Source organism: Abramis brama, assembly GCF_963993115.1.
Source record: "Abramis brama genome assembly, chromosome: 6".
Lineage (NCBI taxonomy): Eukaryota > Metazoa > Chordata > Actinopteri > Cypriniformes > Leuciscidae > Abramis > Abramis brama.
In genome coordinates, this window is record NC_139968.1 from 34,042,215 (window position 1) to 34,114,303 (window position 72,089).

Here is a 72,089-nt window from a genome sequence, read left to right on the forward strand (position 1 = left end):
TCATGTTACAATGTGCCCCACACATGTTACAGTGTACCCCACCTATGGGGCATGGTGTCACATTTCACTTCCATTCTTTCAGGGTATATCAAGAAAAAAGTATATACTGTATTAATAAAACAAAAACACAGAATTGTAGAAGACATGTGGGAAATTAATGTGGGAAAAAAATAAATACTCTGAACCATAAGTAGATTTACACAAACTAAGAAAGTCAAAAAGCGTTACTTTGTGGCCCGCTCTCCCCTACATCTGAGCGACTCATACATGACTATTACAAATGGTGAAGACATATACAGTACACTGATTCTCCAGAAGGAAACACAATTCATTAAAACTCGGGCGGTGTAAACTTTTGCACAGGATGATTGGGGTCAAATTGTTCTTATTTTGTCTTCTGGAAAATATGTAAGTATTTTATTTTATTTTAATTTCCAATCCTCCTGGTCAAAGGTTTACACCCACTGGCTCTTGATGTGTAATTTTTTTTTTTTTTTTTTTTTTTTTTGCCTTGAGCATCTGTGACTGTTTGCAGCTTTATATCACCCAGGCAGCAACACACACTATTAAGAATTAGGAATGTGATTTGTGGCCACATCCATAGCCAGGCTCCTGAATGGAGTGGGAGTTCGGGGACAGGCCTTCAGGAAAGCCATCAGATCAATGTCAGAGGTAGCACAGCGAAGCAGCAGGTGGATCTGGATAAAGAGGAAGGATCCTAACTGGGCTGCAAAGAACAATAAGGAGGGGTAAAAGCAGAAGGGGGCTGCTTACACCGGTGAAGGAGGGTGCCCACCTGAAGACCCTGATGATGTTTTTACCCCTCTCCCCACTTAAAATTAGGAAGTGCTGATTACAAGGGATATTAACATCAAGTCCTATGAGCTGAACTGATAGAAGTATTTTATGTAATGGGTATTTTCAATATTAAATGTACAGAGAAATGCAGATTAAGGATGCTCAGGTCAAAGACCATACACACTTACCCAAAATGTGGTTGACACAGTAGAACTAACTAAATCATATGATTAGCAGATCATTTTTAAACTAATCATCAGAACTAATCACAGTGAAGAAGACATGAGTGATATTGATTTTTACTCAATTGTAGGATTTAAATGTACATGTATCTTTTGTACTGGGAGACTCACTTGGTTGTTGTGGCCAGTGATCTCCCGGCCGTGAATAAAACTTCATTTCTACAAAGAGCAACTTAGGAGTCGTGTCAGGTATATGCTGCGCAGCTGAGAAATAGATTCTACACTCAAAAGACAACAACAGAACATGTGTGATTGAGGTAGTAATAGAAGTACTAAAGATTCTACGCTCAAAAGACAACAAAAGAACAGCTCAAGTGTGATTGAGGTAGTGATAGTAACTTCTTGACGGGACGCCGTCACCATACTTCAGGGAAGTATTGTATTAGGAAGTCAGATATAGTTGGTTATATTTGTATTAAATATTTCCACAACAGGAATCAAACATATGTAAACTTTTGAACTGGATCTTTTGTGTAAATTCAGTTATTATTTTGTCTTGTGATCTACATGTAAACAAACATCATATGACTTGAACTCTAGTTACTCTCAAATTACTTTTGGTGCAAAAAAAAAAAAAAATTTTTCATGCAGGACAATTTTTTGTTTTGTTTTTGTATTTTATACAATTTCATTAGAAATATACGTGAATCATTCTAAAAAAAAAAAAAAAAAAGTATATTGTTTGGCCCAAAACATATGAATCATACATTTAATCAAATGTCACCCAACACAAAATAATGCTGCCCCAGCAAGTTTTCAAACCCCTAGGCCTAGGGTTTCCAACCCATATCAAACACACCAGAACAAGCTCAAGGTCTTAAGGGTCAGATTTATCAGGGTTGGAGTGAAACTCTGCAAGACTGTGGCTCTCCAGGACTGAATTTATCCAGATATATTTATTTAATCAAAATCTTCATATGTAGAATATTCACAGCACTATTGTAAATTTTTGTATGTCTTGTGTTTGTTCTTCAGGTGTGTCTGGTGTTGGTTCAGATGTAGTGCCTGTGTCAGTGATCAAGGGAGGTTCAGTCACTTTATACACTGGTGTTCAAACAAACCAACAAGAAGTTATTAAATGGTATTTTAATGACACTCGTATAGCTCAAATCAGTGGAGATCTCATTGATAACTGTACAGATGTTCAGTGTGAAGATGGAGATGAGAGATTCAGAGACAGACTGAAGCTGGATCATCAGACTGGATCTCTGAACATCATGAACATCACATACTCTGGACTTTATGAACTGAAGATCATCAGCAGCAAAAGCAGCAGTGACAAGATCTTCAGAATTGCTGTCACTGGTGAGTCATTTAATGAATGTTTAAATGCAGTTTATTTATGTTTAAAACACATTGTCAATGTGTTTATTGATTTTTTTTACAGTGATATTCTGAGTTATTTTCTTTACCTGTATATTAATTCACACACAGTAGACAGATAATCTTTACAAACTTGCAGCACAAGTGCAGTTTATAAAACTCACTTTACATCATTAAATAGCTTAATTAGATATAAAACTAAAGGCCCATTCTCACAAGAACTATAACTATAAACACCTATGATGATAAATACGGTATATTAGCGTTCACAGGAAGCTTCAGTTGAATTCAAATGGAGATGTCAGTTATAATCATGCCATTTCTGACCAACTTCTATTATCTGTTTAAATGAGGATTTTATATCAAATAAGGATGTAAAATGAGTTTTAAAAGCACAAACTTTCTATTTCAGAATGAAAGATTGTGCTGAATCTATTTCAGTCGCATTCATGATCACAGTTATTTCATCTTGTAGAGGGTTTGTTGTTGTTGTTTCCATCAGCAAAAGATCCTCCAGCATTTGTTGGTGTGTGTTTCAGGTGTTTCTGCTGCTGAAGAAGATGAAGTGAAGAGAGAGTCAGTGAAAGAGGGAGAATCTGTCACTTTCGATCCCGGTGTACCGGTAATAAAAAACCCAAATGATGTGACGAAGTGGTATTTTAAAGACATTCTCATCGCTGAAATCACTGGAGATCAGAGTAAGATCTGTACAGATGTTCAGTGTAAAGAGAGATTCAGAGACAGACTGAAGCTGGATCATCAGACTGGATCTCTGACCATCACAAACACCAGAAACACAGACTCTGGAGAATATAAACGACTGATTATCAACAACAACAGCAGCTTCAGCATCACTAGAGTGAAGAGATTCAACCTTACTGTCATTGGTGAGTGTATAATTCAGTCATTAAATCCATTTTTCTTTGAGAAATTAAAATAACAGTTCAATATTTTAAATAAACGTATTAACTGTTGGGTAGTGACCTGTTTAAAAAAGGGAGCTTTGACTCAATAACACTTTGACTAACATTGCAATTATTCAATAGCACTTTTTTATTAACATGAAAAATACATAATATCAAAATATTTACTCCTGTGAAATGTGTTTCCTGTTGATCTCAGTGCTTTCAAGCTGTTGTAACTGCTGTTGCTGAACAGATGGTGCCGTTTATCAGTTCATATGAAAAAAATGATTCATTGACTCAATGAAAAAAAATTATGTTAATGAGTTCCACATAATTGATTTTAACTACATTTAAACAAATGCATTAAGTTGAACTTAGTTGAACAAGTCAATGAATCATACAGTATTGTTAAATACTTGATGTATTATCATTCACTCTGCAGTAATGATGTCTGTTTCTCTGTAGATGTTCCAGGTTCAGGTGTGTCTTCAGGAGCTGTAGCAGGAATAGTTGTTGGTGTTCTGCTGGTGTTTGCTGCTGCTGTAACTGCTGCTGCTGTGGTTTACTATCGTCACCGCATGAGCCATGCAGCAGTACCACAGAGTGTAAGTATTACATCTGCATTAACAAGATATTAGAGATTAACTTAGCAAAAATGCCTTTAAAAGAACAGTGGTATGAATATGTTTTATATTATTATAATTCTCTGTGTAGCATAAATGTACTCTGTGAAAATGTTTATTTTTTAACAGTACAGAAGCAAATATTTACCAGTGAAACAACAAAACAATCAAACACACCAATAACTCCCAAATAAACAAAGTGCACTTTTTCAGAGTGTCTTATTATAATATATATTTTAGATGTGATATTGAAAGGTTTATATTACTGAAGTACAAAAGATGTGATGTGTGTTTTGACACAATATTTAGGAAATTTAAACCTCTGTACAAACAACAGGAAAAGTATTTGTATGTTTGTTGTGTATCTGAAACATCAATCCTCCTCATCACTTTAACCTTCTGTGAATCTGTGTTTTCTTACAGGAGGATGACATGTGATAACTCACCATGTGATCCTTTGAGGAGGATGAGCCATATCAGATTCAGGCTGAGGCTGTCAATCAAACAGTGCAACATCATTTATCCTAATACTTTCATTGAAAGGGACACTGAAGAGAATTAGGAAAGAGTAAAGTTCCTAATGTATACCTCTTGGCCCCTATGCAATTTATACGCGGAAATTAGTTTCTACGTGTATATAATACGCAGTTTTTGCGTGCATATGATAAACACTTTATTGCGTGTAATACACACGCACCACACACCACTAATTCTACCCAAACGTAGAATAGATACGTACCCCACACCACCACTAAACCTAAACACGAGAAACACAATGTGTGCTATAGACAGATAGAGTATTTTAAGAATCCATTTTTCCGTTAACCACAGCCAGACCCTCTGTCTTCTCTGGAAGGCCAATGATCCTCAAATTACGACGTCACCCTCTGTTTCCTGACCATCTAATCGCTCGGTTTGGGAAGCGATCGTCTTTTCAATCTGTATAGCTCGACTCTCAGTCCCAGTAGCCGCATTTTCAAGAACTAGGATTCTTTGCTCCGCTTCTTTCACTCGGTTATTAGCACACTACACTTCTTTTGAAACATCCAGAATTTTCTCCAAAATCAGTTTTCGTTTAGCATCAATCATGATCCTTGCAATGTTAACCGTCAAAGATACCACAACTTCACTGGTAAACAGTTCCTAAACTTCCTAAAGTAAAGAGGATCAGTAATTGTGTCACGATTCCAGCAGTCGGTACCAATAACAGTCAAAATCACCTATTACATATCAATTTAAATATGACATCCAAAACTGATTTGTTAGATTTTTTTTTTTTTTTTTTTTTTATGATTTAAAGTCCCCTTGTGTTGAAAATCCAGCTTTAATGTTGTTTATATGCCTATGTGGTGTTTTTAATATGCTTTAAAGGGATAGTTCACTTTGAAATAAAATTTTGGTATGTTTTAGCTTACCTCAAGGGCATCCAAGATGTATGTGTCTTTTTTCCGCAGTAGTTTCAATTTTGATATTTTTAGGCCAAACCGTTCTTGTCTGTCAGTCATATAATGCAGGTCTATGGTCACTGTCTCAAAGAGCATGCACAGAGTCCAAATTAAAACAATTCCACATCGTCCAAATTAAACAATTGCCCATCGTAAGTACACATTGATGATCTGAGGGCGCGGGCGGGTATAGATATATATATATACCCATCTATAGATATAGATGTCGCCTTCGCTACTGCAGTTCATTGGAACGAAACCGTAGCCAAGGCGACATCTAGTGTATACCCGCCCGCGCCCTCAGATCATTTGGACGCGGCTGTGTTCAAGAGGTAACAACGATATAAATACTGTTCGTTTTCTCACACAAACCGCTCGTTTCGTGTCTTAGGCCATCAATGTGTAGCCTACTTACGATGGGGAATTGTTTAATTTGGACTCTGTGCATGCTCTTTGAGACAGTGGCCATATACCTGCATTATATGACTGACAGACAAGAACGGTTTGGCCTAAAAATATTAAAATTGAAACTACTGCGGAAAAAAAGACACCTACATCTTGGATGCCCTTGAGGTAAGCTAAAACATACCAAAATTTTATTTCAAAGTGAACTATCCCTTTAAGAAAATTCATAAGTCAACAGCATTGCTGAGTATTTTCTCCTTAAATCTACAGTGAACCAAAAACAGTCTGAAAAACACGGTTTGAAATCTCTGGTGTTTCTGACGTCATGAACTACCTTGTAACCAATCAGATTCTCGAGAGATGCCAGGTTATAATATATTTTTCTGTTGATAGGAAAAATCGGATAGATTTAGCAATATAGCGGGTGTATGATGTATATTATGCTGCCTTTCTTCACTGATGTTCTGAGTTGTTCAAAGCTTTTCTAAGGATACTGAGGCAGCTTTCTGACTCTGAGATGGCGAACGGGAACATGGTTTGTGTAAAATAAGCAACACATTATAAGCTGTTTGATAACATAGTCAAGCAAAAGACTAATCATATTAATTACTGTTATGTGTCCAACGTTGTAGAGAGTGATATCATTGTGCAGCGTTTACCTCAGTAATATGCACCTCATTATCATGGGTGGAGGCGGGGCTATTTGCATATGTTTTTTTTTTTTGCATTTACCTCAAAGCTGGCATTATGACCAATATATTCCATTCATTCCTAAGGGACAATATTTTCCTCCTCAACACGAGGACAGTATGCATTACTGATACAGGTGGTTTTGTATTGTTGCTGTTCCTGGAAAATACTGGTGCTAATATTTATGGTTTAAACATTAACCCTTACTTCATCAGAAAACACTCTCCAGCAGCTACACTGAAACCACAACCAGCCTTTGAAATTCATTGATTTATTTAAAAGTTGTGTAAATGTATTTATTCTGATAAATGCCTATTATAACGCATATGATACAGACTGTTAAAAGTTGTTACTCTGGCATTAAACCTGAAACATATGCCTACCTAATGTGACGTTTGTCAGGAGTGTTACAGCAATAGTAACACACAAATGTGTCTATAGGCTACTTGATAAAAGAATGTAATTAAATTATAGTAGGTCTTCATTTGGAAGAAATATAGACTTGTTCGTTGAAATGTGCAACGTTCATTTTTCCTATACCTGAAGTTGTGAAAAAAACGTGCATTTTATGAGGTGCTGATTAGTTTGTCTTTTTCAATTAGTCTTTTTTCTATTTCTTGTCTCTTTCAGTTCTATTGTGTTAAGATTGACTAGTGTGATTGTCTTGTAGATTGTCTTGCCTTCACTTAAATACTCTATTCAGTCTAGACGTTAGCTTTAGACTTACAGTTTTTCTTGCTTCTTTCCTTTGGCAGCATTCTTGTCCTCTTGTTCCTAATTTTGGATTTGTCTTTTTGTCTGGTGCTCACTGTAAATGTGAATAGCCACAATAGAGGATGTTCTTCTTTTCTGAAACAACAATCATTGTATGTTTTATTATATTTCATTCATAATGGCTGGAATCTGTATCTCTAAAATATTGTTATTTATAATATAATATAATTTTGAATCATTGCGTTCAAATTATTCAAACATGCTACTTTCACTAGCAACTTTATAATGGTTGTTGTTACGTCTAGTAATGTCATGATGGATGGACAGCTGATTTTGTTTTGCTTTCTGTTCTCTCCCTCTCTATTGTATTTTCCTCTGTGCTGCTGCTCTGCAGACTTTCTAGTTATCAACTACTCCATCCATTGGCTCCAGCAGGAAGAGGCCCAGCAATAATAGCAGACATAGAATCACAGCAAGCAGAGACTTGGAGGTTTCTCATTATGTCCTGCCACAGACAGTTTGCCATCTGTTGCTGTGATGGGAGAAACGAAGCTTTTCACACTGTTTTGAATCGCCGCACGCTGGTGACCCCTGCTGGTCAGAACAGTGTTAATGCAGGGAAACTCAGTCCAAACATGCATAAAAATACACTTTTTACAAAACAATTTCAAATGTTTTATTGAAGGTGTAATCTGTTAAATGCAATTATCATCTAATACGGTTAAATATGAAGTGTCTTATAATATTTTATTAAATTTTAGGGCTGTTTTAGTCGTTTAATGGAGAGCTTGGTTAATCAACAGTCAACATTTGTTTTATGTAGTTAACAGTTAACTCATAGCTGTCAACAATGAACATTAAAAATAAAGGATATTTCCCGGAACCTATCCCCAAAATAAGGGATTTTTTTTACACGATTCTTACCCACAAACTTTAAAATAAATAAATAAATAAATAAATATAAAAAAAACACTAATTCTGGTTTGGTGGAATAAGTCCTCCTTTTAAGTAAGAGAACAGGCTTGTTTGAGATGAGCAAAATCTGCGCAGAACCGATCACCGGTGATCAGCGCGAGATGCATGCCGGTTAGAAATGTGTCCGAGAGCGATCCGCCTTGCCCTGATGTCATGCTGACGTATGTCAAAAATCTCTCGCGAGCGCAAGGCACACCTGTCGGATTCTGCAGTCGCGCGCAGTTGCTCTCCACTGACTGCGCTGATCAAAAGCACGATGGGAAACGACTTGCTGACGACACAGCTTAATGCTCATTGGTTTAAACAACTGCGTCGTGACCGCATTACCACCTCGGGTGTGCATTATTATGACCGCCGCTAGCGAAAGCGGTCATATAGGGATTGTCAATTTTTTTTTTTTTTTTTGTGTCACCTACTGAATTTTCCGTCAACGATACCAGGGACACCGAAACACCGGGGAACATGAAATTTTGTGGGCATGTAGCCCCACTAGACTTTTACGGAAAAATTTCGTTTGGTCCCCGGGAGCCACTCCCCCCCCGAGCTGGGGCCCCCCCAAACCCAAAAATGCAGTTTTTCATAAATAACTACCTGAACCGTGGCACCGAGGATGAAGAAATTTTTATGGTATGTTGGTCTTAAGGGCCCACATCAACCTAGCCCATAATCACTCATTTGTGATTTACGCAACTCCCATAAAAAATTAAAATGCAATATTATTCTACTTTAATCGCCCCTATCTTCAGTGGAGATGTTCAGAACTGCACCATATTTCATGTGTATGATTAACTTGACATCCTCTGGGGGTATCCTCTGCTAAGTTTCATAGAATTTCATCCATGGGGGGTATAAAATAAATTCATTTATGTGCACATTTAGTGACTGTACACTCATCGGCCTGTAGATGGTGGTGTTGAGCGAAGGGTTGCTGGTTTTGGATGATACTGTCACACACACACATGCAGGAATACAAACAAACGCAAGCATGCACACACACTGACATCCACACGCAGACACACACCCATACACACACATACAAATCCACATGCACAGACACACACACACAAACACACACGCGCACACACATGTACGCAGGCACACATACACGCACAGACACACACAGACACAGACACACACATACACAAACACACACACATACACACAGACAATCACATACTACTACTTTTTTTAGGTATATACATAAACACGCAATTTAGCCAAATTGCTCCACGTCATTTATTTTTGTGGAAAGCCAGTGCAGGCCTGAGCGGCGGTCATATTTTGTACCGCCCTGCGGTACATCTAGTTTTTCTAATAATTCAACGGCCTGTCGTCAATTATTCCTTACTTATTCAAAACCACCAGATGACGTCGCTCAGTATCGAGAATAAAAGTGATGACAGTTGAAAGATGTAAATATGAGTCAAAGATATTGCTAAAATCGATTATCAGTCAATCTCTAATAATTATGTCTATTTATCATTACAGCTTCAGGTCTGTCTTCTGGTCCTATTTCAGGATTATGTGTTGTTCTGCTGGTGTGATTTACTATCACTGCACTCTCTGTGGAAATATGTAACAGTTTTATAGAGATTGTTACTGCAGTACAACTGTGGTAATGCGATATCAGACACCACTGTCTTTAAAAAAAAATTGATCTTACACTCTTTAAAGATCTCATTATGATTTTGTTGGAACAATAAGTTTGAGAATCATGTGGGAAATATGATTATCATGGTCGACTGCTTTGTGGTTTAGTATCTGTTTTTCTTTTTTGTATTATTATTATTATTATTATTATTATTATGATTTATTAATACCCTAATCAAATGAATAATATTAGAAATAGTAGATGCTTGGCAAATAAAAAAAAACCTTTATCCTATGGGATTGTCTCATCCCTCTAATGGTCACATGATGTATTAGTTTCATTTTCAGTTAAAGCAAGGCAACTTTCTAAGCTATGAACAGGATTACCCAATGATGGAGGGAAGGTTATAGGTTTACAATACAGAAACATTAGGTGGAAGCACACATCAGTTTTGTTGCGGGATAGGCTAATTTACGTATAAGGATATACGTTTAATATATATGTGTAGATTTGCAGCTGTCCATTGTCAGCATAAAATAATGCTAAATTCAGAACCGCATACTAGCATACAGCTTTCTGCCTTAGAAAGATATGGTAGATAAATGAAGTAGTGAGGGTGTATGATTATTATGACCGCCGCTAGCGTAGCTAGCGAAAGCGGTCATATAGGGATTGTCAAAGTTTTTTTTTGTTTTTTTTCCCGTGACCTTACTGAATTTTTCGCCAACGATACCAGGGACACCGAAACACCGGGGAACATGAAATTTGGTGGGCATGTAGCCCCTCTAGACTTGTACGGAAAAATTTCGTTTGGTCCCCGGGGGCCACTCCCCCCCCGCGCTGGGCCCCCCCAAACCCAAAAAAATGCAGTTTTTCCTAAATAACTACCTGAACCGTGGCACCGAGGATGAAGAATTTTTTATGGTATGTTGGTCTACTAGACTTTTACAGAAAAATTTCGTTTGGTCCCCGGGGGCCACTTCCCCCCCCGCGCTGGGGCCCCTGTGAATTTTTCGTCAACGATACCAGGGACACCGAAACACCGGGGAACATGAAATTTGGTGGGCATGTAGCCCCACTAGACTTGTACGGAAAAATTTCGTTTGGTCCCCGGGGGCCACTCCCCCCCCGCGCTGGGCCCCCCCAAACCCCAAAAAATGCAGTTTTTCCTAAATAACTATCTGAACCGTGGCACCGAGGATGAAGAATTTTTTATGGTATGTTGGTCTACTAGACTTTTACGGAAAAATTTCGTTTGGTCCCCGGGGGCCACTTACCCCCCCGCGCTGGGGCCCCCGTGAATTTTTTTGTCAACGATACCAGGGACACCGAAACACCGGGGAACATGAAATTTGGTGGGCATGTAGCCCCACTAGACTTTTACGGAAAAATTTCGTTTGGTCCCCGGGGGCCACCCCCCCACCCCGCCCCCCCCGCGCTGGGCCCCCCCAAACCCAAAAAATGCAGTTTTTCCTAAATAACTACCTGAACCGTGGCACCGAGGATGAAGAAATTTTTATGGTATGTTGCTCTTAAGGGCCCACATCAACCTAGCCCATAATCACTCATTTGTGATTTGCGCCCCTCCCATAAAAAATGAAAATGCAATATTATTCTACTTTAATCGCCCCTATCTTCAGTTGAGATGTTCAGAACTGCACCATATTTCATGTGTATGATTAACTTGACATCCTCTGGGGGTATGCTAAGTTTCGTAGAATTTCATCCATGGGGGGGTATAAAATAAATTCATTTATGTGCACATTTAGTGACTGTACACTCATCGGCCTGTAGATGGTGGTGTTGAGCGAAGGGTTGCTGGTTTAGGATGATACTGTCACACACACACATGCAGGAATACAAACAAACGCAAGCATGCACACACACTGACATCCACACGCACAGACACACACCCATACACACACATACAAATCCACATGCACAGACACACACACACAAACACACACGCGCACACACATGTACGCACGCACACATACACGCACAGACACACACACACACAGACACACACATACACAAACACACACACATACACACAGACATGCACATACTACTACTTTTTTTAGGTATATACATAAACACGCAATACAGCCAAATTGCTCCACGTCATTTATTTTTGTGGAAAGCCAGTGCAGGCCTGAGCGGCGGTCATATTTTGTACCGCCCTGCGGTACATCTAGTTAACAGAGGGGGTCATTTAGTGCCACCTCAACCGTTTAAATTAATATGCTTTATATTCATATAGCGTAAGAACTTCGACTCATTGATTGACTTTATTTGACTAAAACCGAATATTTATGTGTACATGAACTCCCTGATGTCAGTGAAGTCACAATCTCGGCAGCGTTGAAGTGATGGACTTCAGCATGAGTTGTGTCTGTCTGACTTCAAGTGGTGTGATGACACTTTTCTTAGTAGAAGTTGGAAATCGTGACTCTCTGAGTTGAATTGAACGCAAAAGTATCTGTGTGTAACTGTCCTGCACAGTTTCAGTCCTGTGCTCCAGACATGAATGATTGATTCTTCATATGTGTGTTGTTGAGGAGACGTGTGATTTCCCCCTGCTGGTGAATGAATCAGGTGAAAAGTCCCTCAGACGCACATTGAAGGAGGGACCGAAACATATCAAACCAGAAGATCACAGAGACTGAGAATATCACAGAGATGTGGGCTTTTTTGACCACCTAGCAATCACATGTAGCCGACTAAAAAGGTACTGAAATCCACCAGAACACCGCACTAACCACATATTTGATAATTGTATGCCTTTTCGTTTATCGAGTATTAGCCTAAAGATAAGATTTATCAAAAAAAAAAATTGAATAAAAATAAAAACCAAAGTAGGATTAACATCACTTCAGACTTGCCCTCACTCTGGTTTGTTCTTGATTGATGGCGGTTCAGAGCTGGAAATTAAGGTGAGATTTTTTTTGTCTACATTTTCTCTGATCTTGATCTTGGGGTTCAACTTTGTCCTTCTCTTGAGAGTTTGCTGTTGAACAGTTCACCAAAACACATGATATGTCATTAGACGTTGCTTCCTCCTGGGCACTGGCATGTGGCTCTTCGCTAATAGATATCTGTAGAGCTGCGGGCTGGGCGACACCTAACATGTTCGCTAGAGCCTACGTGTAGAGCCCGTGTCCTCCCATGTTCTCAGCCTAAACGGGTAGAAGCACTGTGAGACATTTACCGGCTCTTGTCGGCTTGCTGCACCCTACTGAGCACCCTTATTGCCCCAGAATATGGCGGATATGGCGGATGTGGCCTCCCTCAGATCGGGCACGCTTTCCCAGTGTTATCCAATAATCTCACTGTATGGGTTATCACGGAACAACAGTGACAGATACACTTGGTGTAAGCCCTCTCCTATCGTCCTTCCAGGCAAGAAGGTGTGGAGGCTTACTCAGGCGCTGGATGGGGTGCAGCATCTGTGGCCCTTTAGTAGGGATTCCTATTCATCAGTCTTGATGTGGCGTCGACTGACCGACCGACCGACCGAAAGGGAACGTCTTGGCACTGGCACCCCCCAGGGGTACGTTCTCTCCCCATTGCTGTTCTCCCTGTGCACGAACGACTGCACCGCCAAAGACCCCTCTGTCAAGCGCCTGAAGTTTGCAGACGACACCACTTATCGGCCTCATGTTTCTGCTTACAGACTGAAGGTTAAAGAGCTGGCTGTCTGGTGCAGTCACAACATCCTGGAGCTGAACACACTCTAAACAGTGGAGATGATTGTGGACTTCAGGAGAAACATCCCAGCACTCTCTCACTCACCATTATGAACAGCACTGTGGCAGCAGTGGAGTCATTCATGTTCCTGGGCCTGAATTGGGACAGTCACATTGACTCCATTGTGAAAAAGGCCCAGCAGAGGTGGCCCTGCCTTCTCCAGCTGAGGAAGTTCAACTCTCACAGGAGCTGCTGATACAGTTCTCTAACATCATTGAGTCTGTCCTCTGCACTTCTGTCACTGTCTGGTTCTGCTCAGCTTCCAGTCAGACCTCTGAAGACTACAGCGGATAGTCCGGACTGCTGAGAGAATCACTGGTACACCTCTCCACACTCTCCAAGAACTGAACTCATCCAGAGTGAGTAAAAGGGCTGGCAAAGTCACTCTGGACCGCTCATTTAGAAGTGTATCGTGATTCCTGTTTCTGTCATGTAAATGTTTTGTCATGTCAGAACCAAAATACTTTCATTTGTCAAACCCCTCCACAGTGTGTGTGTGTGTGTGTGTGTGTGTGTGTGTGTGTGTGTGTGTGTGTGTGTGTGTGTGTGTGTTGATGTGATAAATTACATTAAAAACATCAAATGAACATTCTCTGAATGGTGAATTCCTAGTTTTGACACTAGATGGTGGACTAACACAGTCTCCATACTGCTTGTAATACACACTTTATGTATTAATGAAATATCAGGTAATTTATCCTCCTGATGTTTCAACGCTGAAGTAAGCTGAACTCAGAATGTGCGAGAATTCCTATTTATTAGCAGCTATAGAGAAATAATGAGAAGAATATATCAAAGTTCAGTGAACTTTACACTGTTTTCTACAAACCAGCATGTTTATAATTACTAAGACAAACCACTAAAATAATATGGTAGGATATGTAATATGGTAATATGGTAAGGAGGCATATGACACTGGAGCCAGACACATTAAAAGTACAAATGGCCGTGTCTGCTCTTATCTGAAAAAAAAAAAGGTGATAATAAAGGCACATTGTGTGAGATGTTGTTCTTACAAATAATAATAATAATAAAGATCATGGGAAACAGCAACAGTTATTATAGTGAAATTTAATAGATTAAGACATGAGTGACTTAAAAAATATATATGTATTTATAATTTCTTTTACACTCTTTGAAGATCTCAAATTGTATAATAGGAACAATAACTGCACTATTTTGTGGAGAAATATAATTACCATGTTCAATCTCTCCATGCCAATGAACATTATTAATATCCTTTATAAAAACAGTATAGGCTTTGACGCTTGACAAAGAAAATATATCAACCACATTTATTCTGGGTGGGAATGTGATTAATCCCTCTAGTGGTCAAGTGTTGTTATAGTTATTTCTGAGTGTTTAAATATCTGCTTTCTTATTAGCGCATGTTGATCAAAGTTAATATTGTCTTCCGCATGAGCTGTAAATCTGACTTCATGTCACTTTTCTTAGAAGTTGGAAAAAAAACATGAGAAAATCTGCGAGTAAACAGTTTCAGTCCTGTGCTCCGTTCAAGAATGATTCCTAAAATAATGTGTGTTGTTGAGGAGACGTGCTGTAATTTTAAGTGAGCAGATTTTCACCTGAATGAAGATGATGATGAATCAGGTGAAAAGTCTCTCAGACGCACATTGAAGGAGGAAACCGAGACATCAAACCAGAAGATCACAGAGACTGAGAAAAGCACAGAGATGTGGGCACTTTGACTAGTAAACAACCCTAGGTAGCCTACTCGAATACACCAGAACACTGCACTAACTAGCCTACATATTTGCTAATAGGGATATTAATTTATCTTAAAAAAAGATTAAAAAAAGATTTGTATTATTTGTAGGATCAACACTTCTTCACCCACACCTGTGTTTTGTTCCCTGACTCGTCATCATCCTACAGAACTGGAGCAGGAGTGGATATCTTGAGCTGTCCTCATCACTGCATCTGGACTTTACCACTATCAAGGAAACTTAAGGTGAGATTTTCTATCTAATTATGATCTTGATCTCATTCTACGAATTTCTACCTTTATGTTTTATGGACAGGATCACTGTTATGCTACTGAAACAAAATCAAGATTGTTTGCAACGTTTAGTTAGTTTCTCGTCCATACTGATGAAAACAAAATAAATGAACAACCATCAAACATAAATCATAAATTGTAAGTCATTTATTCTTAAAATTACCCAGACACTGGCAGAAAAATATATGACCTTTGTAAGAATATGACCCCGAGAGTGTCGCACTGCTTAACTGCAGGATCACTGCATGAGTATTGATCATCACACACGCAAGGTATATGATATTTTTGTTAAACACCAGTGCTGAGTTCAGTGTTTTGCAGTAAAGCAGGTTTTCTGTAGAGCAGAAGTCGACGGTTTCATGTGAGCAGGAATGGAAAAAGTCCTTCAACCACAGGCTATTCACAGGCTATTCACACCTCAGACTGAGACGATCACAAACTGACATCAAACACACACGTCCATCAGCAGAAACACTCACGCACAAGCTGTCCATCCACCCAGCAGATCAAACCACATTTCTGTTCAGATGTGAATACGTGAGACCACAGTGTTCATGAGTGTTCTGCATTATGTTTTTCATGAGATTACACACATGGTCCCTTTAAGACTTTAAAAGTCAAACATGAAATGCTCCAATCAATAATATGATTTAAATTGGTTAAAAAGGCAGGTTTGTTTTAAGTTTTTAGGAGACCACTTAATTTAATAATTTAAACTTTGATCCTGCTCTACGTCTGCTGGGATGTCCTACTATACGGTTATCCTCACCAAAAACTCAACCATAGACTCGGACTCGACGCTGGTCACACAGTTCGGTCTTGTACTTATAAAAAGACTGAAGTTTGTTCATCTTCTCATTGTTATTGGTGCATAATCCACATGATCCTCCTCTTCAACTTTCTGTAAAAACACAACACAAGAAATATAGTTTTATATAGTTACTGTATATAGTTTTTCTAATAACATTTATCAGCACTGCATGCAAACTTAAACATCTTGAGGAAATTACATCAAACATCATCTTCTATATCAGTGGATCTCGACCGGTTCTGCTAACATGTTAATCTGATACAATAACTTAAATTTATTAGGTTTAACAAAACACCATTTGTTTAAATTGGCTTGGCTTTTTCTAGTCTTGTTGTGCAAACCATTCATTGTTTAAATGTTTTCTTTATAGATGAAGTTTAGAGGTCCTGCAGACTTTCAGTGTTTCTTAGTTTCTTTAAAAATGTATTACATTTCAAATGACTGATTGCTTGCTAAAAATGTAATCTGTGATGTGATTCAAACAACACAATAGGAAAATAACAAAAGTTTTAAACATGTTAATCTGACACAAAAGTCTTTCTTGCATTTATAATCTGGCTTTTATTAAACATCTGATTTGGTGCTGCTGTATTTGATGGATCATTATACAGTCAAAAACACAATTGCATCTGACTCACTGCTGAAATGATACAGAGAAACACAACATAACTTAATAACATCGTCTTACCGTTTTCTGCACGTTTCTTTTGTAGAACGCTGGTTCTGCGTAAGTGATCTCGTCTTCACGAGTCTCAACTGTTTCAACAATAATAGATGCATTAAAACAACAAACCTCAATACTAATTACAAATGATTCTTTACAACATAATGTATGTATTATTATTATTATTATTATGGCCGTCAAATTTAAAGCATAAATGCACACATTTCATTAAACGTTTAACACACATGTAAAAAAATTACATTAACAAATTTCATTTGACTAAATTTAAATTTGAACTATCACTTAAAATTAGTAAATAAAGTTATAGAGACATTTTTTACACATAATTTATAAATCAAAACCAGACAGGAAATTTAAGTCAAATACATTCTTTGTTTGGTGAAATTGATGCTCAACAAGTTGAACAAAAGTAATCAATAACATATTTAAACTTTAGCACCAGCTGCATCTTTACACGTCACCTTCATTTATATAGCGCTTTCAACAATATAGATTGTAACATACATAAGGAAATTATGTAACATGTACATGGAATAATTATGGAACATGTAAAATTATGTTCATAAAACGGAGAAAGCTTTTGTATTTTTTATGTTTTGGAGAAATTTTAGAAAAGAAGGATCTGTTTTTTTTTTTGTCTTTTTTAAACACAAACTACACATTATTTTGGTTTCTTTTCATATAAATAATCTCAAAGGTGTTAACTACAAAATAATGACAATTATTATTTTAAAATTATATTCAGGGTTATCAGAGTTTATATATTTAGAGTGTATTTTAGGGTGTAAAGTTTTGTTTATTATAAAGTTTGTTTAAAAGCAGTAAATAACACTTGCCTTCTTTGTCTGTTTTTCTTTCTTTTCTTTTTTTGCAGATCCAGAAGATCCCGACTGCAACTACAATCATCAGAGATCCAGCAGAGATCAACACTATCAGAGAAACTGAGACTGGAGGAACTGAAGGAGAGAGTGTGTCTGGTGCTGTAATGATACAGAAAGAAGTGAACGCATCAGTCTGATCTCCAACAGAAGACAGAGATCAGGTCAGTAAACACACACATATATCATCAGTGCTGTGGTACCTGCACATGTGTGACAGAGTGTGTTGATGTCCAGATGTGTGGTCTGGTTGCTGATGGGATTGTTCAGCACACAGCTGTAGGTGTTTTTATCCTGATATTCCACCTCCAGAGGTAGAGAGAGACTGATGCTGAGATCACACACACTGATGCTGGACAATACACTGATTCCTGCGTACCAGGAGAGAGTCGCATCACACACATTCAACACTGATGAACACACCAATGAACAGTTTGATGATGATGATGATGATGATGATGATGAAGAACAGTGTGAAGAGTTACTGATGACAGGAACAGGCAGACGAGCTGGAAAACATGAGAGAATAAAGAGAAATATGGGTAAATCTAAACATCCAACTTATTTTGAGAGTAGTGTGTTCACTGTCAGTAAGTGCATCTCAAACTATAAAATATTTCAGTGTATACATATTTAAAATAATATTCTGGGTTAATTTTAAAGTAAGCTTAATCTAATGCAATTTTGACCATGTTGATTGCCACAATTTATTTCCATTTGTCCACCAGAAAAGCACAAATCTGGGTTACAGTGAAGCACTGAATGGTGTGGAAGCTTGTTTCCGTCACAGAATTAAATAATTTAAAAGATCGATTTTCTCACAATTGCAAATTTATATCTCGCAATTCTGAGAAAAAAATTCTGAATTGTGCAATTAAACGGTGCAATTATCATTTTAATTTTTTATTAAGTGGCGGAAACAAGTTTTCATAGAATGGGGCCGATCTGTAAATGTTAAAATACTCACTGTTTCAATAGTACAGCCACATGATGAACAATGAACAATGTGTGTGTGTTAACATGGTTTTAGTGTGAAAAATCACTTGCTAACCTTTTGCTACGACAATACGCCATAAACCTTAAACTGCCTTTAAAAATGCTGAAGTGTTTCTGAATTTTCCTTTAAATCCTTCAAATTTTGGCCTCGTTCACGTTCCTTTATAAGTGCCTCGCCGTAACCTCCAAATGAGAGATGAGTTTTTCTTTGTGGTAATCGACACAATGCTACAAATGCTGTGGATTGAGTTTTACTTGTAAATTTGTAAAGGACAAGACAAATGATCTCGACTCACCATAGACAGAAACATTGAATGTTTTTATTGTCAGCTTCATTTCACTTATTTCTAGTTGATAAACTCCAGCATGTTCAGTTCTGGTGTTTGTGATGGTCAGAGATCCAGTTTGATCGTCCAGCTTCAGTCTGTCTCTGAATCTCCCATCAGGAACATCATCATATGTGGAGAAGACTCGGGTCTCAATGCTGATTTTAGCTATCAGAGACTTTTCAGCTCCATATTTCCACAGTATGTCTTCGTCTTCACGTATTTCAGTAACATCAGTGTTTAGCGTGACAGAATCTCCCTCCATCACTGACACTGACTGTATCTCATTTGTTTCGGCTGCAAACACTCCTGATGAACATGAACAGAAAAAGAACAGATTAAAGCTTTTGTTTGTTTACAAAGATTGAAATCAGTTCGTAACCTTTAACAGCAACAAAGACACAAAACAATATGAAAAAAACAGACAAATTTGAGGGAATCAATAATGTGATCTTTAAAATGATTTGCTGTAGAGCAAAATAAAAATGATATGATGAATTAATTACAGCTTAAAAGTTTAATTACAATACATTCAATATACAATAGATTTGGTATTATTGAATTCCCATTACGTTTGTAGTGTATGATTACTGCAGAAGAATTCAAAATTATTTAAATTATGTTTTTAAAAAGTGCTGGGGAGGATTTGCATTTGTAATCATTGAAATCATGATTTCTAAAACAACAAGAGAGATTTGATCACAGTGGATGAAAATTATCGAATTTGAACCGCCACAGGAGTTTATTACTCTGATATGTGAATAAACAACACACATATGTTTATAACTTACCGATCAGACGGCAGAAGCACAAACAGAACAAAACAAATATGTGAAACATTTGCAGCTGTTCAGTGAAACGCCTGATCTAATAAGACTATCAATGAACGCACAACAGATCTTAACAAACACAAGCTTGTGAATCCTCCCCGACAGAGTCTGACCCTCCTAATGCACACACACACACACACACACACACACACACACACACACACACACACACATACACATGTAAAATAACATGTCATATAAACACTACATTTGATGGTAAAATAGAGAGTAACTCGTGATTTAAAATTGTTTATATTGTATATATTTATTCAGTTCTCTCAGTTATAGTGTATGGGGAAAAGTACAACTTTAAAACCGTGTATGATCTCATTGCTTCTGAGTCAAACTGAAACCTGCTGTGGGTTAATTCTTTCTTCTTCTTTTTGTGTGGTTTGATCAGTTGGGTGGACGGACATCTTATATGTGAGACTGGGCATTCAGTGTGTGTGTGGAGTTTATTTCTGTCCTGTCAAGAACAGCTTTAAACTTTAATCTACAGAAACATGATGAGAAACTGTTTCACACAGAGACAGAAAAACAATAGAAACAATGATCATATTTAACACTGCCATTCACAAGTTTAATCTGTAAAATATATGATTGTTTTATATAATGTTGGTATTTTGATATTTGATATTAACCGATCAGGCATAACATTATGACCACCATCATATACTCACTGCACCATATTGTGTTGCTCCCCGTTTTGCTGCTGAAACAGCCCTGACCCGTGGAGGCATGAACTCCACTAGACTCCTGAAGGTGTGATGTGGGATCTGGCACCAAGATGTTAATAGCAGATCCTTAAAGTCCTGTAAGTTGTGACTTCTGATAGATACTGACCACTGCAGACCGGGATCACCCCACAAGAGCTGCAGTTTTGGAGATGCTCTTACCCAGGAGTCAAACTCACTCCTGCTTCTAACACATCAACTTTGAGGACAAAATGTTCACTTGCTGCCTAATATATCCCACCCACTAACTTGTGCTCTGGGATGGAGAGATAATCAGTGTTATTCACTTCACCTGTCATGGTCATAATGGTGTGACTGATCGGTATATATATATATATATATATATAAACACTTTCACATAAAGGTTGTTCTCTCTGTCCTTAGCAATATGAGTGTCTTATCAACTGTAATTTGAAAAGCTTTTTATTTAATATAGCCTACTTAAGTTGTGGTGGAGCTGATTTTTGAAAGGTTAATTCCTGGTTATGCTCTAGTGTAGGCCTTGTCTTATGCGGAGGTTTAATAAAGCGAGATCAGTCACATGACATTCACTGCTGGAGTCACACACACGCCAAAGACTAAACGGTAGACTAAGAACTGCAAGTGAAAAAAATGGCTCAAGTTGTTAAAAATAATGTTTTTATTGAATTTTGGTGGATTTATTACGTGAACCAAACCCACCTGTCACAGAACAGATCAGGGGCTTCATTTATAAAACTGTGCGTAGGAACCTTACTAAAAGTGTACGTGCGCCCGAAAGGAAAAAATGGCGTACGCAAAAAAATATTCAGACTTATAAAACCCGTAGACAGTATATAAACTGGACACAGCGACCCTATTGGATTCAAGTGAAGTCAAGTAGAAGCACTCACTTCCTGATGGCTGAGCATACTGCGCAGACTCAAACTGAGCTTGACGACATAGATGTGACGTGAGCAACCCGTCTGTCTTCTAGTAGCTGTGCCAAGAGAAATCTGAATCATTTCCTTCCGAATCTTGCAGAGACGGAGAGTGTGAGTAGGAGCTGTCCATGAGCTTGGAGCAGGAGAAATGTTTGCTATGTATTCTGATTAATTACTTTGTCATTTTGCCTCCACGTCCCCCCGATTGCCCGTGAGCCTCTCCTCCTGTCCATACGGTAATCTCTCTACTGTGCGACAGAGAGTCGCGTGGGTATGACGCAATCGTTAGCCTATTTTTACAAAAACTGCTTCTACGAGGCCATAACGTAAGATACAAGGTAATGGAGCCTTTTATACATTTTCGTGTTTCTTTGGAAATAAATGATGGACAAATGGATTCTTTAAACGCCTCAGATGTAAAGTTATTCGCTGTCAAAGTGACGTCAAAATGAATGGGAGTCAATGGGATGCTAACAGCAGGTGATGGTCTGCTAGCCAATGGCGGCGCCCGGGGAAACTTCAAAATAATATGAAACGCTGCCCCCCTGATAAAACCGCGCGTACGCCAGAACCTGCGCAGAATTCACTTTATAAATCCCAGTCAGCGGAAGATTGTGCGCAAATGCGTCTCCACCCGAAATAACCATGTATGGAGCTTACAACGCCTAGTTTTACTATGCAGATCCTCATCTACATATCATTTGCATATGATTATTCATCCATGTGATAACTTAAACGTTATCACGTGGATGAATAATCATATGCAAATGATATAAACGGTACAAGAAACATTACATTAATACAAATCAAGTAGTTGTCTATCCTTGCCTTGTTTTTGAATAGCCTACATAAATCAAATAGTGTAAAATACATTTCAGAGAAAGTTTTTCTCAATCTTTTCCACTTGCCGAATTGTATTTTTAATTGATTTATATTTTTTATGGAAACAGATAGGCCTTGGGCATTATTTGCACGAAACTATTTTCTCAGACAATCTGGTATTATCATGATAAGCAATTATCTCTGTGGATAAAACATTAAAACACAGCACGCCACTAGAAAAGTGTTCAAAAACAATCGCATCCACAACAAATATTTCTAATGATTGAATTTAAAAAAATTTTGTAACTTCAGTAATGATTTCATGTTTAAGTGTTTAACTCCATTAATTTGAATGGCATATTTAATATAAATGTTTATATCAGAAGTATTTTATTTATTTAAACTGTTATTTCCGTCAGTTTCACTAAATGTTTAAGAAGGAATGGATATTTGCTTCAAGTGATTGAAATTGTATTTGTATAATCTTTCTGTATATGTTAATTTTCTTTAGATTTTCTGTATAAAAGTGACCAAAAATACATTTAACTCCAGCTCACCATCGGTGTCGCCAAAGTGCTCCATCTCCAAAATGTGCGTACGCATGGGTCAGAGTTTGCGTGCAGGTGCGCAAATTTTCCCGTCAAGTTTTTCTTTATAAATCCCACCTTTTGCGCAGGAACTGGCGTACGCATGTTTTCAGCCCCGTTTTGTGCGTACGCAAGCTTTATAAATGAGGCCCCAGAGCCATAAATAACTAAATGAAATGACAAAATGTGTAGTTAATGTGTTTTGCCTTGGATAACAGCGCTGTTATAATACTGAAGAAATAAAGTTGTTTAACAGTGTTTCTCACTGATGAAAACTACAACCACTGATCATCTGCATGATGCCATAAATAATATACAACAGCGAGTCAGACATTGAATTTATTCTTAAAATGAGACTGACAGACAAAAACAGGATACAATCTTTATAAAAATAGTGTGCTATATATGAATCTTTGGCTCCTCTTGCTGGAAATAACTATTGAAACTACAGTAACACAAGCATATCAAAGCATGAGTATAAGGTCATGAATATGTGGATTCCCTTGAATATCAATAGGCCTAATAATTTCATATTTCACAGAAATATCACAGTTTGATTTCAGATCATCTTTTAAGGTTTCCAGGGCTCTCTTTCACTTCTTGAGTACAGGTGCTGGTCATAAAATTTTGATTTAGTTGATTTATTTCAAGAATTCAACTTAACAGGTGAAACTAATATATACTGTAGACTCATTACATGCAAAGTGAGATATTTCAAGCCTTTATTTGTTATAACTTTGATGATTATGGCTTACAGCTTATGAAACCCACGAAATCAAAATCCCAGAAAATTAGAATATTACATGAAATCACACAGTAATTGCACAGTGATACCATGGTCATTGAACCAGGTTTTGGTTCTTTTGGCAGTGTGGGCAGGTGCAAATCCTGCTGGAAAATGAAGGAAGCATGAAGTGCTCTGGAAATGTCCTTGTAGACGGCTGCGTTGACTCTGGATTTAATAAAGCACAGTGGACCAAAGTCCTCTTTTCTGATGAGAGCAAATTTTGCATCTCATTTGGAAACCAAGGTCCCAGAGTCTGGAGGAAGAATGGAGAGGCACACAATCCAAGATGCTTGAAGTCCAGTGTGAAGTTTCCACAGTCTGTGTTGGTTTGGGGAGCCATGTCATCGGCTGGTGTTGGTCCACTGTGCTGTCCACTCAATGCAGCCGTCTACCAGGACATTTCCAGAGCACTTCATGCTTCCTTCAGCAGACAAGCTTTATGGAGATGCTGACTTCATTTTCCAGCAGGATTTGCACCGGCCCACACTGCCAAAAGAACCAAAACCTGGTTCAATGACCATGGTATCACTGTGTAATTACTGTGTGATTTCATGTAATATTCAAACCTGTCAGAATGATCCGGCTATTTGTCCGCTGGGATTTTCTGATTATTCTCAAAGGAAAACTAGAGGGAAAGACTCAATCCTGCTGAAAATGAATCATCTTCTCATGCTGACAGACACATACTCCACAATACTCTCCTCTTCTGCTCTCTGTAAAACACATCACACAAGATATAGTAAAATAATTTAAATGAAAAAATAAAAATAAAATAATCAGGCTATGTCAATGTTAAAAAAAAAAATAAAAAAATAAATATTGAAATGTAATAATATTAGCATGAACTGCACAGGTCTGTTTTTCCCAATAGCATCATAAGCCTATTGATCGTAGAACAATTGCCACCAATGGTCTCTGTGATAAACTTACTCTTAAAATGCTTTTGGGAAACGCAGCGCAGGCCTAACTGTGTTACATCATAACCATAACACAAGATGAATGAGAAAATTGACAATTTTGTAAATGTATAAATATCAATACAAGGGTGAGATGAGTTTCATGAATGAATTTGTGTCTGAATACAGAAGAGTTTGAGTTTCTTCCTCCCTTTAAAAGTTAATGTGTTTTTTTATTGTTCTTTCTTTTGCACAATTATATAGTTTTTTATTAACACTTTTAGAACATTTTATTTATTTATAATAATATTAAAATATCCTCCAATCTTTTAGTGTTTCTCAGTTGCTTTAAAATGTAAAAATGATCTTACCGATGTGTGTGTGTTTCTTTCATAGAACGATGGATGAAGTAACATAACAACTGAAGTTTTCTCATCTTCACGAATCTGAACTGTTTGAACAACAGGAAGAGATAAAAACTACAAAACTCTAATTATTTTTTACAACATGTTTTTAGGGCTGTAAGAGTCTACTTTAATTATAATTGTTATTATTGTTATTTGTTATAATGCTTGTTAAAAGCAGCAGGAAACACTTGCCTTTTGGATCAGTTTTTCTGTATTTCTTGCAGATCCAGAAGATCCCGAATCCTGCAACAATCGTCAGAGATCCAGCAGAGATCAACACTATCAGAGACGCTGAGACTGGAGGAACTGAAGGAGAGAGTCATTAGTGTGAGTGAATCTGAAAATAAACTCTTAATATCATCAGTGCTGTGGTACCTGCACATGTGTGACAGAGTGTGTTGATGTCCAGATGTGTGGTCTGGTTGCTGATGGGATTGTTCAGCACACAGCTGTAGGTGTTTTTATCCTGATATTCCACCTCCAGAGGTAGAGAGAGACTGATGCTGAGATCACACACACTGATGCTGGACAATACACTGATTCCTGCGTACCAGGAGAGAGTCGCATCACACACATTCAACACTGATGAACACACCAGTGAACATTTTGATGAAGATGATGAAGAACATTGTGAAGAGTTACTGATGATGACAGGAACAGGCAGACGAGCTGAGAAAGATGAGAGAATAAGAGGAATATAAACACTATAATCAGATTATTTTCAACGTTGTGAATTGTAGTGAATCGATGTAATGCATTTTGTGTGGAGTGTGTGTTTAGTGTGTTGATGGTCACTGAATGTGTCTGTCATCTAATGATGTAACATGTGAATATGTAAACAGAATATATGTGAACGTTTGGACAAATGACGTCTCGACTCACCATAGACAGAAACACTGAATGTTTTTGATGTCAGTTTTGCTCCATTTATCTCTAGTTGATAAACTCCAGTATGTTCAGTTGTGGTGTTTGTGATGATCAGAGATCCAGTTTGATCGTCCAGCTTCAGTCTGTCTCTGAATCTCCCATCAGGAACATCATCATATGTGGAGGAGATTTGGTTCTCTTTGCTGATTTCCGCTATCAGAGAGTTTTCAGCTTCATATTTCCACTGTAAATCATCATCTTCACGTATTTCAGTAACATCAGTGTTTAGAGTAACAGAATCTCCCTCCATCACTGACACTGATTCACCAAACACACCTGGAGAACAAACATATTTTACACAGATTAATACTTCTGATGGTTTACAAAGCATGACATGTGAAGTCGAGAACATCCAGAACAGCAGCAGAAACATGAAACTAAATTAAAGTTGAGATTTATGAACAGATAAGAACTTTCAGTTTAGTTGAATCACTTTGTTAAACACAGAGTAACAAATCAGGGATTATAATTCTAACCTGTGATTAAAACATTCATATACAGTTTATTTTGTTCACCATTATAATTAAGCATCAACAATGTTAATATTCAATTTCCTTTTTACCAGAAACTTCTCTCTGACATCAGTAGCTCTTGCAGATACAGAAAAATAAATGTGTAAAATGTCTTTATAAACCTCTACTGTTACAGAGAGACTGTCAGAATCAAGCAGAGAGAGAAAACATTTCAGCAGCGCTTATGGATTGCTTGGAAATATATCTTATGTTTAAAGAATATATATTTTAAATAAAGTAAAACCTGGATAAAAATTATGGTTTAAATGTTAATTTTTTAAAGAAAGTTTAAAGTTTGGTGCAACAGTAGCCGATAATTAGATAAGCCTTGATTAAATTAAATTAAATCAACAGATTAAAGCAACAGATTCTTAATATTTAATTTGTATTAAAATGATCTGCTTTAGAAGAAAATCAATTTATAAAGTTACATGATTTATTGAAAAAAAATAATGCAAATAATTACTGTAGATTGAAATTATAAATTTATTGTGCTGGATATTTTCAATACATTATTTTAAATAAATGACACCTGCACATTTCGACTAATTTTTGACGAACTTTATGACTTAATGTGTTAATAATCACTACAGAAGTAAAAAAAAATAAAAAATAAAAAAATAAATTAGAGAAAAAATAGAGACATTTACATTTACTGTAGAAATGTCCATTATTATTATGACGTTTCCAGACCTGGAAATTTCAATTTAAAATTCTGAACAGAGACCTGAAATCAAAATCAGTAGATTTCACAATATTCAATATTGATTTTACACATAACGGCATATGAAAATAATCTCATTTGAACAGATACTGTCAGATAAAAAGGTACAAAAGCTGTGACTGGAGCGAGATCCTTTCACTTATTAATCTTTAAGGATGCATATTAGTATCTTAAAAGTACATATTAGTTCCTAAATGATAATAGTACCTTTTGAAAGATTGTCAACCCAGTGACAGTTTTTGTACCTTTTTTCTGAGTGTGTAGCAGCCACTGTATTACTCTGAAATGGGGAAAAAATTAAAACATAAAAATGTGTTTCTAACTTACCAATCATACGGCACCAGCAAAAACAGAACAAAACACATGTGAAAAACATGTGAAACATTTTCTTCAGTAGTTCAGTGTGTGATGAAACTATCTGCTGAAAACACTCTACGTGTTTATACGTGTGAATCCTCCCACGACACAGTTTGGCCCTCATAGTTTCACTCGCTGCATTTGCATATCATATAATGTTCTTCAAGCTCTTCAAATGTTCTTTAACTGTTCTTAATGTTTGAAAATATTCTTTATTTTTGTCATTTAACATACATTTTTGAAAAGTAGTTGGAACTGTGTTAAATGACTAAAAGCATAACTCTAATGATTTTATATCTTTTATATATTTATGTATATTTAATCGTATCTCATCTCATATATTACCAGTCAGACTGAAACCTGCTGTGGGGTCTGGGGTTTTATTCGTTATTTGTTGTAAACTGGGTGGACAGACAACTTGTAGGTGAGAATTCACAGCGTGTGGGTGTGTGGGTGTGTGTGTGTGTGTGTGTGTGTGTGTGTGTGTGTGTGTGTGTGTGTGTGTGTGTGTGTGTGTGTGTGTGTGTGTGTGTGTGTGTGTGTGTGTGTGTGTGTGTGTCTGTGTGTGTGTGTGTGTGTGTGCTAGTTTGTAGGTGAAGAGTTTCTTCCTGTCCTGCTTCTACTTTAATCTACAGAAACATGATGAGGAACTGTTTCACACAAAAACAGAAAAACAATAGCAACACAATGATCATATTTAACACTGCCATTCACAAGTGTAGTCTTTAAAAGTTATTAATTCTTTTGTTTTAAAAATGTATAATTTTGTATCAATTTGGTAAATAAAAAGCACATTCTTTCACATTCTAGAGATTGATGCTTAAAAATCAGGATGTGTGTCGAATGATCATTAAGTTGTTCAAGATCATGAGACGTATGTATGTTTATCTGAGAATGAAAGTGTGAATAAATGATGTTCTTCTGCTGTTTGTCTGCATGTGTTTCATTTACAGACTGAAGCTGGATCATCAGACTGGATCTCTGACCATCACAAACACCAGAAACACAGACTCTTGACTCTGTAAACTACAGATCAACAGCAGAATCATAAAGAGCTTCAGTGTTTCTGTCGTTAGTAAGTGTAATTTAGTCATTCACTGCATTTTTCTTTAAGGAATGTTAAAATACACTTCAGTATTTTGATAGCAATCCAATAATCAATCAGATTAATGTTTCCTTTGCCGAAACTATCTTTGAAACAAAATTTCACTCAGAAATTGATAGTAAATGCCACAAATAATAACTAATAATCAGCATATATCTTAGATAAATATAAATTAGAAAAGACAGAATTAGAATTTCCTTGTAAAAATGTACTTGGAATCGTACTTCCAAGTGTAAAGCTCAAGCCCTAACTCATGTTAATTGTTTGATGCACATCCTGATTGGTCACACATATCATCAGTATAATAGTGTTTCCTGATGAGCTCACAGTGATGATGCTGTTCTTCAAAAACACACCAGATGGAGCCATTAATCAGTTTAAGCGATATCATACAACTGATCAATGTAGAAGCCAACTAGCTGTTCAACTCAGTCCAAACTCAACCCAGTGTGTTGAGCATTTAGAACTTGATAGTACAAAAATCGGCACTTTCTTAACACCTTGAATGGGGGTGGGTAATCACTTCATTAGGGGTAATCACTTCATTAGGGTCATCAGGTCGGAACCCTCATTCCTTTGTGTTTTCGCTGATAGGCCCACGACACCTCCAAAGGGCTCAAAAGCAACACTGGTGTCCCAGGTGCGCTCCCCTCTACTTTTACCTCTCTTGGTCAATTTGTATGATCCTCATGATCCTTCTGATTTAGCCGGTTTCTGCTTTGCTCATCAGTCTCTGACAGTGACCCAACAGCTTGTTGGAAGGCCTGTCCTCTGACTGAACCCCTTCAGTACCCTGTGGCTACAAAACCTCTGCAACCAACCTCTACTGGGAGCAACTGGGTTTTGCAGCCCTGTTGTCCTGCTTCGGCTGTTAGGTCTGAGTACTTCAAACTCGTTCAATCGCTTCACTAACTGTAGCCTCCCATGGCACAGTTAATTCCACCATGAACAGGGACTTTTGCGAGGTTGACCACAGGATCAGGTCCGGCCTGAGGTTAGTTGTGATTAACTGAGCTTCCGGTCTAGATCAACTTTCATTTTCTATTCCCGGACAGCATCCAGCAGGGTCAAAAGAAATTTTTGTTGTTGCCTTCCATAGACTGTAAAAAAAGATGGACGACGCCCCTTTCATTGGTGAAAAGTGAAGTCACCAAAATCCTAATATAGCGCTGACATCTTGCACTGATTTGGGACCTGATTCTGCTCTACTTATTTAAAAAAATGAACACTTAAACATCAACATGATACATACTACTTAAAATGACAGAAAATATATTTGGAAAAAATGTATTTGAAGTGTAATTTGATTTTTTAGTTTCCATCGCGCCCATTAGACTTCATGGGGAGGACGGCGTTTATGAGCTATACTGGGACCAGCCACCTGGGGGCGATCGAGACACTTTGGCTTCACTTTTTAGGACTTGTGAGGCAGTGAAGGCAGTGGATTTTGAGAATCCATGCTTTGGAGGAGGAAGGGCATTGGTGGTGGTTCTCCTTCCTTCCAGGATAATCGCCAGTTGTCCCAGGACCTGATTGTGCCTCCAGGTGTAAGGCTGGGAAAGACTGGTTTTGCAGCTGACGAGGATCTGCCTTAGCGTTGCTGGGGTTTAACAGAGAGGACATAATGGATCTTCTCCAGTCCACTGGTTTATGTTCTTGGGTGTGGGAAGAACATCGTAGGTGGCTCTGATGATGAAGCTCAGTCTGTTCCCTTCCATCTCCCAAAGATCCTTCCAGGTGAGCTTACGTTTCTCCAGGTTTTCCCAGTTAGTCCTCTGTCCCTGTTTGGACTGCAAGACTGCCTTTGTGCATCTCTTCCTCCTCTTGCTGCCGGACCTCGGCTACTACCAGCTTTCTTCTCTGGGCTGATGTTGCCTTGTACCATATGGGTCGGCTTGTCCCGAGTCCAAAAACCCCTCTTCCCTGCTGCACCTGTCCTACAAAATACCCCCAACAGATTTTGCTTGCTGTATGGCCTCAGTCGATGTCCACTTTCTCCCAGTTGCCAGTCTGAGAGCAGCAGCTTGTATTATAACTGTCACTTTAAAAGCTTTTTAACATACTTATATTAGATGGTGGAGCTGATTCCTGGTTATGATACTGGATCATGCTGTATGCATATGGCTTGTAGTATGCATACTATATATTATTTATCATCCATTGTGTGTACTTCTCACCATTTTCACTTGCTGGACGATAAACAGGTGAAAAAGATCCCCCAGACTTGCATTAAAGGAGGGACCTGAGCTATATAGAGCCAGAAGATCACAGAGACTCGAGGTCGGCAAACACAGAAAGAACCCTAGTATTATTGTTCCAGATGTGAAGTCTTATTTTGAACACTAGATGGCGCTCTATACAGAGGCTGTTAGATTTAACTACACCATTATGTATAGGAAAAGGCCTATTTCTACATTTAAAACTATTTATTTATAGTATTATAACAGATGTTTCACCAGTGATTCACCTGCAATTAAAAACACATAATTTGTAACATATATTAAACAAACATATTCAACAACATATTTAACAAACCCAAAAACATGAGTAAAATTCATCAGATCACTCAATTCATGTGTAAAATTCAAAACGACTGATAGAACGAAAAAAAAGGTATCAAGAATAGTTCTTCTTAGAAGGAAGTGTCACAGCTGGAAAAAACTACTGAAACTGTTATTTGAGACCTTTTTGTCAAACATCAGCATTGATGGGTTCAGTATCACCGGTGTGTTGTAAAGCGGTTTCTCTGTTGAGCAGAAGTCAAATGGTTTCATGTAAGCAGGAATGGAAAAAAACACCTTCAACCGCATGTTATTCACAGACACACTTTTCACACCTCAGAGAGAGAGAGACGATCACAAACTGACACTGAAACTTTGTTGCAAGCAGAGATTCAGAACCAAATATGTATTGTGCTCAAGTTTATTAACTAAATCACGAACACAGCTAATCTAAACATAAACACATACACACAATCACACATACACGGGTAAAATGAAAAGTGACAGAATGAAACCGTAAACAGGGAATGAAGCTCTGAAGAAATACAGTCTGACTCTGTTGGGTGAGTGAAGATATAGCAGGCTGTGCTCAAGGCCTGCCGTTGCCCATGTGCCCCGGTGAGGGTCCCCACAGACATCAGCCCGAAGAAGCCGCAGTAGAAGCCAGAAGAGAGGGGGTTCACTGTGAATTTGACTCTAATAAAGCCTGAGAAAAGTCCCACCTCTCTGGGTTTGCTTGACCAATGGCCAATGATTGGTTGCTGAGGAAGAAACTATTAAAGATTATTGTAATACTAATATGTTGCGCAGCCATCGACATATCATATACACAACCATTTCGATCTTCAAAGTACCAATTTAGGTACTCTCTGCTTTTCCAATTGACCACATTATTAGAGCGATAAACCGTCTTATCAGTTGGTAGTCATGGGAACTGAGGCCCTTCTTGCCCTAGTTGTTCCTTTGGCGGATGGGTCCATAGACCACAGAGTGAGTTTTAAAGATTATTTGTTAAATACAACAAATAATTGTGTCTGATTTGTCTCAGTCGTTACACTGCTGTGATTTCCTGATGAAACGTGGTGATTCTCACAATCCCAAAACTCAACCATTGACTCGGAGTCTGAGGACGTTGGAGGTGAAATGATCACAATCTGGGTCTTGTACTCGGAAAAAGACTGAAGTTTAATCATCTTCTCATTGCGATTGGTGCATAATCTACACATTCTTCCTCTTCAACTTTCTGTAAAAAAAAAAAAAATGCATAGGACAAGATATAATATTAAATGTGATATATAGTTTTTTCTAAGTAACAATACTTTAATAAATATCTGATGGTGCTGTTGTGTTTCGTGATTTATGTGATAGATCATTATAATATGGAAGCCCATTTCCACCACATAAGAAAAAAAGCTAGCCGAGCTAGCCTCCGTTTTGTTTGACAATACTTTGAACGTCAACAAGAAGTGGTGTCACCCAACATCGCTTAGAGCACCTTTAAGCAGCTCTTCAAAGCTGGGTTAAGCTGGATGGAGGAGAGGGGTTAGGTAAGAATGTCACGTGACATGCATGGCAAACATTTAGCTTGAATTTTGTCTATACACACTAGGTTAGGGATTTGTGCTACTCTCTTTATTTTTGTTTGGTTAGAGTAAAGTTACGACGTAGTGGTCATTGAAGACTTTTTCTTTGATATTTTATTTTTAGATTAGGGTTAGATTGAAATGGTTTAGTAAGTTCCTTTTTGATTTTTAGTGTCTTTTGTTTGGCACAAATTTGCCGGTGTGTTTAGTTTTCTTTTTGTGGTTGGTTTATTTATCTTTGTGTAAATATTGATTTTCTTTATTCATATGTAAAATAGTTATCCCTTTACTTTTATTAAATATAAGTTTATTAGAATTTTCGTCTTGTGTCTCTCGTTATTCTCAACCCATTCATTGGTGACAGGGTTCCGAACTAGTTTAATGTTCCCCTTCTCAACCCCAAGAGCCAAAGGAGGGTAGTGACAAAATTTAGGCATACTAAGTCATACTGTAATTTCGAAAAAAGTCACAATTTCAAACTTTGTATGTGATATTTTCAACTTTTAAGTCATAATTGATTTTTTAATATCAGCATTTTGACTTTTTATTATTATTATAAATTAACAGACCATTTTTTTTTTCTTGTGTGGTGGAAATGGGCTTCCATATTATACAGAAGAAACAAACGCACACTTATCTACATCTGAAATTATAAAAATACTCAACAAATGAATGTATTGTCTCACCGATTTCTGTGCGTTTATTTTGTCGAATGTTGTCTCAGCATAAATGATCTCTTCTGAACAAGTCTCAGCTGTTTAAAGAATAATAGATCCATTAAAACCTGCAAAATTCAATCTTACAAAGATGGTTCTTCACAATATGTGTTATTGTTAGGGCTTTCAAACATAAAGAAATAAACTTAACACGGCCGATTTTAAAAATAGCATTAATTTTCCCCACACACAAAGTTCTTAAACAAATACGTTTGCCATATTTAGAGAGACATTTACACATAAATCAAACCAATTGGGTTGTTTAGTCATTTACATTCTTTGTGTTTAATCAGCTTTTAGGCTCAACAAGCACAACAAAATTCATCATTCATTTAGATTTCAATTAGAGCACCAGCTTCATGAAAGTTTTTTTTTTTTAAGTAAACATTTCTGTTTATGAATTTTCAGTGTGTATGCTGTGTGCGAGTGAGACGAGTAACGAGCGATGTTGAGGACCATATACAATAGACACAAATTCCGAAATGACTGCATTGTACAGAAAATAACTACACATATTAGTTTGGTTTCATATAAAGGTTAATTACAAAATTGAGAATCATTTTAATTAAATGATAAAATAGGGCTATCAGTTGACTTGTTTAAAGCATATTTTCAAAGTATTATTTGTTAGAAGACTTGTTTAAAAGCTGTATGTAACACTTGCCTTTGTCAACTTTTCTACATTTCCTGCAGATCCAGAAGATCCCGAATCCAGCAACAATCATCAGAGATCCAGCAGAGATCAACACTATCAGAGACACTGCGACTGGAGGAACTGAAGGAGAGAGTGTGTCTGGTGCTGTAATGATAAAGAAAGAGGTGAATGCATCAGTCTGATCTACAACAGAAGACAGAGATCAGGTCAGTAAATACACACATACAGTGAGGAAAATAAGTATTTGAACACCCTGCTATTTTGCAAGCTCTCCCACTTGGAAATCATGGAGGGGTGTGATGGCTGCACTAGCAGCCACACATGGAAACAACAACTCATGTTGGTAACCCTTTCATTTGTTTTGAGCACCTTACATAATATACAAAATAAATAACTGGACACACATTTTAGGTTTAAAAAAACGGTTTATTAGTTATTTGACTTGGTTTTCTTTTTGGGTGCACACATTTAGTTAACTTAGTCAATTTAGCTCATTTCAGGTTCATTAAGTTACGTTCTGTGAAATTAATATCTTTCTTTTTGAGTTACCAGTTCTTGGGGAGTTGCTGATGGGGGTCTCTGGCTGGCTGACAGGCAAAAGGACTTTCAATTGAAGCCAGGCTGTTTAAATAGGGGAATGAATAATTGGACTGCGCCATGTTGTCCCATATCATGGGGGTGGCAGAGGATTCCATTTTTCCATTTGAGATGTGTTCTTTTCTTTGTTAGTTATATTTTGTTGTTATGATTATTTAATTGATTTATCTTTGGTTCATATCAGGTAGCATTGGTTTAACATGTGTTGTTGTTATTGTGGTTTATATATTATGTGTTTTGTTTACCCCCTTTTGTTTCAGAATGGCCTGATCAGCCACTATATAAGTTTTCCCCATGTCTCAGTCTAGTAGGTCTGTTGGTTTGCCCAGGTTTTGGGTTGTTCATGTTAAGGTTATGTTACCTGAGTTAAGTTCTGTTTAGTTGACCTCTTTTATGGGCCCAGAATTTTCTGTTATTCTTTAAATTAGTTTTTTTTGTTTTTGTAAATAAAAACTTATTTTTTGGGAAACCTATTTTCTGACTCCTCATGCCTGCCAGCTTGGTCTCTCACAAGGGGTCTGAAATTGTCATCGTAGGTGCATGTCCACTGTGAGAGACATAATCTAAAAAAAAAAATCCAGAAATCACAATATATGATTTTTTAACTATTTATTTGTATGATACAGCTGCAAATAAGTATTTGAACTCCTGTCTATCAGCTAGAATTCTGACCCTCAAAGACCTGTTAGTCTGCCTTTAAAATGTCCACCTCCACTCCATTTATTATCCTAAATTAGATGCACCTGTTTGAGGTCGTTAGCTGCATAAAGACACCTGTCCACCCCATACAATCAGTAAGAATCCAACTACTAACATGGCCAAGACCAAAGAGCTGTCCAAAGACACTAGAGACAAAATTGTACACCTCCACAAGGCTGGAAAGGGCTACGGGGAAATTGCCAAGCAGCTTGGTGAAAAAAGGTCCACTGTTGGAGCAATCATTAGAAAATGGAAGAAGCTAAACATGACTGTCAATCTCCCTCGGACTGGGGCTCCATGCAAGATCTCACCTCGTGGGGTCTCAATGATCCTAAGAAAGGTGAGAAATCAGCCCAGAACTACACGGGAGGAGCTGGTCAATGACCTGAAAAGAGCTGGGACCACCGTTTCCAAGGTTACTGTTGGTAATACACTAAGACGTCATGGTTTGAAATCATGCATGGCACGGAAGGTTCCCCTGCTTAAACCAGCACATGTCAAGGCCCGTCTTAAGTTTGCCAATGACCATTTGGATGATCCAGAGGAGTCATGGGAGAAAGTCATGTGGTCAGATGAGACCAAAATATAACTTTTTGGTCATAATTCCACTAAACGTGTTTGGAGGAAGAAGAATGATGAGTACCATCCCAAGAACACCATCCCTACTGTGAAGCATGGGGGTGGTAGCATCATGCTTTGGGGGTGTTTTTCTGCACATGGGACAGGGCGACTGCACTGTATTAAGGAGAGGATGACCGGGGCCATGTATTGTGAGATTTTGGGGAACAACCTCCTTCCCTCAGTTAGAGCATTGAAGATGGGTCGAGGCTGGGTCTTCCAACATGACAATGACCCGAAGCACACAGCCAGAATAACCAAGGAGTGGCTCTGTAAGAAGCATATCAAGGTTCTGGCGTGGCCTAGCCAGTCTCCAGACCTAAACCCAATATAGAATCTTTGGAGGGAGATCAAACTCCGTGTTTCTCAGCGACAGCCCAGAAACCTGACTGATCTAGAGAAGATCTGTGTGGAGGAGTGGGCCAAAATCCCTCCTGCAGTGTGTGCAAACCTGGTGAAAAACTACAGGAAACGTTTGACCTCTGTAATTGCAGACAAAGGCTACTGTACCAAATATTAACATTGATTTTATCAGGTGTTCAAATACTTATTTGCAGCTGTATCATACAAATAAATAGTTAAAAAATCATACATTGTGATTTCTGGTTTTTTTTTATTTTTTAGATTATGTCTCTCACAGTGGACATGCACCTACGATGACAATTTCAGACCCCTCCATGATTTCTAAGTGGGAGAACTTGCAAAATAGCAGGGTGTTCAAATACTTATTTTCCTCACTGTATATCATCAGTGCTGTGGTACCTGCACATGTGTGACAGAGTGTGTTGATGTCCAGATGTGTGGTCTGGTTGCTGATGGGATTGTTCAGCACACAGCTGTAGGTGTTTTTATCCTGATATTCCACCTCCAGAGGTAGAGAGAGACTGATGCTGAGATCACACACACTGATGCTGGACAATACACTGATTCCTGCGTACCAGGAGAGAGTCGCATCACACACATTCAACACTGATGAACACACCAGTGAACATGATGATGATGATGATGAAGAACATTGTGAAGAGTTACTGATGATGACAGGAACAGGCAGACGAGCTGAGAAAGATGAGATAAATAAACATAAATATGGATAAATTAGTGTTCATTTTGATTCATTGTTGATGAGCAGTGATTGTCTCATCTTAAACTATAACATAATTAAATATTTCAATATGTAAATAGCTAATAAAACAAGAAGCGCAGGAGGAATTACATCTCGACTCACCATAGACAGAAACATTGAATAATTTTGATGTCAGTGTCTGTCTAATTATCTCTAGTTGATAAACTCCAGTATGTTCAGTTGTGGTGTTTGTGATGGTCAGAGATCCAGTTTGATCGTCCAGCTTCAGTCTGTCTCTGAATCTCGCATCAGGACCATCATATGTGGAGATCTCATATTTTCTACTGATTTCAGCAATAAAATACTTTTCAGCTCCATATTTCCACAGTATGCTATTGTATTCTTCATGTATATCAGTATCACCAGTGTTTAGCGTGACAGAATCTCCCTCCATCACTGACACTGACTGTATTTCATTTGTTTCGGCAGCAAACACTCCTGATGAACATGAACAGGTTTTCAGATTAATGCTCATGTTGGTTTAAAAAGTCTGAGATCAGTTTGTAACCTTTAACATCAGCAGAGACTACAAACTAAATGAAAAGTCACATATGAACAGGCAGACTCGAGAGAATCAACAATTTTGTCTTTTAATGTGTTTTTAAATGATCTGCTGAAGAATCAAATAAAAATTATATGATAAAGTAAATACAGCTTGAAAGTACAAGTTTAAATATTCGATATATTTTCAACACATTTTAATTACTGAATTGCCATGACTTTTGTAGTTGTTTATGATTACTGCAGAAGTATTTAAAATTATGTAAATGCATTTTTTTTAGACATTTCATAGGAGGATTTGCATTTGTAATCATTGAAATTAAAAATACCTAAACCAAGAGAGATTTGATCTCAGTGGATGAAAATAATCTAATTTGAACCGCCGCAGGAGTTTATTACTCTGATATGTGAATAAACAACACACATATGTTTATAACTTACCGATCAGGCGGCAGAAGCACAAACAGAACAAACAAACATGTGAAACATTTGCAGCTGTTCAGTGAAAAGCCTGATCTAATAAGACTAACAATGAACGCACAACCGATCTTAAAGGTCCCCTATTATGCCCCTTTTCACAAGATGTAAAATAAGTCTCTGATGTCGCCAGAGTGTGTATGTGAAGTTTTAGCTCAAAATACCCAACAGATCATTTTTTACAGTATGTTTAAATTGTCATTTTTTTGGGCTCAGAAAAACGTGCTGTTTTAGTGTGTGCCCTTTAAATGCAAATAAGCTGCTGCTGCACGGCCCAGGGGGCGGAGCTTCATGAGCTCACGCTCAGTCTCTCAGGACAATATCACCTCACGGAATGATGATAATATCAGAAACTCTCAGTAACGGTGTTCATTTCGACCCGGAGTCGGACAATAATGCCTACAGAGTCCGAGTGCTGTATGGAACAGGTATAGTTTAGTAGTTTAATTACGGTTATAACGTATTTGTCATTTATGTATCCATTATTAGGCTACTAGCCTACAAGTCTGCTGTTTCGGACCAGGTCCGAATGATGATCAAACATATACTGATGAGTTTAATAAGGTTTATTGTACATCACACAAAAGATGAAGCGTCAGTTTTACTTCAGAAAATCACCGTAATAACTGAGTAAACAAAGTAGCCTAAGTTATAAGAAGTGTGCAAGTACATAAACGAATTTCGGTAGAGTTGAGGGAGCATTTTCTTTAAAAACAAAATAATTCCACCTCGTCTTCAGCGGCTGCCTCAGATTTTGGGAGTAAATAGAGAGAGCTATGTGGATTAATACATCCAGCCGCCCACACAACACCTAGCCTACAACGCTTGGGAGACATTCTCAGTGCAGCAGCTGTGAACTCGATTAGGGCGGGTCTATGTTGAAATGGCAGTGTCTGTCAACACTTGTGGGCGGGGCCTGTGCTTAGTGACGTCACTAAAACAGCATTCTGAAAACAGGTCCTTGGGAGACACTGCTGATGATTTATGGGGATTAATAAAAAAGGAGTGAGTGGATTTTTATCACTATTGGGTGGTTGTGTACACACTGCCAACACACATTTATGTCCAAACAGCATGCAAAAGTGAATTTTGCATAATAGGGGACCTTTAACAAACACAAGCGAATCCTCCCCTGACAGAGTCTGACCCTCCTAATGCACACACACACGCACACACACGTATACATATACAAATGCCATATAAAATCTACATTTCATGGTAAAATATGAGTAACTCGTGATTTACAATTGTTGTATATACAGTGGGGAGAACAAGTATTTAAAACACTGCCGATTTTGCAGGTTGTCCCACTTACAAAGCATGTAGAAGTGTGTAATTTTTAGCGCAATTTTCCACCGGACAAAATTGCGATTGTTAACTCATGATTTCTGTTCTGTCTGTGCGCACCAATCTTGCACTTCTATCTACTCCTCAACCAGACCACCTAGAGACTTCGGGTTTTCGGCATTATGTTAAGGAAGGTCTAATCTCGGGAACGCACAAAAAAAATCCAGGAAAAGATTTACTATCTCTTAAGCTGCGTTCACACTACACGCGACCAAGCGACGCGATACCATTCATTTTCAATGGGGAGCGGGCGACTTCCGGCGACACGCGCGGTCGCTACCGTTGGCGACTGGATGGGGCGTGTCTGGCGACGCGACAAAGTTGAGAAATGTTTAACTTTATGCAAATGAAGAGCGACTTTCGCGAGCGACAACCAATAAGTGTGAAGTCAGTGGAGCACACGTGATCCGTCACTCTTCAGTGCAGCGTCTGACCGAGGCAAGATGAATGAGAAGTTTATTTTAGCAGTCAGAAACTGTCCAATAATTTATGATATGTCTCTGTGTACATACAGTAGTACTCGTCGTGCTGACTTCGAGCCCGAATGGTTTCGTGAACTCAGAAAGACCAGTATTTGCCCATTTTCTGCAGTTAATAGCCGCGATAGCACAGGGCACTCGCTGTTTCTCATTCATCTTTAATATTATGCATTTTATGTACTGATCCCATTTATATTTAGACTTTTCCTTACAAAATGTTAGCTTGTAGCGGCAAGAAAACAGATTTGTTGTCTACAACACGCAACATCCGTGAATGTCACTCACAAACATTACCTAGGCAACCAGAAGTGAGAACGCCCACTAACGACCTCATCGCCAGCCACGGGCGACATGCAGCGATAAAGTCGCTTGTAGTGTGAACGGGGCTTTAGTGTTGTGATCCCATGACGTGAGAAAATTGCGCTAAAACACTCACTGAGTTTTTATTACTTGTTTATCAGGTACTCTTCAACTGTGAGTGAAGGAATCTAGAACAAAAATCCAGAAAATCACATTGTATGATTTTTAAGTATTAATTTGCCTTTTATTGCATGACATAAGTATTTGATTCATCAGAAAAGCAGAACTTAATATTTGGTACAGAAACCTTTGTTTGCAATTACAGAGATCACACGTTTCCTGTAGGCTAGTTTTGAGACCTGTGCATTTTGACTAATGGCTTTCCATGACTTTTGAAGATGTTTATAACTACTTTTATTATTATTATTATTATTATTATTATTATTTTTTTTTTTTTTTTAAGAATTGGAGACCTGAATTCAAAGTTAGTAGATTTCACAATATTCATGATTCATTTTAACAGCAGATAAAAATGTCTAATTCAAACAGTATCAGCCACTTTATTGCTCTGAAATAGAAAAAAAAGCCATGAAAATGTTTTTATAACTTACCGATCAGACTCCAGCAGCTCAAACAGAATAAAACACACGTGTGAAACATTTTCTTCAGTAGCAGTGTGTGATGAAACTATCTGCTGAAAAACACTCAGTCTGTGAATCCTCCCACGACACAGTTTGACCCTCCTAATTTCATTCGCTGCTAGAGTAGGGAACCGAAAACCGGTTCTTATCCAGAACCGGTATTTTTTTTTTTTTTATATATAAATACAGGAACCGTGCGAAATTCCTAAGTTTCGGTTCCAAATACGTTCTGGATCGATGTGTGGGCGAAGTGCTGGGAGCTTATCCTTTAATAGCGACGTCTCACACTCACCTCATGAATATTAAAATAGTGTTGCCAGATGTACGATAATTATCGTATTTGTACGATAATTTTGACCTCTGTACGATGTACGATCAATAATGGAAAAAATCTTATAATGTACGACAATTTCAGAACTGTGTGACACTTCAAATGATGGTCGTTGTAATCATAGGGCTTCTCACTGATCTAGCTGTGGATTCTACGTCTACCGGCGGAAGAACGTGTAGAGAGGGAGCGAGAGACCTGTGTGTTGTGTGTTGTGTGTGTGTGTGTGCTAGTGTGCCTCACGAAGGGCATGTAAGGACCCAACCAATCAATTGTAAGTGCGGGCGGGCTTTTATCTATACTCCCGAACCGAATTAATCAGAACCGAAAAGTTTAAAAGTTTATAGTTCGAGAATAAACCCTGGTGTCAACGGTAGCAACCAAAACAGAGTAAATCACCCTTTGAAAGTCGCTTCAAATAACGAAAATTCGCTTCAGAATTTACTAAATGTATAATGAGCGAGTACATCATGAATGCCTTTTTTCAAACCGTGTTTTTGTCTTATCCTGAATCACAACGGCAAACCTGTAATAAGCGTTTATACTCGGACTACTTTACACCGGCACCGCTGCGGAGTAGCACAGTGCCTGAGTGACTCACCCGCGTCATAGAAGTTGCAATTAAACATAGAGAAGTAGCTCCGGCTACAATGTTCTTCCGCAAGAGGCATGCAGTTCTGTTTATTTAACTGCTAGAGCGCTGTTTCATCCAGTAATGAAGTGAAGTCTTTATGAATCAATCATTCAAATCGAAATATTATGTTTAACTTGTCTGCATATTACATGTGTGTTCAAGCATATTCTACCCCTTCTGAGAGGGTATTATCCACTGCTGGAGATACAATAAGCTAGAATGCATTTATTTTCCTTAAGAAAAATTAATTATTTTTGCAAAAATTGCTAAATAATATGTTTAATTTGTTGACATTACCAGTCTGTTAAACTCATTTGACAAGTATAAGAAATAAACACAAAAAGGATTGTGCATTTTCCCCTTACAACTATTTTTTATTTTTTATTAGTTGTTTTAATAATTTGTATTGAATGGGAACCGGAACTGGAAAATGTCTTATGATTCCCAACTCTAGTCGCTGCATTTGCACATGATATAAAGTTATATTTCATCTGGCCCTTATTAAGACTTTAACTGTTCTTAATGGGTGGAATTTCATTTTTATAATTTAACATAGGCTACTTCTGGAAGAGAGTTGACTTATACATTACAATTTTTTAAAGCTCTGGTTCTGAGTCAAACTGAGATCTGCTGTGGTTGGTTTTCTTCAGAAATGTGGTTTGATTTGGACAATCTTGTGTGTGTGAGAACGGGTATTTAGAGCAGGTGTGTTTAGCTGAAGGGCCTCTTCAAAGGGTTAGAATTATTTTTCTATTTTTTTTTTATTTCCTGTCTGTCAGGGCTTGGTTGGAAGGAGACAAATGAAGGACTTAATTGCAAAGCGGTATTTATTAAATACAGTTCAGGAAAACCACTGGAGGACAGCAATCCAAACCATACATTTATTAAAAAGCAAAACACACCTGATGCACATTTTTTGTTCTTCACTTTCCAGAAGTAGTTTAAAATCTTGCTGTATTTTCCTACATATGAATCATGATATTGTATGATGTTCATTAAGATTCAAATAATCCAAGGCTTCCAGTAATGGCGGAGAGGCGAGCGGTCGCATAATTATAGAGCTCCCGGCGGGTTTGAATCCCACTCAAGGTTTAACGCTATTTTAATGATATAAAAGTTACTGGAGATAATGCCAGGGGGACGGAAGCGAAGAAACAAAGGAAAGACTCCTGTTAATTCAGAAGAGGACGTTTTATCACAGAGTGACAGCTAGGATAGCACCTCGTGCACTGACAAGCTAACAGGCGCCGATAACATGGAGGCTATGAAGGTTAGCATCGTTGCTACACACTGACATCTCTAAAGAGCTCAATGAAGCAATGGGGCAACTCAAAAGGGAGCTTGGTGATTTTAGAGGAGAAATGAACATCAGACTGAGTGCTATTGAGACCGACATAAAAGATGTAACGACTAGAGTGGAGGCGACTGAGGATAGAATCTTAAACTTTTGGAAGAGGAGCATCAAAGAAATAATAATGCAGATAGTTTAGAACAACTAAATCTGTCCCGAAAGACTTTAAATGACCTTTATGAAAATCAAGTGACCAAAAAAGCTAAATTTATCAAACAAACCTATTATGAGAATGGACGTAAAGCCAGGAGATTAATTGCGTGAACACGCAAACAAGAAGCTGTTACATACATAAGATAGAAAACCCACAGACTAATGAGGTATGATATAACTAGAGGCTATACAAGAGTCTTTTGTATCTTACTATTCAAATTTATACTTCCAGCCCCCAGCGGCAGACATAAATGTAGTGGAAAGTTTCTTGGACTCATTGGATTTACCGTATATAGGCACAGAACAGAATAAAAAACTTACACAGCAAATAACAGAGGAAGAAATAGGAAAAGCGATATCAAATTTAAAGGGGAATAAAGTGCCAGGTCCTGATGGGTTTCCATCCGAATGGTACAAGTGTTTCAAGCAAATGATAATACCGATTTTGAAAAGTTGTTTTAATCAGGTTTTGGAAGGCGGAGAAATACCAATATCTTGGAATCACGCCCTTATCTCTGTAATACTTAAACCAGGGAAGGATGCAACTGAATGTAGCTCTTATAGACCTGTATCAGTGTTGAACATAGATTATAGAATATTTACCACAATACTGGCCAAACGATTTGAAAACATATTGCCAGATTTGATAGATACAGACCAGATAGGATTTGTTAAAGGGGTCATATAATGGTACATGCACTTTTACAAGTTGATTGTACTGAAATGTGTGTTGACAGTGCCTGTACACAACCATCATAAAATGATAAAAATCCATCCAGTGTTTTTTTTTTAATCTTCTTATATGTTTCCCCCTCTCCTGAATCAAGCTGGGGTGCGTTTCCCGAAAGCATCGTTGGCCAACTATGGTAGCAAGTTCATCGCAATGTCCATTGAACTGTATTGGTAACGACGGAACTTGCGACCATAGTTGGCTAACGATGCTTTCGGGAAACGCACCCCTGTTCGATTTTGTGACGTCACAAAATCGACGCCCCGCCCACAATGCTTGATTGACAGCAGCGTTTCAACACAGACCCGCCCTCGTGAGCGAGCTGTCAATCATAGCCCGCGCCATCCGGCGCGTTCATTGCTGAAAGCTGGAGCACTGAGTAGAATGGCGTCTGCGAGTGTGGTGTTCTGTTCCTGGGTGTAATAAGGAACACAGCAGTCATTTTTATGTTCCTAAATCCGAACCGCTGAAGACGCAGTGGCTGAGTTTGTTTTCGAAGGGAATTCCCCACGATCAACGTCAATGCTTTCATGTTTGCGCGAAGCATTTCACCAGACTGCTTTACAAACGAGGGTCAGTATAAAGCTGGTTTTACTAAGAAGCTGCTCCTGAAAAAATGATCGGTAGCCTAGCTGCTACCAACTATTCGTGTTCCTGCTGCACCTCCAGAAGAAGTGAGTGAGTGTAACGTTTTATTAACCTTTATATTAATCTTTGCAAATCGCTTGCTGCACGCTTCACGATGAATGCGGCTATTTTTACACTCAGGGTACATACGGCATGTTTTCTATGTATGACCTTCTCAAAATAATTCATAATCCCATGTTTATAATAAACAACGCGTTATGGTTATTGTGTTATGGTTATAACAAACGGTGTACGCACAGAACAGAGGGGGGGGGGAGCAAAGCCAGTGGTGTAGTCTACGTGATACGCAGGTATACGCCGTATACCCACTAGAAAATGCCAAGGATTTGCGTATACCCACTTAAAAAAAGCGTGAGGATACGTATCAACTTCGTTTTGTGTCAGAACTTTCACACTTTCATTCATAAATTCACCCCGTCTGTGTTTGCGAAGCGACGGATCGAATCGCGGAATCCAGTCACAAATGGAACTTGCTGTATAAAGCAGAACGTCACAGATTTTGGCTATTTTTGAATGAATAAATCAAAACTGTACAATGAATCAAATCTCGATATGGACTAGTGTCTATAAATATTAAAGCTAAAAGAGACTGCAATTAGATACGCGTCTCTGGGAATGAGCGCTCAATGTGTGCTCCACTACACACACACACACAGACACACAGACAGAGAAGCACGGGTGACTCACGCTCGTGGTGTTTTCAGCGTTTCACTGTATTGAGACATGATGTAGGCTACAGCTACACATGTGCATTTCATCGCAGAGCTGCTATGAGAGTCACTGCACGAGAATTTCACCATTTCATTTGATAAAACTATCGTCATTCATTCGTTTAATATACACACAGAAATGTATGTCTTTACGACAACCTGTCAAAATAAAAGTTCGGTATAACTTGAAGAAATTATAAAAGAAATATATTACTATTGCTTCAGGCCTAATAATAATAATAATAATAATAATAATAGTTTATTAAAACACACAGAAACTCAAATGTCTACAACCCACCAAAATAAAAGTTCGGTCTAACTCAAATTAATTAAAAAGAAATTGCACAGTAAAATGTATTTTAAAATAACACTTTTTTTTTTTTTTTCAAAAACACCATTTCTAAAAGTAAATTTGTATTTGTGCCTATAATGTTTAAAAAAAAATTTTTTTGAAAATTGTCAGCTGATAAAACCTGTGCTTCAGGGACCATATTCATATAACATCTAAGGCTAAATGTAGCTCTTAACTGACTGAGTTAGATGGTGATTAACACTAAACAGTAGAAAATCAGTCCAGTCTCCCCAGCTGTAAATGTCATTGGCTGTTAAAGTCTTGTGTTGCTTATAATAAATTGACATGTTGATAACACTTAGTATTTCATAATGCTCTCAATTACATGTCGATGCATACTGTATGCATTAGTGAGTGTGGTGGTGCTTATGGGGTGACGCTCTGGGATGGGTGAGTATGCAGCGGCGGCGGGGGTATTAGAGTATACTCACTACAAAAAACTAGACTACACCACTGAGCAAAGCTCATTATCATTTAAAGACACATGTTTTCTTACAATACTAATGAGAATTTTCAATTAAAGTATATTACAAACTTTTAATTTAGACCCTAAAGAATCATATTAGCTTGTTCAAAAATGACATTATATGACCCCTTTAAAAATAGAAAAACACATGACAACATACGAAGAGCGTTAAAAATCATAAATCATATTAAGCCCACAGAATCTGTCGTCCTCAGCCTTGATGCAGAAAAGGCATTCTGTGAGATGGGAGTGTCTATATATATCTCTAAAACAATTCGGTTTTTAATTGCCAGGTTATCAATTGCCTAAAATCCCTATATAATTCACCTACAGCAAGAATTAAAATGAATGGAGTTTTATCAGATGGTGTTTCCCTAAAATGAGGCTGTAGACAAGGATGTGCGATGAGCGCAACACTATTTGTATTGTTTATTGAACCATTGGCACAAGCCATCAGAGAATCAGAAAATATTATAGGAGTCACTGTATACAATACAGAATACAAAATTTGTTTGTATGCAGACGACATTTTGATGACTCTCATCAAACCTGATATTAGTTTGACAACATTAATATCCCTAGTTAAAAAATATGGCTCTTATTCGGGATACAAATTCAACCCCCATAAAACTCAAAGTAAACAGATACAAAAACATTTAAAATGTAATTGGAATAATAACATAATTAAATATTTAGGGGTCAATATTCCTAGAGAACTGACAGAAGTATTTAAACACAATTATGTCCCCTTAACATGCAATATAAAACATGAAATGGATCGTTGGCTAATATTCCCAATGAACATGTACAACAGAATAGGACTGGTAAAAATGATTATACTACCAAGACTACTTTATCTTTTCTTAGCATTACCAGATGAGGTGACCTTTAAGCAATTTAATGAATGGAACAAAATAATTTTGAATTTTATTTGGTGTAAACATAGGCCTAGAATAAAATTTGAGACATTGCAACTAGCCAAAAAGGAAGGTGGTAGGGCTCTCCCATGTTTACGGAGTTATTATAAAGCAGCACAACTTAGGATTTTGATAGCATGCGTGACCCGTCAAGTAATGCCAAGTGGAAAGAAATGGATCAGGCTGAGATCGGCAATCCTCTCCCCTCCATTTTAGGAGACAAACAACTATTACAATCACTTTTACCCAATGTATCTCTTGGGATAAAAACACCATTAAGCATTTGTCTTACGGAATTAAGAGATAAGAGAGTTGAAAGAGGTGCAAAGATCTTACGCTGGCAAGCGTATGACAGGGATTTCACACCTGCAAAAAAATGATGCAAGGTTCAAAAACTGGTGTAGTAAGGGTATTACGGCATATTTGAAAATAATTACAGATAATGGCCTAGAAACTTTTCAACAATTATCAGAAAGATATTACTTGAGGAAAGATGATTTCTTCAGGTATCTTCAATTAAGACATCATTTTAATGCAGATATCAGGTCCAAAAACATGGAGACCAGCCCCTTAGTTATGCTTTTTATAAATGTATGTAGGGGGAAGCTCACTAAAAAACATGTCTCCGCTGTATATTCTCTTTTACAATCTGGGAAAAAGCTTTCCACTATTGGGTTGACTATGTATATTAAGCAAAGATGGGAAAATGAGATTGGAATGAATATAACTGAGGACGATTGGTTAAATAGCCTATATGTGAAACCATTGCTACTACTTCCAGCTCTGACTTATGGAGAGAATTTACTTGGAAAAATACATTAAGGTACTTCATTACTCCAAAGATCAAAGAACAACAAATTCTGAACATGGTAATTGCTGGAGGAACTGTGGACAGAAATCAGCAGGGCATTTTCACATCTTTTGGGGGTGATCTAAGATCGCCCCCTACTGGACAGATATTATTAGATATATAAAAATGATATTGGGATTACAACTAGATGAGACTTTTTCTGTGTTTTACCTTGGAAATATACCAAGTGGGACAAGAAAGGAAGACAGATATCTGCTAAAAATCTTACAAGCATCAAGCAAGAAGGCCATGGCCATTGCACGTAAATGGCTGAACATGGACCCTCCTACTTCATCACAGTGGATAGAAATTACAAACGAAATATACAACATGGAGAAACTGACCCTTTTCTTAAGGCATGCTTCGGAAAAAGGGGAAAGTTACTGGAAGAAATGGAAAACTTTCTTTGATAAATAGATGCCATTTATATTATAAAATATATATAATTATTCCACTTAATGGCCCTCATTTATCAATCTTGCGTAGAAACGGGCGTATATATTGGCGTAAGATTATGCTTACAGTCCTCTCATCGCCTGATTTATGAAGCTGTGCGTACCTTTGAAATTCTGGTGTACGCAATACCTGCCCTTGATAAATGCCGCGGCTGAAATCGATCGTCATTAGAATAACACGCTCCTATATATTCAAGTCTCCGCTCCCCCCATGCCCTCATTTTACGCCATGGACACACGGAAGACGGCAAATTAAAGAGAAACTTCTTTGAGAAAGAGAAAGCGAAACCAGGGAAGTGGAAAGAAACAAAATTGATTTCTAGATTTTTATTATTAATGACGCTTATTGTTATTTAGAAGAAGAATGTCGTTATTATTATTTGTATTATTATTATTTAAAAGAAGAAGAATGGCATTTTTATTATTTTGTCAGTCTGAATTATTTTTTTGGTCATTGAAAGCCTTTCATTACTAAACCCAGTCCGTGCGCACCTGCCGGTCCTAACCCTGGCCTAACCATCGTTTCAAAGAATAGTACAACGGCGAGCGCGTCGAGTATAAACGCCTCGTCCGTTTGGGGAGGTGCGCGCGCAGTCTGCGGAGACTCGCGCTGCGGAGCCAGGCGAAAGTATAAACAAGGCTTGAAACGTCAGGTAAAGCGCACAGGCTCGCAACTTAAGGAATACATATGCCTACAAATGCTTTGGTAAAGTCACACAAATTAAACTTTGAAGTCCACGTTGCACAAAAATAAACACTGAAGTTTATAATTACTATGCTGTTGTTTTTTTACAGTGGGTCATATTATATTATATCTTTTAGTTTGTCAGTGCGTTTTGTGGTGTTAGGAATTGTTTTTTTTTGCGCATTCCCGAACTCAAAACGTGCGTACACCACCTCCTGAGCTGGCGTAGGATTTGAGCGTGCCGTACGCCAACGTCCATATTGATAAATCTCAAAGTCAACGTGGTTTTGGGTGTACGCCAGGTGTACGCTGGAAATTTGGTGTACGCACTTTTGATAAATGAGGGCCAATATATGTCTGGGGAACATGATTCATTGTATTTTGGCTTCACATTATAGTGATTAATTTCTTCTTTGGTCAGTCTATCTGTTTGTTACTTTAAGTTAATTTTGGTTAAATGTAAAACCTTTAAAAATAAAGTTTGAAAAAAGATTCAGATCATCCACGAGACTTGTGCATGTTTGTCTGATGAGTGAAAGTGTGAATCAATGATGTTCTTCTGCTGTTTGTTTGCATTATGAGTCCAGACATATTTCTCTACTGACAATCTTTATAATCCACTGCATGAAAAGTGGGATTTTCGACAGTTACCGGCGCTGTAGATTGTCGTGGAAGTTCAGGTTTACGACTGCAAACGGCAATTTACAGGCAACACTGCAAACTGTCGGAAATTGTCGGAAATTGACGTGGGACTTGCTTGCCCCGTGACCCCCCTCCCTCTAATGCTTTAACATGTAAATGAGACTGCTGTTAGCTTTACAAATGCAAATGAGGGTAGCAGGGGGAGTTTTATCCCAGGTGACTCAAAGGTATTAACTTAATTCTAAAAAAAATACAATATTTATTTATAACGCAAAATTAAAAACAGCCAAGGTTGACCAAAGTGCTGTACAGGGCAATAGATAAAATGCAGGGCAGAAACAGGACATTTAAAAAAAAAAAAAAAATAGTTGTGTCAAAGGGTATTAAAAGTTTTCAAGGATGTTTTGAAGATGGAAATTGAGGGAGCTAGTCTGATATAGAGGGGTAGACTGTTCCAAAGTTTTGGGCCTGCAGTTGCAAAAGTGCAGTCGCCTCGTTTTTTAAGTCTGGATCTCGATGAGAAGACAGTGATCACTGGATTTCAAAGTACGAGATGGAGTGTACGGGCAGAGGAGATTGGTCAGATATTGGGGGGCCGGTTTGTTAAGAGCTTTATACACAAATAGTAAAATTTTAAAATCAATCCTGAATGTGACAGGTAGCCAGTGGAGTTTGAATAAAATAGGGGTGATCGACTCATATTTGCGTGTCCCGGTGAGAAGTCTAGCCGCTGCGTTTTGAACTAGCTGTAGACGAGAGAGAGAGGCCTGAGATAGCCCAAAATAAAGTGAGTTACAATAGTCTAAGGCCATCCTTAAAAATATTCTTGTTTGCCGTAACCCGACCGACCCTGTCAATTTAGTAGCCTACCGACCCAATTATTTATTTTTTCCCCCTTTTAGTCCGACCGACTTGCCGGCTGAAACTTGTGTTAAGACCGACCGCTTTTTTGTAACTCTTCAAACAACTAATATAAATGCAATAAAATAATATTAGTTATTAAGTATTGTGAATATAAATTCCGTAGGCCTGCATACAAACATAAGCTATAGCAGTGTGATTTTTATTTCAAAATAAGAGATTTTTGTTTAACAGTAACACCAGTGACAGGGGACCACTACTTTCATTATAAATTTTATAATATGTATTCTGCATTTTTTATATATATATCATTTACATAATATATTTGATAGTTATGTATACATTATTGTATTTTAAATGGTGTAAAAATCTGTTATTGACCTCAAAATAAAGCATTTTCCCTCTGTACATGACTGGGGACGAGCACTTCTGTGGTGCTTGAAATTCTATATAATTCATAAAAATCAAATATTGCCACATTGATGGCTCAAGAGGGTGTAATTGTTCAAATAACATATTGTTTTATTTTAAAATGTAAAGAAATTGTAACCCTAAAGTGTTTTTTAAGTGTAATATTTCTGTAAAGGCTAGGGACAGAAAAATGGACATTTTCATAGAATGACCCTCTTACATTTTAGCTTAAATTGATATATTTAATGAAAGTAGCTAGATTAGTTACTATGTGTCATTAGCAATAGCCAATGTTATGTAAAAAAGACACAAAACCATTTATTTCAACAATTAATTTCAATCAGGCTTTGCCACAAAGGTAAAATGTGCATTCCATGCAAACAGCATCACAATCTCTTAGAGCCCAACCACTGTGCATAATACAACACGAACAGAAGATTGTATTTGACTCATGCTGCATACACATACGCAATGACAAGAATTATGCCTACTGTACATATAGAGTTACAACTACGATTAGAGTTGTTTACATAAAATGTACCTCGTTTCTATTTTGCATTAAAAATGTTTGTGGCCCCTTTAAGAAATCCCTCTCTTCTCGCGATACTATTCACTTGTGCTGGACGCGTGCGCGCGACCAGAGAACGGCAGCCATTTTTCATTGTTCAGGAGAGCTCCATGACGGTGCGTGCATCGATCGGATTCTGTGTTATACGTTCTTCTTTCTTGGTAAATATTACTCCAATATCTTTAATATGCACAAATAAGTTGTGAAGCGAAGTTAAAAGAACATTTGATGTGTACATTTTTGTTTATAGATTTATTTGGAGCGCATGTGTGACGAGTGAACCTCGTGGTGATCGGACGGTAAAGGATTGGGTATGTACGTTTTATGGTTTATGGGGGAAATTACTGATGGCATGTTTATTTGATAAATCTGTTAATGAGTTGAATCTATATTCTGTGATTATACAGTATAACTTTATGGTTAAATGCATATTTCTGGTTCCGCATGGCATGATTAAAGTCCCCGTGAACCGGAAGTTGCAAACGACTTTTCTCCAGTGTTGTGACGTGTTTCCCAGTGAAACGGAATATTGAACAGAGGGCAGGGTTTTACTCTAGCGCTCCTCCTCTCCATCTCTGCTCATAGCAGACTAACGGTTTGAGGGGAGTGGTTAAGCGTTTCCCAACCCAAGTCCTCAAACCTACGTCATCAGGGAAGGTCCTCCAACGCAGAGGGGAGGGGCATTTTCAGATTTTGATTAAAGATTACGAAACCAAAAAAAATTTGTGTGGATTGACTTGCATGCATGGATGAATTGTTCACCACAAAACGATCAATTTAGGCAAACAAAGTAAGTATGGTCAATTTTGATTTCATGGGGACTTTAAACGTGGGTTGTGGCTTTGTTAAAGTGCTTTTATTTCTCTTGTAACTTAGGCCTAAGTTACCTCAGCCACTGCCGTATTCCAGTTTGTGTTATCGTATTTAATTGTAGCCTAACATATTTTGGTTTGGAGAAATCAATTTAAATCTGACCAGTTGCAGTGTATTACACTGCATTTCAGTTTGAATTAAGTATTCTGTGGATTTGGGCATTGATCCACTGGTTAAGCTTTTTGTGACATTTGATTGTCATCTTCAAATTTACTGTAAACTGTTTCTACAATTTCTTTCTTTTTTTTGTTCTTTTTTTTTTTTTTACTAGTGAAATCTATTTTTTTTTCTTGTGAAATCTCTTCGAACAAGGCAAACTTTTTTCTTAATCAGACTTTTATCTGTTTAATTGTGCTTCCATTGACCGCTGTCACTTATTTTAAACAGCAGTCAGAATAAAACCCCAATTTCAAAAAGCATAGTTTGCTTCCGGTGTGTATTTCTGCAATTTCACCCGGTTGCATTTTTTCTCCTTTGTTTAATTTTACTGTGACTTATGTTGTTCTTATTAATTTTACTGTGACTTATGTTGTTCTTATTAATATCACTCTCAATTAATTGTTTTCCAGCTGCCTTTAAGACATATTACACGACAGTGCGCAGGAGCTTCAGGTACAAACAACCAGATCTTGCATTGCAGGCGGAAGCTGTGGTGAATTCAGCTCGGAGTCGAGCGAGAAGAAAGACGGTAAGATTTATTAGATTAGATTCGTTTTTGGTCAATGTGACTATTTTTCAGGTGCATTAATAGATGTGTGTTGTCCATACGCAGTGCATTGCGCAGTACTGATTGTCTTTATTGGTTTTAACAGCTGCTAAAAGCGAGACAGAGTGTGCTAGCTGAGGATAAGGTGGGCCTTCGGAAGTGTGCTACCATAGACCTGATGTCTGATGAGGAAGACGGCATCGTCGGTGGGGTGTCTGGATGGATTGTGCGAATGCCGCTAGTTACCTGCAGCTGTATTTTGTCAGGCCTTGTGAAATGTAAGAATATTCTGTTTTTCATGATTTCATCATAAAGCAAGAGGTCATGGGATTGATGGCTATTATTTGTTTAATAATTGTAAATAATCCTGTAATTTACAGGAAGCAGTATGCCATCTTCACAACTCTGAGACAAATTGTGGGCGCTACAAACTGGAGCAAGGTAAAAAAAAAAAAAAAAAGAATCTTACATTCTTTTATTTTTTTACTTTCATAAAAACTTACAAACATTTTAAAGGTAAGATTCAAAGAATATGCTTTCATTCTCTTGTATAAGAAAATAGATCCGTTATAGTTTACGATCTTAATCATACATTTTGTTTCCATAGAGTAACCTCGCCTCATAACGAGGGCGTAACCTCACATTTACTCAGAGCTATGTCTGCAAGTCCAGATTTTCATGACGCTGATCATGACGACATTGTAAGTAACTTTTACTATTTTCTCCTTGTTTCATTTTACTGTGACTTGCGTTGTTTTTATTCATATCACTCTCATTTAATTGTTTTCCAGCTGCCTGTAAGACATACTACGAGACAGTACGCAGGAGCTTCAGGTACAAACAACCAGATCTGGCATTGCAGGCCGAAGCTGTGACGAGTTCAGCTCGGAGTCGAGCGAGAAGAAAGAGGGTAAGATTTTTAGTCAATGTGACAATTTTTCACGTGCATTAATAGATGTTTTGTGTCCATACACAGTGCATCACAGTACTGATTGTCTGTATTGGTTGTTTTTACAGCTGCTAGAAGCGAGACGGTGTGCTAGGTGAGGATGACGTGGGCATTTGGAAGTGCGCCACCATAGATCTGATGTCCGATGAAGTTCAACCACCAGCCAGGAGCTCACAGAGCTCTGTGCTACGCTGCAGTCGAGATTAGAGGCGACTCCTAAATACAGGGCAACGCACCACAGACGGTTTCAAAGTGGATCCAATTCAGAGAGAACGCCGCTAGTCACCTACTACAGCTCCGAAGATGAAAACAGACACTGAGCTTCCAATTTGTTGTGTGTGCAGATGATCTATGCTTTGTACATAGGTGTATATTGTTTTGTGTCTGTGCTAATAAAGCTCTTTCTTTGAATAAACAGCATGTCCCTGGCAAATTTTCCATTCCTTTATAAATTCATGTCCTTGATGGTAATAATAGTGTAGTCCATAGGTTAACAATGACATGAATATACCACAGAATAGCATATTATGAATATAAAAAAATAATTTATATATTATTATTATATGAATATTATAATTTTTTGAATTTTTAATGAGCAAGGGTGACCAATAGTAACAGATCTGCCAACCAATCACGAGTGATTTTTCTTGTTTAAACCACGTGGGTTCAACCAATAGTGAGTGAGGAAATTCAAGCCTTTCTCTGGCGGGAGCTGCTATTCATATGGTAATTAGAGCCATTCACACCTCCGGCGCGAGCGCTCTGCATACGTCATGGTTCGTTTCCGGCAATATTCGGCACAGACGAACGCGACGTTCGCAGGCTGTAAATTGTCGTTAACTGCCGAAAATTTGGGAGATTTGCGGCCGTTTACGGGGTCGGAAATCCCAATTTTCATGCAGTGATCTGTACAAAACATTTACACAGTAGGCCTACTGTCCTGTTCTGTATATATTTGTTCACAAAATAGGGTTATGTACATTCTGTGCCACTGTTAGTGCTGTAATGCTGTTTAGCTGCTGTTATTCAAAACCACCAGATGGCGCCACTCAATATCGAGAATAAAAGTGATGACAGTAGAAAGGTGTAAATATGAGTCAAAGATATTGGTAAAATCGATTATCAGTCAGTCTCTAATAATAATTATGTCTATTTATCATTACAGCTTTAGGTCTGTCTTCAGGATGTGTTGTTGTTCTGCTGGTGTGATTTACTATCACTGCACTCTCTGTGGAAGTAACCGTTTTATAGAGATTGTTACTACAGTACAACTGTGGTAATGTGACATCAGACACCAGTGTCTTTAAAAGAAAATCGACAAAATTGATCTTACACTCTTACAAATTGATCTCACATTATGATTTTGTGGGAACAATAACTTTGAGAATAATGTGGGAAATATGATTATCATGGTTGAGTGCTTTATGGTTTAGTAATGCATCTGTTTATTATTATTATTATTATTTTTATTATTATTATTATTATTTATTAATACCCTAATCAAAGGAATCATATAAGAAGTAGTAGATGCTTGGCAAAGAAAAACCCCCCTTTATCCTGTGGGACTGTCTCATCCCTCTAATGGTCACATGATGTATTAGTTTCATTAAAGCATTGGCAACTTTCTAAGCTATGAACAGGATTACCCAATGATGGAAGGGAGGTTATAGGTTTACAATACAGAAACATTAGGTGGAAACACATTAATTTTGTTGCGGGATAGGCTAATTTATGTATAAGGATATACGTTTAATATATACAGTATATGTAGATTTGCAGTTGTCCATTATCAGCATAAAATAATGCTAAATTCAGAACCGCATACTAGCATACAGCTTTCTGCCTTAGAAAGATATGGTAGATAAATTAAGTAGTGCGGGTGTATGATTATCAACAGAGGGGGTCATTTAGTTCCACCTCAACCGTTTATTAATATGTTTTATATTAATGTAGTGTAAGAACTTCGACTCATTTATTGACTTTATTTGATTAAAACTGAATGTTTATGTGTACATGAACTCCCTGGTGTCAATGAAGTCACAATCTCGGCAGCGTTGAAGTTATGGACTTCAGCATGAGTTGTGTCTGTCTGACTTCAAGTGGCGTGATGACACTTTTCTTAGTAGAAGTTGGAAATCGTGACTTTCTGAGTTGAACTGAACGCAGAAGTATCTGTGTGTAAACTGTCCTGCACAGTTTCAGTCCTTTGCTCCAGACATGAATGATTGATTCTTCATATGTGTGTTGTTGAGGAGATGTGGGCTGTTAAATGCTGTTAAGACTCATGATTTCCCCCTGCTGGTGAATGAATCAGGTGAAAAGTCCCTCAGACGCACATTGAAGGAGGGACCCGAAACATATCAAACCAGAAGATCACAGAGACTGAGAAGAGCACAGAGATGTGATCGAGTATTAGCCTAAAGATAAGATTTATTACAAAAAAAATTCTAATCAAATTAAAAACCAAACGGTTTGTTTATTTGTAGGATTAACATCACTTCAGACTTGCCCTCACTCTGTTTTGTTCCTGATTGATAGCGGTTCAGAGCTGGAAATTAAGGTGAGATTTTTTTGTCTACATTTTCTCTGATCTTGATCTTGAGGTTCAACTTTGTCCTTCTCTTGAGAGTTTGCTGTTGAACAGTTCACCAAAACACATGATATGTCATTAGACGTTGCATCCTCCTGGGCACTGGCATGTGGCTCTTCGCTAACAGATATCTGTAGAGCTGCGGGCTGGGCGACACCTAACATGTTCGCTAGAGCCTACGTGTAGAGCCCGTGTCCTCCCATGTTCTCACCCTAAACGGATAGAAGCACTGTGAGTACTGGCTCTGTCGGCTTGCTGCACCCTGTTTACTGTGTGTCCTTATTGCCCCAGAGTCAAACCTGTTTTGTCCACCAACACCCTCGGGTCGGATATGGCGGAGCGTCCAGTGCTGAATTATCCGCTGAATCCTTGAGAACCGGGTCTAGGCTGGGTCCCATATGTGTGACCCTACTAGGATCCCATGTGTCTATATTCTTTACGGCTGCTCCTAAACGGAAGCCTGTGTCTTTCCCTTGGGCTAAGTCACCCACTATTCATATCCAGTAAAACCCTCGGGTTAGTCCATATGTGTATTCCCACATAACTCTTTTAAGAATGTGGCTCCCACAGCGTTCCCCTCCCTCAGATCGGGCACACTTTCCCAGTGTTATCCAATAATCTCACTGTATGGGTTATCACGGAACAACAGTGACAGATACACTTGGTGTACGCCCTCTCCTATCATCCTCCCAGGCAAGAAGGTGTGGAGGCTTACTCAGGCGCTGGATGGGGTGCAGCATCTGTGGCCCTTTAGGGATTCCTATTTGTCGGTCTCGATGTGGCGTCGACTGACCGACCGACCGAAAGGGAACGTCTCGGCACTGGCGCCCCCCAGAGGTACGTTCTCTCCCCATTGCTGTTCTCCCTGTGCACGAACGACTGCACCGCCAAAGACCCCTCTGTCAAGCGCCTGAAGTTTGCAGACGACACCACTTATCGGCCTCATGTTTCTGCTTACAGACTGGAGGTTAAAGAGCTGGCTGTCTGGTGCAGTCACAACAACCTGGAGCTGAACACACTCAAAACAGTGGAGATGATTGTGGACTTCAGGAGAAACATCCCAGCACTCTCCCACTCACCATTATGAACAGCACTGTGGCAGCAGTGGAGTCATTCAGGTCCCTGGGCCTGAATTGGGACAGTCACATTGACTCCATTGTGAAAAAGGCCCAGCAGAGGTTGCCCTGCCTTCTCCAGCTGAGGAAGTTCAACTCTCACAGGATCTGCTGATACAGTTCTCTAACATCATTGAGTCTGTCCTCTGCACTTCTGTCACTGTCTGGTTCTGCTCAGCTACCAGTCAGACCTCTGAAGACTACAGCGGATAGTCCGGACTGCTGAGAGAATCACTGGTACACCTCTCCACACTCTCCAAGAACTGAACTCATCCAGAGTGAGTAAAAGGGCTGGCAAAATCACTCTGGACCGCTCATTTAGAAGTGTATCGCGATTCCTGTTTCTGTCATGTAAATGTTTTGTCATGTCAGAGCCAAAATACTGTCATTTGTCAAACCTCTCCACAGTGTGTGTGTGTGTGTGTGTGTGTGTGTGTGTGTGTGTGTGTGTGTGTGTGTGTGTGGATGTGATAAATGACATTAAAAACATCAAATGAACATTCTCTAAATGGTGAATTCCTAGTTTTGACACTAGATGGTGGACTAACACAGTCTCCATACTGCTTGTTGTACACACTTTATGTATTAATGAAATATCAGGTAATTTATCCTCCTGATGTTTCAACGCAGAAGTAAGCTGAATGCAGAATGTGCGAGACTTCCTATTTATTAGCAGCTATAGAGAAATAACGAGAAGAATATATCAAAGTTCAGTGAACTTTACACTGTTTGCTACAAACCAGCATGTTTATAATTACTAAGACAAACCATTAAAATAATATGGTAGGATATGTAATATGGTAAAATGGTAAGGAGGCATATGACACTGGAAGCCAGACACATTAAAAGTACAAATGGCCGTGTCTGCTCTTATCTGAAATATAAGGTGATAATAAGGGCACATTGTGTGGGATGTTGTTCTTACAAATAATAATAATAATAAAGATCATGGGAAACAGCAACAGTTATTATAGTGAAATTTAATGAGTGACTTGTGTGTGACAATTTTTTTTTATAATTTCTTTTACACTCTTTGAAGATCTCAAATTATCATTGTATAATAGGAACAATAACTGTACTATTTTGTGGAGAAATATAATTACCATGTTCAATCGCTCCATGCCATGGCAATGCACATTATTAATATCCTTTATAAAAGCAGTATAAGCTTTGACGCTTGAGAAAGCAAATATAGCTACCACATTTATTCTGGGTGGGAATGTGTTTAATCCCTCTAGTGGTCAAGTGTTGTTATAGTTATTTCTGAGTGTTTAAATATCTGCTTTCTTTAAGTATTAGCGCATGTTGAAGTAAAAAGAAACGGAAACTATCTCAGCGTTGAACTGGCAGGATTGTAGAAATGCAGTTAGGAGGTTGTTTACAATACAGAAGCATTAGATGGTAACACATATAGGTTTGATGAAGGATATTATTTACGATTAGGAGCATGGCAGCTATTGAATTATTCATTGTCAACACAAAGAACTTCGAATTTTTTTTTTGATTAAAAATGAATGTTCTTGTGTACATCTCCCTGAATGAAGCCGTGTTCACGTGACGTCATCTTGGCGGCATCAAAGTTAATATTGTCTTCCGCATGAGCTGTAAATCTGCCTTCATGTCACTTTTTAGAAGTTGAAAAAAAAAATCATAAAATCTGCGAGTAAACAGTTTCAGTCCTGTGCTCTGTTCAAGAATGATTCCTAAAATAATGTGTGTTGTTGAGGAGACGTGCTGTAATTTTAAGTGAGCAGATTTTCACCTGAATGAAGATGATGATGAATCAGGTGAAAAGTCTCTCAGGCACACATTGAAGGAGGAAACCGAGACATCAAACCAGAAGATCACAGAGACTGAGAAAAGCACAGAGAAGTGGACACTTTGACCTGTAAACAACAACCAATCCACTCAGAGCAGCCAGGTAGCCTATATGCCTACTAAACAGGCATACTACTATATACATACCTACTATAATAGCCTATTCAAATCCACTAGAACACTAACTAGCCTACATATTTGCTAATAGGGATATTAATTTATCTTTAAAAAAGATTTAAAAAAAGTGGTTTGTATTATTAGTAGGATCAACACTTCTTCACCCACACCTGTGTTTTGTTCCCTGACTCGTCATCATCCTACAGAACTGGAGCAGGAGTGGATATCTTGAGCTGTCCTCATCACTGCATCTGGACTTTACCACTATCAAGAAAACTTAAGGTGAGATTTTCTATCTAATTATGATCTTGATCTCATTCTATTAATTTCTACCTTTGTTTTATGGACAGGACCACTGTTATAAAAAAAAAAAAAAAAAAAATCAAGACTAATTGTACTTTTTAGTGTTTAGTTAGTTTCTCGTCCATACTGATGAAAACAAAATAACTTAACAACTATCAAACATACATCATAAATTGTAAGTCATACATTGCATTTATCCTTAAAATTACCCAGACACTGGCAGGAAAATGATATGAGTTTTGTAAAGATATGACCCTGAGAGTGTCACACTGCTTAACTGCAGGATCATTTACATTTACATTTATTCATTTAGCTGACGCTTTTATCCAAAGCGACTTACAATTGCTATACATGTCAGAGGTCGCATGCCTCTGGAGCAACTAGGGGTTAAGTGTCTTGCTCAGGGACACATGGTGTCTCACAGTGGATTCGAACCCAGGTCTCTCACACCAAAGGCATGTGTCTTATCCACTGCGCCATCACCACTGCATGAGTATAGACTATAACAAAATCAACGCACACAAAGTATATGATATTTTTGTTAAACACCAGTGCTGAGTTAAGTATATTTTAGTACAGCAGGTGTTCTGTAGAGCAGAAGTCAATGGTTTCATATGAGCAGGAATGGAAAAAGTCCTTCAACCACAGGCTATACACAGACTATTCACACCTCAGACTGAGACGATCACAAACTGACATCAAACACACACGTCCATCAGCAGAAACACTCACGCACAAGCTGTCCATCCACCCAGCAGATCAAACCACATTTCTGTTCAGATGTGAATACATGAGACCACAGTGTTCATGAGTGTTTTGCATCTGTGTTTTTCATAAGATTACACGCATGGTCCCTTTAAGACTTTAAAAGTCAAACATGAAATGCTCCAATCAATCATATGATTTAATTGGTTAAAAAGGCAAGTTTGTTTTAAGTTTTTAGGAGACCACTTCATTTAATAGTTTAAACTTTGATCCTGCTCTGCGTCTGCTGGGACGTCCTGATACAATATGGTGATCCTCACCAAAAACTCAACCATAGACTCGGACTTGACGCTGGTCACACAGTTCGGTCTTGTACTTATAAAAAGACTGAAGTTTGTTCATCTTCTCATTGTGATTGGTGCATAATCCACATGATCCTCCTCTTCAACTTTCTGTAAAAACACAACACAAGAAATATAGTTTTATATAGTAGTTACTGTATATAGTTTTTCTAATAACATTTATCAGCACTGCATGCAAACTTAAACATCTTGAGGAAATGACATCAAACATCATCTTCTATATCAGTGGATCTCAACCGGTTCTGCTAACATGTTAATCTGACACAATAACTTAAATTTATTAGGTTCAACAAAACATAATTTGTTTAAAATGGCTTGTTCTAGTCTTGTTGTGCAAACCATTAATTGTTTAAATGTTTTCCTCAATGTAATTACAATCCTTTATAGATGAAGTTTAGAGGTCCTGCAGTCTTTCAGTGTTTCCCAGTTGCTTTAAAAATGTATTACATTTCAAATGACTGATTGCTTGCTAAAAATGTAATCTGTGATGTGACCCAAACAACACAATAGGAAAATAACAAAAGTCTTTCTTGCATTGATAATCTTATGGCTTTTATTAAACATCTGATTTGGTGCTGTTGTGTTTGATGGATCATTATACAGTCAAAAACACAATTGCATCTGACTCACTGCTGAAATAATACAGAGAAACACAACATAAATTAATAATACATTTTCTTACCGTTTTCTGTGCGTTTCTTTTGTAGAACACTGGTTCAGCGTAAGTGATCTCGTCTTCACGAGTCTCGACTGTTTCAACAATAATAGATGCATTAAAACAACAAACCTCAATACTAATTACATCTGTTTCTTTACAACATACTGTATGTATTATTATTATTATGGCCATCAGAGTTAAAGCATAAATGCACACATTTCATTAAATGTTTAACACAGCCCTTTTAAAAAAATGACATTAACAAATTTCATTCGACTAAATCGAAATTTGAACTATCACCTTAAAATCAGAGAGACATTTTTTACACATAATTTATAAATCAAACCCAGGCAGGAAATTTAAGTCAAATGCATTCTTTGTTTAGTGAAATTGATGCTCAACAAGTTGAACAAAAGTAATCAATATCATATTTAAACTTTATCACCAGCTGCATCTTTACACGTCACCTTCATTTATATAGCGCTTTCAACAATATAGATTATTTCAAAGCAGCTTTACAGTGATAATAGGAAATGATGTAACATGTACATGGAATAATTATGGAACATGTAAAATTATGTTCATAGAGTGGAGAAAGCTTTTGTATTTTTAATCTTTTGGTGAAATTTGAGAAAAGAAGGATCTGTTGTTGTTTTTTGTGTCTATTTTAAACACTAAGTACACATATTATTTTGGTTTCTTTTCATATAAATAATCTCAAAGGTGTTAACTACAAAATAATGACAATTATTATTTTTAAATTATATTTAGGGTTATCAGTTGACTAAATATTTAGAGTGTATTTTAGGGTGTAAAGTTTTGTTTATTATAAAGTTTGTTTAAAAGCAGTAAATAACACTTGCCTTCCATGTCAATTTTTCTACATTTCCTGCAGATCCAGAAGATCCCGAATCCTGCAACAATCATCAGAGATCCAGCAGAGATCAACACTATCAGAGACACTGACACTGGAGGAACTGAAGGAGAGAGTCATTAGTGTGAGTGAATCTGTATATACACACATATATCATCAGTGCTGTGGTACCTGCACATGTGTGACAGAGTGTGTTGATGTCCAGATGTGTGGTCTGGTTGCTGATGGGATTGTTCAGCACACAGCTGTAGGTGTTTTTATCCTGATATTCCACCTCCAGAGGTAGAGAGAGACTGATGCTGAGATCACACACACTGATGCTGGACAATACACTGATTCCTGCGTACCAGGAGAGAGTCGCATCACACACATTCAACACTGATGAACACACCAATGAACAATTCTGGTGTGATGATGATGATGAAGAACAGTTTCTGCTGATGACAGGAACAGGCAGACGAGCTGAGAAAGATGAGATAAATAAACAGAAATATGGATAAATCTACAGTGTTATTTTTGATTCATTGTGTTGATGAGCAGTGATTGTCTCATCTCTCTTAAACATTTCAATATGTAAATATCTAATAAAACAAGAAGCGCAGGAGGAATTACATCTCGACTCACCATAGACAGAAACACTGAATGTTTTTGATGTCAGTGTCTGTCTAATTATCTCTAGTTGATAAACTCCAGCATGTTCAGTTCTGGTGTTTGTGATGGTCAGAGATCCAGTTTGATCGTCCAGCTTCAGTCTGTCTCTGAATCTCCCATCAGGACCATCATATGTGGAGATCTCATATTTTCGACTGATTTCAGCTATAAAATACTTTTCAGCTCCATATTTCCACAGCATGCGTTCTTCATGTATTTTAGTAACATCAGTGTTTAGCGTGACAGAATCTCCCTCCATCACTGACACTGACTGTATTTCATTTGTTTCGGCAGCAAACACTCCTGATGAACATGAACAGGTTTTCAGATTAATGCTCATGTTGGTTTAGAAAGTCTGAGATCAGTTTGTAACCTTTAACAGTAGCAGAGACTACAAACTAAATGAAAAGTCACATAAATGAACAGGCAGACTCGAGAGAATCAATAATTTCGTCTTTTAATGTGTTTTAAAATGATCTGCTGAAGATAGATCAAATAGAATAAATAAATAGAATAGATCAATTAAATACAGCTTGAAAGTACAAGTTTAAATATGCTATATATTTTCAACACATTTTTAATTACTGAATTGCCATGACTTTTGTAGTTGTTTATGATTACTGCAGAAGTATTTTAAATTATTTAAATTATTTTTTAGACATTTCATGGGAGGATTTGCATTTGTAATCAAAAATCATTGCAGGAGTTTATTACTCTGATATGTGAATAAACAACACACATATGTTTATAACTTACCGATCAGACGGCAGAAGCACAAACAGAACAAAACAAACATGTGAAACATTTGCAGCTGTTCAGTGAAACGCCTGATCTAATAAGACTAACAATGAACGCACAACCGATCTTAACAATCACAAGCTTGTGAATCCTCCCCGACAGAGTCTGACCCTCCTAATGCACACACACACACACACACACACACACACACACACACACACACACACACACACACACACACACACACACACACACACACACACACACACACACACACACACACACACACCAGCTTATGAATCCTCCCCCAACAGAGTCTGACCCTCGTGCACACACACACACACACACACACACACACACACACACACACACACACACACACACACACACACGTATACACATGTAACATATACATGTCATATAAACACTACATTTCATGGTGAAATAGAGAGTAACTCGTGGTTTAAAATTGTTGTATATATTTATTCAGTTCTCTCAGTTATAGCGTATGGGTAAAAAAAGTACAACTTTAAAACCGTTTATGATCTCATTGCTTCTGAGTCAAACTGAAACCTGCTGTGGGTTATTTCTTTCTTCTTCTTTTTGTGTGGTTTGATCAGTTGGGTGGACGGACATCTTATATGTGAGACTGGGCATTCAGTGTGTGTGTGGAGTTTATTTCTGTCCTGCCAGGAACAGCTTTGAACTTTAATCTACAAAAACATGATGATAAACTGTTTCACACAGAAACAGAAAAACAATAGAAACAATGATCATATTTAACACTGCCATTCACAAGTTTAGTCTGTAAAAGTTTTTTTTTAATTCATATATATATACATATATATGTGTGTATATATATATATATACATATATATATATATTGTTACATAACATTATGACCACCATCCTAATATTGTGTTGCTCCCCGTTTTGCTGCCGAAACAGCCCTGACCCGTGGAGGCATGGACTCCACTAGACCCCTGAAGGTTGTTCTCTCAGTCCTTAGCAATATGAGTGTAACTGTAATTTTAAAAAGCTTTTTATTTTATATATCTATATATGAAGAGTTCACATGCAAAAGCCTCTAAGTGCCATCTGAAATTTTCTTCTATAATGAAATTTTTTATCAAGCTTGTATATTTAAGTTCAGTAATTTCACTTAAATGACAATTAATAGGTCATTTTCATTGCTATTTAAGTTAAATTACTGAACTTAAATATATGAGCTTGATAAAAATGATCATTCAAGAAGAAAATTTCAGATGGCACTTAGAGGCTTTCGCATCTGAACTCTTCATATATATATATATATATATATATATATATATATATATATATATATATATATATATATATATAATCCAAATAAGCAATCCTACATGAGACACAAAAACAAGAACAGGCAGGAACAGAACACAGAAGTGGCGTGATATACAACAAGGACTCCATAACACATACTAAAACAGACAGGGTATAAATACACAGGTAAATGACAATTCTAATGGGGAATTGGCTGAGTGTAATAATGAGTGACAAGGGACAGCTGAGTGCAATGAAGAGACAAGGATCATGGGAAATGTAGTTCAAATGTGACAGACACCGTGGGGAAGGAGGACATCTAGTGGTGACCCAGGGAACACAACCCAGACACTGTGACACTTAAGTTGTGGTGGATCTGATTTTTGAAAGGTTAATTCCTGGTTATGCTCTAGTGTAGGCCTTATGCGGAGGTTTAATAAAAGTGTGATCAGTCACGTGACATTCACTGCTGGAGTCACACTACACACGCCAAAGACTAAACGGTAGGCTAAGAACTGCAAGTGAAAAAAGTTTTTATTAAATTTTGGTGGATTTATTATGTGAACCAAACCCATCTGTCACATAATAGCCTTAAGTAACTAAATTAAATGACAAAATGTGTAGTTAATGTATTTTGCCTTGGATAACAGCACTGCTATAACACTGACCATCTGCATGATGCCATAAATAATACAACAGCGAGTCAGACATTGAATTTATTCTTAAAATGAGACTGACAGACAAAAACAGGATATAATCTTTATAAAAATAGTGTGCTATATATGAATCTTTGGCTCCTCTTGCTGGTAATAACTATTGAAACTACAGTAACACAAGCATATCAAAGCATGAGTATAAGGTCATGAATATGTGGATTCCCTTGAATATCAATAGGCCTAATAATTTCATATTTCACAGAAATATCACAGTTTGATTTCAGATCATCTTTTAAGGTTTCCAGGGCTCTCTTTCACTTATTTTGAGTATTTTGAGTCAAACATGAAAATGCTCCAGAGGGCCATACAATTTACATAACAAGTCCTTGTGTTACAATGCAAAGTCTCCTGAAGTTTTAGGAGATCATTTCATCAATCTCTGAATATCTCACTTCAAACCCGTCAGAATGATCCGGCTGTTTGTCCGCTGGGATTTTCTGATTATTCTCAAAGGAAAACTAGAGGGAAAGACTCAATCCTGCTGAAAATGAATCATCTTCTCATGGTGACAGACACATACTCCACAATACTCTCCTCTTCAGCTCTCTGTGAAACACATCACACAAGATATAATAAGATATTTTAAATGAATAATAATAATAAAAATAATAATTATTACGCTATGTCAATGTTTTTTTCTTTAAATGTAAATATTGAAATGTAGTAATATTATCATGAACTGCACAGATCTGCATTTCCCAAAAGCATTGTAAGCCTAATGTAAGCCTATCATATTACCAATGGTTTCTATGATAAACTTACTCTTAAAATGTTTTTGGGAAACGCAGCGCAGGCCTAACTGTGTTACATTATAACCGTAACACAAGCTGAATGAGAAAATTGACAATTTTGTAAATGCCTAAATAGCAAACACAAGTGTGACCAATATTATATTAATATAACCTGAAGTGAAGATTTTTATGAATTAATTTGTGTCTGAATACAGAAGAGTTTGAGTTTCTTCCTCCCTTTAAAAGTTAGTGGGTTTTTTTTGTTCTTTCTTTTGCACAATTATACAGTTGTATTTTTATTCATTTTTTTTCCTGCTGTCTGCAGCACTTTTAGAACATTTTATTTTTTTATTATAATAATAAAATATCCTCCAATCTTTTAGTGTTTCTCAGTTGCTTTAAAATGTAAAAATGTCAAATTAGAGTACAAATGACTAATTATTTGCAATAAATTACATATAATGTAATCAATCACAATATGAAAATAACATAATCTGACTTCTTTAATTTACCTCTGTGTTTCATCAAAGCCACAAGACAATAAATCAACTATAGATGACTTTTTAATAAACTAAAAAAGAGTTTATCAACTATAGATGACTTAATAAATCAACTATAGATGACTTTTTAATAATAAAATTATTATTTTGTATAATATTATTAATAGTCAAGTCAAGTCATCTTCATTTATATAGCGCTTTTAACAATGTAGATTGTTTCAAAGCAGCTTTACAGAGATAAGCGTATAATTTAAGGTAACAGAGATTGTTTTGGCTTTATAGCGGTTCTTTAATAAAGTTATTTTTTCAGCTAAAGTTAGTTTTGATTGATTTGCTTCCGTCGCAACGATCATTTGTTATTAAATTAGGGGCCGCTAAGACGACACAATTCCCTCTACACAGACTTTAAACGCGAACCTGTGATTAACGCTGATGGGGTTCACATGCGCATTTAGAATTGGTTCTATAGTTATGTGCGTTTAAATATATGTGCGCAGGTTTGGAATTCCCTACAAACCAAGCCTAAACAAAATACTGGGTTTTCCTTATAAATTTTGATAGAGAATTTTATTTTATTTTAAATAGTAATTATTTTATTATTAATAGTAAAATAGCTTCTTTTGGAACTACATTAAAATATCTGTTGCGTGATGATGATTACAGAAACACAATCACACACTGATCTCCATCTGACTCACTGCTGAAATTATACAAACACACACAACAGAAACTAATGATAAATGATCTTACCGATGTTTGTGTGTTTCTTTCATAGAACGATGGATGAAGTAACATAACAACAGAAGTTTTCTCATCTTCACGAATCTGAACTGTTTGAACAACAGGAAGAGAATAAAAACTACAAAACTCAAAATATTTTTTTACAATGTGTTTTTAGGGCTGTCTATAATAATACTATAGTAAAAGTACTATATTATAATATATTACTATTATAATAATATAATAATAGTACTATAATAATAATAATAATTAGTACTGTTATTTGTTATAAGGCTTGTTAAAAGCAGTAGGAAGCACTTGCCTTCTCGATAAGTTTTTCTGTGTTTTCTACAGATCCAGAAGATCCAAAATCCTGCAACAATCATCAGAGATCAACACTATCAGAGACACTGAGACTGGAGGAGGAGAAGAAGAGAGTCATTATTGTGAGTGAATCTGTATATAATCACATATATCATCAGTGCTGTGGTACCTGCACATGTGTGACAGAGTGTGTTGATGTCCAGATGTGTGGTCTGGTTGCTGATGGGATTGTTCAGCACACAGCTGTAGGTGTTTTTATCCTGATATTCCACCTCCAGAGGTAGAGAGAGACTGATGCTGAGATCACACACACTGATGCTGGACAATACACTGATTCCTTTGTACCAGGAGAGAGTCGCATCACACACATTCAACACTGATGAACACACCGATGAACAATTCTGGTGTGATGATGATGAAGAACAGTTTCTGCTGATGACAGGAACAGGCAGACGAGCTGGAAAACATCAGAGAATAGAAAAAAATATATCTATTTTAGTTATTGTAAATTTTGTGTTGAGTTGGTGTTTAGTGTGTTAACGGTCACTGAATTTGTCTTTCAGTCCTAACTATAAAATTAACATGTAAACGTTTGGACAAATTATCTCTGCTCACCATAGACAGAAACATTGAATGTTTTTGATGCTTTTCCAGCTCTCATTATCAGTAGTTTATAAACTCCAGTATGTTCAGTTGTGGTGTTTGTGATGGTCAGAGATCCAGTTTGATCGTCCAGCTTCAGTCTGTCTCTGAATCTCCCATCAGGAACATCATCATATGTGGAGAAGATTTGCTTCTTTTTTTAATTTTAGCTATCAGAGAGTTTTCAGCTCCAAATGTCCACCGTATATCTTCGTCTTCATGTATTTCAGTATCATCAGTGTTTAGAGTGACAGAATCTCCCTCCATCACTGACACTGAATCACCAAACACACCTGGAGAACAAACAGATTTACACAGATTAAGGTTTCTGATGGTTTACAAAGCCTGAAATATCAACAGTCTTTATATGTGCTACTGTAAACCTCTAACCGCTACCGTTAAAGAGAGATTTTCTGAATCAAGCAGACAGAGAAAACATTGCAGTAGTGCTTATGAATTGCTTATAAATTAATATAAATATGTTAAAAAATACAAATATTTACAGTATCAATTAATGGACTAATACAGCAGCATCATTTATGGAAAAAAAGGAGATGATTAGCCTGGTCAACCAGACTCTCGTACATTGAGTACATAAATCATACTGAAGGAAAATTAAAATTGAGCGGAAGTATGTAGGAGGGCGAAGCCAGGCTAGAGATAATAGCTTAATGCTACTATTCTTATGCAAGACTTATTATTATTATTATTATTATTATTATTCATACTTGTACATACTTGTATTTATACTTGTACAGTACAGATGTGCCATAAATATTAAACAAGCAAAAGATCCAACAAGCCGCAATACATTGGATTGTCATACTAAATATTACAGGCTATTTAATATAGTAAAAAACATAAATGCATTAATTACAGATATGAACTCAAAGCAGACAGGTTTCCAAAAACAACAAAAACTTTTTCCATCATATACGATTTCATAAAGTAGTTTACTTTTAAGATGAACTTTTTAACGGAATTCAGTATCAATGTATAAAGTTACATATTTGTTAAAAACAAATACATGATAATTATTATGATTGAATGTGCAAGTTTTTTTGTGGATATATACACTTCTGTTGTGAATCCATTCAAAATGTATTTGAAGATTAAGAAAACAGAGATTTACAGAAATATATGTACATTCACTGTAGAGATGAATTTCCCTCTTCAGACATTTCCCAATATTCGTGATTCGTCTGGTACATAACAGCAGATGAAAATAATTTCATTTGAACAGTAGAGCAGTTTTATTACTCTAATATGGAAAAAGAAAAATTAAGCCATAAAATGTTTTTATAACTTACAGATTAGACTCAAGCAGCACAAACAGAACAAAACTAACATGTGAAACATTTTCTTCAGTTGTTCAGTGTCTGATCTGCTAAACATACAGCAGAAGTGTTGATGTGGTGTGTGAATCCTCCCACGACACAGTTTGACCCTCTTAGTTTCACAACCCTGCATTTGCATGATGTACTATTATAGTTCATCTCAACTTTAACTATTTTTAATTGTTAATATATTCCTTATTTTTGTCATTTAAGCTTCCAAATGGTACCTTATTTAGGGGGTGCATATTAGTATTGTAAATGTATGTACATAAAGTGTACATGTTTGTCATATATTCACGAGGCAAAACCATATGCTATCAAACATGCTTTACTGGTGTTCAGGTCACAGGCAGATTACATCATATCAACAACACGTGCAAATCACATCACGTGACTTAAATACCCTCTCCCCAAACATCAGGAACCAATGAATGCACATCATAAATTACACATTATCCCAATACACCACATTACCTCCCCCATTAAAACCAATACACCACATTTTATCAGTTCAAAAACACCACATTAGTTCAAATTCTCAATTTCTAAAACGCTGTGGCAATTTAATAGTCCGTTTAGAACGACGCAGACCCACTGGACATGGAACCAGAGGTTCTGTTGGTTCGAAAGGTATCTCACAGTCAAATGTACCTACTGACGTTCCAGCAAATCCAGAATCTTGATCATTAAGTTCAGCATATTGAGCTTGATCATTGGGGTCAGCATATTGAGCTTGATCATTGGGGTCAGCATATTGAGCAGTCTCCTTCTCATTCTGTGGCATTGGAATCTCTGAGGACGAAGTGTGTGGTCTCAGTTGGTCACCATGCCGTCTGTACACAGTATCCGATATCGGATCACGTACCTTGTACGAAACAGGTCCTGTCTGTTGTATAATCACTCCAGATAGCCACTTCGGATCTCCTCCCACTGTACTTCGCAAGAAAACAGAATCATCCACAGCAAAGGATCTCTCTCTTGCCCGATAATCATGTTGATTTTTCTGCAAATACTGTTTCCTGCGAACAGTTTCATGAATGTTTGGTTTCAGGAAGTCCAACCTGGTGCGAATGTGTCTCTTTAAAAATAAATCAGAAGGTGACTGACCTGTGGTACAATTAGGCGTTGTGCGATATCGCAATAAAAATAAAGATAGTCTATCATCAATGCACATTTGTTCATTAGACAATTTCTTCATACCCATCTTAAACGTCTGGACATATCTTTCTGCCAATCCATTGGTTGCTGGGTGTTTTGGTGCACTCCTGCTATGCATAATACCATTCTGCTTCACAAATCTTTGGAATTCCTCAGAAGTAAAAGTAGTTGCATTGTCAGTCACTATTTGTTCAGGTAATCCATATGCAGCAAACAATCTCTTCAATCTGGTAATTGTAGCTTGAGAAGTAATCTGTGGCATACGGAAAACTTCTAACCACTTAGAATGAGCATCAACAATGATCATAAACATGTTGTTCAGGAAAGGACCAGCAAAATCAACATGCAACCTTTTCCAACACTCACCCGGGAATTCCCATGGATGAAGAGGGACGTGACTTGGCATTCTTTGTTCTTGTTGACAGATTTGACACT

At 37.4% G+C, this 72,089-nt stretch overlaps 3 protein-coding genes and 1 long non-coding RNA gene across 6 annotated transcripts in view; 2 read left to right on the forward strand and 2 right to left on the reverse strand.

Moving 5' to 3' along the window:
* The window catches only part of LOC311084754 (uncharacterized protein), a 6,812-nt gene extending 1,553 nt beyond the window's left edge, over positions 1 to 5,259 (forward strand). For both annotated transcript variants that reach the window (XM_084117013.1, XM_084117014.1), the window contains 4 exons: positions 2,016 to 2,345; positions 2,903 to 3,250; positions 3,734 to 3,873; positions 4,315 to 5,259. In XM_084117013.1, coding sequence (XP_083973139.1) covers positions 2,016 to 2,345; positions 2,903 to 3,250; positions 3,734 to 3,873; positions 4,315 to 4,329 — 833 coding nt within the window. In that variant the 3' untranslated portion in view covers positions 4,330 to 5,259. The remainder of the gene's footprint in view (positions 1 to 2,015; positions 2,346 to 2,902; positions 3,251 to 3,733; positions 3,874 to 4,314) is intronic.
* A 26,390-nt stretch (positions 5,260 to 31,649) lies between these two features.
* On the reverse strand, positions 31,650 to 41,075 carry LOC311084747 (CD48 antigen-like). Its single transcript, XM_084116994.1, has 6 exons — positions 40,975 to 41,075; positions 37,362 to 37,697; positions 36,899 to 37,192; positions 34,232 to 34,366; positions 33,538 to 33,605; positions 31,650 to 32,511 (listed from the first exon to the last, which is right to left on the reverse strand). The coding sequence occupies exons 1-6, from the start codon at positions 41,021 to 41,023 to the stop codon at positions 32,458 to 32,460; spliced, it is 936 nt and encodes a 311-aa protein (XP_083973120.1). The 5' UTR covers positions 41,024 to 41,075; the 3' UTR covers positions 31,650 to 32,457.
* Positions 41,076 to 53,556: 12,481 nt separating this feature from the next.
* LOC311085267 lies at positions 53,557 to 54,502 on the forward strand. Of its 2 annotated transcripts, XR_014606765.1 has the most exons (5): positions 53,557 to 53,622; positions 53,725 to 53,785; positions 53,952 to 54,045; positions 54,136 to 54,254; positions 54,362 to 54,502. It is a non-coding gene; the product is annotated as an uncharacterized lncRNA (long non-coding RNA). The 2 variants fall into 2 exon arrangements; XR_014606766.1 differs by lacking the exons at positions 53,557 to 53,622; positions 53,725 to 53,785 and having other exon boundaries at positions 53,911 to 54,045.
* Positions 54,503 to 60,516: 6,014 nt separating this feature from the next.
* Positions 60,517 to 64,378, reverse strand: LOC311084337 (CD48 antigen-like). The gene is made up of 6 exons (XM_084116291.1): positions 64,243 to 64,378; positions 63,460 to 63,789; positions 63,007 to 63,297; positions 62,825 to 62,938; positions 61,986 to 62,053; positions 60,517 to 61,393 (listed from the first exon to the last, which is right to left on the reverse strand). Exons 1-6 carry the CDS (start codon positions 64,289 to 64,291, stop codon positions 61,340 to 61,342), a joined length of 906 nt encoding a protein of 301 aa, XP_083972417.1. The 5' UTR covers positions 64,292 to 64,378; the 3' UTR covers positions 60,517 to 61,339.
* Between the last annotated feature and the right edge of the window lie 7,711 nt (positions 64,379 to 72,089).

What these genes read in the sequence shown, in the direction of transcription:
- LOC311084747 (XM_084116994.1), bottom strand. Translation starts at nt 41,023, where the DNA reads ATGTTTCACACGTGTGTTTTATTCTGTTTGAGCTGCTGGAGTCTGATC. An exon ending in ATTCAATGTTTCTGTCTATG is followed by an intron (nt 37,193 to 37,361) that starts GTGAGTCGAGAT and finishes CATCTTTCTCAG; the next exon opens with CTCGTCTGCCTGTTCCTGTC. An exon ending in AAATAAACGCACAGAAATCG is followed by an intron (nt 32,512 to 33,537) that starts GTGAGACAATAC and finishes TTTTTTTTACAG; the next exon opens with AAAGTTGAAGAGGAAGAATG.
- LOC311084337 (XM_084116291.1), bottom strand. Translation starts at nt 64,291, where the DNA reads ATGTTTCACATGTTTGTTTTGTTCTGTTTGTGCTTCTGCCGTCTGATC. An exon ending in ACTCTGTCACACATGTGCAG is followed by an intron (nt 62,939 to 63,006) that starts GTACCACAGCAC and finishes TCTCTCCTTCAG; the next exon opens with TTCCTCCAGTGTCAGTGTCT. An exon ending in TAGAAAAATTGACATGGAAG is followed by an intron (nt 62,054 to 62,824) that starts GCAAGTGTTATT and finishes TTGTTGAAACAG; the next exon opens with TCGAGACTCGTGAAGACGAG.